At 46.7% G+C, this 72,089-nt stretch overlaps 1 protein-coding gene and 1 pseudogene across 1 annotated transcript; both read right to left on the bottom strand.

The window, feature by feature from the left end:
• Window positions 1–14,349: 14,349 nt before the first annotated feature.
• LOC149367422 (uncharacterized) lies at window positions 14,350–17,209 on the bottom strand (annotated as a pseudogene).
• Window positions 17,210–19,718: 2,509 nt separating this feature from the next.
• Window positions 19,719–55,306, bottom strand: LOC149367421 (tRNA:m(4)X modification enzyme TRM13 homolog). The gene is made up of 10 exons (XM_089574056.1): window positions 55,289–55,306; window positions 44,256–44,441; window positions 44,139–44,176; window positions 43,622–43,688; window positions 41,569–41,640; window positions 40,165–40,234; window positions 32,333–32,527; window positions 22,641–22,726; window positions 22,063–22,144; window positions 19,719–19,890 (listed from the first exon to the last, which is right to left on the bottom strand). The coding sequence occupies exons 1-10, from the start codon at window positions 55,304–55,306 to the stop codon at window positions 19,730–19,732; spliced, it is 975 nt and encodes a 324-aa protein (XP_089430182.1). The 3' UTR covers window positions 19,719–19,729.
• Between the last annotated feature and the right edge of the window lie 16,783 nt (window positions 55,307–72,089).

Raw genomic sequence — 72,089 nt, 5'->3', positions numbered from 1 at the left:
CCTCCGACAGAGTTTCATCGCCCGAGGTCTGCGCGGCGTCAGAAGAACCGCGCAAGCCCAGGGCGGCCGCAGCATTGATGGTGCCGACAGGAGACGAAGTCTCGGTCGGCCGTGTATCGTACATGATACGCATGCGCTGTGCGTGCCAGCCCATCCCGAGCCGACCGCTGCCGTTGTCGCCTACACACGTGCCTACATCGACCTGCCGCTATAAAACCGAGCAGCTGCTATCAATAAACGTTCATTCTGTTCTTGCTTGACCTGGTCGTTACATGGTGTCAGAAGTGGGCCGACTGTCTGCCTCTCAAGCAGTGGCTTGAACAAGAAACGCAAGGGCGTCGCCTACAAGCCAGGAAAAATGGAGCTACTCAAGCCGCCCGACTTCTGACCGGGAACATCGCAAAGAAGTGGGCGTTGTTTAAGCAGAAGTTCGAGCTCTTCTTGGAAGCAACACCATCGACCAAGGAGCCAAGGACGGAAGCTGCTAAGACAGCGCTGCTGCTAAGTGTTGCCGGCGATGACGCTCTTGAGGTATTTAATAACTTCACTTTTTCGGCGCAAGAAAGCAAGGATGACTATGCAACGGTTGTGAGCCAATTTGAAGCGTACTGTCAGGAGCAGCAAAATGAGGTCTACGAGAGGTACGTGTTTCGCTCAAGGATTCAAGCGGAAGACGAACCTTTTGAACAATTCCTACGCGACCTGCGAAAGCTAGCCCAGAGTTGCAACTTCTCAACACTGAGCGACGCAACGATCCGTGACCAGATTTAGTTCGGCACAAATAGTCCGAAGCTACGGGAGAAACTGCTCAAAGTTAAAGACCTAACGCTGCTTAAAGCAGAACAGAGCTGCAAAGCTGCCGAAGTGTCGGCTCACCAAAATGAGACCTGGGGCCAATGGAAAGGAAAGTGGCGTCGGTAACACGGCGTGAACGGTTCAGATGCAGCCGATTGCACGAGCGGAACAAGTGTCCGGCGTTCGGGAAGACATGTTTGGCGTGCAAAGGGGCCAATCATTTCGCGGCCTGCTGCCAGAAAGAGCCTGCAGTCAGTGCAGTCGTTCACGACGAGGACAACTTCGACATTCTCAATGTAAGGGTATGCACAGTCGAAAGGACAGCTGACTGGACAGTTGAAGCCAAGGTGTCGAACCAGAATGCTGTTTTTAAAGTAGACACTCGGTCCCAGGCAAACTTGCTGCCTTATTCAGTTTTTCGCAAGTGCAAAGCTACGCCATGCCTGACTCCAAGTAGCTCCGTTCTTCGGTCTTACAGTGGTGACATAATTAAGCACTTCGGCGTGGCGACCCTACCAGTGGTCATTAACGACAAGTCCGGGACCTTCACCTTCTTCACAGTGAAAAAAAGCAAACAGGCGATACCTGGACTACATGCAACAGAGGCGCTGGGACTCGTAGTCCGTACAGTCAACGCAGTGGATACAGCAGAGTCTGCCAAAATACTGCAAGAATTCTGGCCGCTTGTCGTTCTTAACTAAGAAAAAGTATAATCGGTTATTAAGCAACTTCTCCAGTACTTTACCCAGGATTGAATTTATTGCTATTGGTCTAATATTATTCTCGCTATCTTCTCCTTTTCCCTTGGGAATTAAAATTACTTTTGAAATTTTCCACCTGTCTGGAAAGCAACCCAGTCTTAGGCACGAATTAAAAATGTTCATGAAAAATTTCTTATTATTCATATAAAGTGCCTGAATAAATGGCGTTCTTAAATAATCTGGTCCGGGTGCTACAAATTTCTTTAACGTTAATACTATGTGATCTACTCCTTGTTCTGTAAAAGGAATATCGTTTTCTTGCAGCCCATTTTCTACTTCATTACTTCTAAGAATTAGTCCTTCTTCCGGAGATAGAGCTATGTCATACAGATTCTTTAAAATATATTCGACTGATTCTTGGTCTGAATTTGACACTAGTCTTCCATTAATTTGAATATTAGGAATGGCTACTGTTCTTTTTATTTTATTTACTGCTATTTTATGTGGCAATGTAAATGGGTTGTGGTTAGCGACATTGCCATAAAAGTCTCTCCACGAGTTTGTTTTCGCTTTCTTAAGATTTTCATTGTATATTTCAACTGCTTCTTTATACAAGGTGCGATAAACATTCCTCATATCATCATTAGCTCTCTGGTAGCGACGTCTGTCGGCGTTTACTTTTTTCCTTTCCATTTCCAAATCTGGCGTCCACCATGGTTTGCTTTCTGTTGTTTTATTTTTTCGTTTTTAGAATACCTTTTTATTAAAACGTTGATCTTATCATAAAGGTGGTTTACTATATAGTTCAAATGGTTTCCCGAATTAATGTAGGTATCCGCTGTCTCTTTCATCCACCTGTCTTGAGCTAGACTCTGTAAAACTTTAAGTTCTCCCTTTTGAGTGAGGTGAGGTTCGTTGGGCCTTTCTTCGCTGAAAAGTTCCAATGCAAGATATTTATAGTCAATATTGGTGAAACCTTCCAAAACTTCCCAGTTGTTGATATGTGATACAAGAGAATCAGACACAATTGTGAGGTCAATCCAACTTTTGCCATTTTTGTCTCAAAAGTTGGTGAAGTGTTTGCATGATTCACTAAATTTAGTTGATTTATATTTATGAATTCTACTATTTCAATTCCCTTCTCGTCAGTTTTTCGCCTCCCCAAATATTATTTGTTGCATTAAAATCTTCTGCAATTATTACAAACTGTCCAGAATTTGTCTCTAAGATTTTCTCTATTGCATTAAGAGTATGGTTCACATCTTCTGTGGGAGGGATATAACAATTAATAACTATAATGTTCTTCTCTTGCCAATTTATCCTAACTGCCACAAGTAGTTGATTTAAGAATAAAGGAAACATGCCAATTTTTTCATTATGAATAATTATTGCACATTTTGGATTAACTTTACATGCCAATATTTTTTCTTTGATACCGAAACCGATTATACTATTATTTAGTGCATAAGGTTCTTGAATTAACGTGATGTCTTGTTGTTGTATTGAGTATTTGTTAAATGCTGTGTAGCCTTAAAAAAACCAGCTAAATTGATTTGCAAAAACTTCAGAGTTGTTATATCCATGATCTGACGTTTCTTGTTTTCTCGACTATTGATCACTTATAGTTCTGCAACTATCTGAAGGGTTTCCTTCAACTGTGTGCCTTGAAAATTGGGCAATTGTTACTCAGAGAGGAATGCCTCCTTTCATTGGCGTGAACATTTCTGTCCTCACAAATCTTGCAGTTTTTCCTCTCGTTAGAGCATTGTCGTACGTGATGATTTTCTCCACAATCGACACATCGGGCTTCTGCTGTGCGGACTCGCTCTGTGTGCCCAATCCTAGAGCAATTCTTGCAGCGTGGCAAGTACGTGTTGTCATAGAAGAAACAACTTGTCCACAAGATGTTAATTCTCTCTCTTCCTTTCAGAGCCTCAAAAGCTTGTTTGCTCAACTCTATAATGCCCGTGGTGCCGCTCTTCCCATTCCACGTCCTCACTAACCGAAAGTCCTGAGAGTGAAAGTTGAAATTATTCTGCTAATGATTCGCTCAGTGATCTCTTCCTCAGGCCAACGACCTTTATCTGCGGTTTTTTCTTCTTAGGGAGCCGTGTCACGACCTCGTTCCTCGTGGCTCTGTTTTCATGAAGTTCCCTTTCGACTTTCTTAATGGTTTCTGCCGAGGTTGCTGTGATAACTAGGCCTTCCCTCGATGGCCTCATCTCTACATCCACTAGCCCAAGTGAATATGGATCAATATTTTTTTGAATAAGTTTGCCCAATCGTTCCTTTCTCTGACGTTACCACTAGGGCCTCCATTCGCTTTGGACCTTGCTCCACCTGACACAAACGTTCCTCTTGCCCTGGCGGCCGCATGATCTTCGTTCCTGTTTCGTTGTGTGCAACATGCAATGATTCCTTCATCCCTTCAATCCGTCCCTGCAGTTCTCTGTTCACGTGTGTTGACTCTAATAGAAGTGTCTTCATCTTGGCAATCTATGTAATGATACAGTTGAGTTGCATCTCCACCTCCTCATTGCCTGGAGTTGCTGCTGCAATCTTGGTTGCAGCTGTGAAGGGAGCCTGATCAATGACCGAGAGTCGGTGAGGGACTGATTTAACCTTTTTTCCCTCCTCGCAGGGTTGGTTCATCTGTTCTGTCACAAGAGCCGGGAAGTCCTCCTGTGTCAGGCTAATACGTCATCAACATGGCGCCCGATGCGGACGCATGTGCGCGCTGCTCTCAGCCCATTCGTGGTAGGCAGCAGTTTTTGCCGTGCGCGTCTTGCAGTTAGCGTTTTCACTGCAAATGCATCAACATACAGGCCGAGGAATACAACATCCTCATGGAATCCGGTGCCAGCAAGTACAAATGTGTTCATTGCGTGAAGCGGCGTGATCCTTCGGCGGCAGAGCTTATCGGCGGAGCCGGCGACACGGAAACGCCCCCCGAACTGCAGCGCTCTTCCCTGGATTTTCAAGACTCAGATTCCGTCAGTGCTTCCCCGAGTGTTGTTTTAATGCTACAAAAAAAGGCTAGTCGAATGGATGCCTTAACTGATGAGGTGCGACAGCTCCGTGCGGAAAACGCGCTCCTGCGTGAAGCTTTGAATGGCCTGAGTGCGTCTGTTCGTACCGTCAGCCAGAGTGATCGTGCTCGCATTTTGACTGCTCGGAATCTCGCAGCTACGCTTCAGCCGTGGCCGCAAATCTGCCTGCTGGAATGTCGGCCCCTCCATCGAAGCCTCCTGCTCATGACCAGAGTACTCATCTGCAACACCCGACGAAAGCGGTGAGCCAACCACCTCGGCCTCGAGCAACGTTTGGCACAGCTAAGCAGTCCATGCTTAAAGTAGCGCCCAGACTACCGGCGAAGAAAAGCTTATTTGTTTCTCGTCAACAACGGCGTCGGACATACAGGAACTTTTGGCGGACACAGTAGGTGACAAGGTTGTTACTTGCACAAAACTGAAAACGAAGTACGATACATATTGCTCCTTTCACGTTTCTCTGGATGAGCATTTATTTGAACTTGTGAGCAAACCGGAAGTGTGGCCTGATGGTTGCGTATTTCGCCCTTTTTATGGAAAGCTGTGGTCCTCACGGCGCTTTGATGAACCTAATGGTGCTCTAACTACATCCGAAAATGGCTAGGAAATTAAGCTGTATTACCAAAACACGAGAGGGCTGCGAACTAAAAGGGAAGCTCTCTTCGCGAATGCACACGAATGTGAGTATGACATCATGTGCCTGACGGAAACGTGGCTAAACTCATCATGTTCAAGTGCCTCTTATTTCTCAGATGAGTACACTGTTTTCAGGGCCGATATGGTGTACTCTGACAAGATTAAATACGGGGGCGGAGTTCTGATAGCCTGCCGTTCTGTGCTAAATGCACTTAGGAGACCAGACCTAGAGACATACGAGGAATGTGTGTGGTTGGAAATTCCAACGTGTGACAAATCGCACTATCTAGTCGGCTGTTACTACTTTCCACCAAATTCCGCTCCTAACGTTTTTAGCGATCATTTTATGGATATTGGGGAAAAAATTGATTTTTCGAAGTACAAGGTTCACATCTACGGGGACTTTAATCTTCCCAAGGTCGATTGGTCCACTGGTTTGGTCACTAGTGACTGCACAGCAACTCGAGAAAAAGCCGAATGTTTTATTGATTTTAGTAATTTCCATGGTTTATATCAATTTAATACAATGAAGAACTGTGCTGAAAACATTTTAGACCTAATTCTATCTAATGTGCCTCTTTTTGGCGTGCAAGCGGTGCGCGATCCTCTTGTTCTGGCAGACAAATATCATTGCCCGTTTACCTTGTCGTTCTTCTTGTCGTTGCGTGCAGTGCATGAGATGGTGCCAGAAAAATTTAGATACGCGTATGGCAATTACCTTAGGCTGTACAATGATCTTCTGGCCTACGACTGGTCAGAATTGCTAGAGACTGAGGATGTAAACACAGGCGTTGAGCTACTTACATCAATTGTACAAGGTATAATGGAAAAATGTATACCTCGCCGTAAATCGAAGAAGTGTAGATTTCCTTGCTGGTTTTCGCAAGATTTGAGACATTACTTGAAGAAAAAACAGAAGTATCACAAACTCTACGTGAAATCAGAAAGTGAATATTGGTACCAAAGATATTCATTGTGCAGAAAAATTGTGAAAAAACTGATTGCACGTGATGAAGCCGAGTACCACAAACTCCTTGAACAGAACTTTAAAAAGGAACCAAGCAGTTTTTAGGATTTTGTGCGCAAGCAAAGAAATGATAAGGTTAGTGCTGCTGTGATAAAGACGCGCGATGGCATCTGTTTTAAACATCAAGATGTGTGCCAAGCATTTGCTGATCACTTCAGCTCTTGTTTTGTGCGCCATGATAACACAACTGCTGTTATCGCTCTTAAAGACAGCGCTGACTGTTTAGCTTATGATATTGTCACCGAGCATGAGGTTCTTTCGGCGATTCAGAAACTTAAGCCAAAACTTTCAACAGGAATTGATGAAATTCCCAGCTTCATAATCAAAGGATGCGCTGACATTTTTGGCCCTGTTTTGGCGCATTTGTTCAACTTATCGTTGCGAACTGGTGTTTTTCCTTGTCATTGGAAGTTGTCAGTAGTTGTTCCTGTATTCAAGTCTGGCGATGCTTGCGATGTAAACAACTTTCGACCTGTGTCACTTATTTGTTCTTTTGCGAAAGTTTTTGAAATGATTATGTACGAACGCATGGGCTCATACTTCAAACAGGAGATCTCAATTCTGCAGCACGGTTTTTTGAAAGGTCGCTCTGTGGAAACGAATTTATGCAGCTTTCTTGATTATACTGGGCCACATGTATTTAATCGTGGTCAGGTAGATGCAGTCTACTTTGACATGACTAAAGCTTTCGATATGGTTTCCCATGAGGTACTTCTGATGAAGATGGAAAGATACGGACTTTGCCCCATATACTGCAGGTGGCTCAAAAGCTACCTTGGCAGCCGCCGTAACATGGTACGATTTTCCGGCTGTGTGTCCAACGAATTTGTCCTCTTCGGGAGTGCCTCAGGGCTCCAACTTAGGACCGCTGTTGTTTTTAGTGTTTATTAATGACTTGCCGTTACATGTCAAGAACTCGAGAATTTTGCTCTTCGCAGATGATTTCAAATTATTCCGTAATATTGGAGATATTGAGGACTGCCGCCAATTGCAAGCTGACATTAACGTTGAGAATTGGTGTTTGATGAATCGCTTAAAACTGGATATTAAGAAGACTTCCGTCCTGTCTCTAACTAGGAAACGCGACACAGTTACGTTTGATTACAAACTTTTGGCGGGTGAGATTTCTCGCGTGGCCCATGTACGAGACCTTGGTGTTGTTGTTGATTCAAAGCTTGATTTTAGACTGCATGTAAATTCAATTGTGTCACGCGCATTGAGGCATATTGGTCTTATCTCTAGACTAACAAAAAAATTTCGACGGCACGAATGTCTACGCACTCTATAGGAGGTATTCACATGACGTCATCCGCAAGGGGCGCTAGCGGCCGGCGCGGCATTCGCCATGTTGGTGGTCGCGCGCGCGGCCGCCGCAGCCAGCCGCAGCGTTAAATAGCCGGTGATGTGTGAAATGTGAGTGTATTTCGCGTCTCGCCATAGATAATTACTGTCCGGCCCGTAACACCGCGTTACAGAGAGGGTGTTCCGGGAACTGCGCGAAGCAGAAAAGAGCGGCCACACTCAAAAGGTTCCACTTTGTGAAAAGGTCGGCCCGTAAGAAAGCGGAGGCGCCGGCGCAGTGTGAGACGTACAGGACTGCTGCCGCGCGTTGAATTACCGGTATGGAGGCCCACCTTGTGCACGGCTTAAGTTTGCTGGCAGGCCAAGGAATTAAAGGATATAAACCTATGAGAGGGTGCAATTACTTGACAAGCGGGTGAGTCCAAGAGCCGTGCTGAGGGTGCCGACGTCCGCGGTGCCGACGGCAGAAGTGCCGTTTTTGAAGAGGTGAGTAATTCGAAGGGTCTGTTCCCTTAGCTGTAGCTTAACTTGTCATCTCTATCTGCTGAAAGTGACGCGTTACTACTGACTCTAGCGGAATGGCTGCGCACTGCGTTGCTGAGAAAGCGCTAGACGTCTTGTGCATACGAAGCAGCGCTACATAGCTACAATCAAAACTGCAAAACATTCTCGCTGTGTATGGCGTTCGTGCTGCGAGCGCATGGCAGTATTTGTTTGACCGTTCTGTCGTGTAAATAAGGCAGCTATGACGCTTTGCCTTTCTGCTGAAAAACCGTCTAAGAAGCGTCAGCAGTTCGCGGACTACAGCTAGGCGCTTGAATTATCAATTTCTGCGGCGGCAGTTTTGAAATTTCGGTTAATTAATCGTGCTGTTTATCCACGATGTGTCCTGCATGACTAGCTGACAGTTATCAACTGATATTAAAAGCTGCAAGTCGTGTACATTCTTGCGTGCAGCGCAGCCAGCCAGTTTTGCTGCCGAGTTGAGGCAGCTCGGTTATATCACGGCGCAGAAGAATTCTGCTGCAAACTTCATGCACAATACGCGCTCCACAAAGATAAATGGTCGCTGACGTATTCAACAACGTACAAATATGTTACGGATCACTAACAGTCCAGGCCGGGTACCTCACGGCGCACCGTGACACTGCGTGAGCTGGCCTGAAACGACCGCAAACATGGCGCGCTTGCCGCGACGACGCTCGCGCCGTCTGGTAGCGCGGTCTCAGTGAATACCTCCTATACTGTGCCCTTGTGAGACCGCGTCTTGAGTTCGCGTCAGTAGCCTGGAATAGCGTATCTGTTGCCTATTCCACGAAAATTGAAAATGTCCAGCGTAAGTTCATACGCATCTATTATGATAGATATATTGGTCGCCGTCGTTTCTACGACTATGATTCTCTCTTGGCAGACCTCAATATGTCTACCCTTGGCGACAGGCGACGCATACGTGACATGCAGTTTCTGCAAAAAGTCGTGCGCGGTTTCATTAACTGTGGGACTTTACTGATGTCGCTGAATTTTCGTGTGCCGCATGCAAAAGCTGCAAAATGTTTCGACACATTTTATCCCGATTTGCACGCCATTTGTCCAATGACTACTTTACAAATCTTATATAACAAAACGTTTATTAACATGGACATATTTGCCTAATTGTTGTTTTCGTGCCTGATTTTAAATGTTTTGAAATGGTGATTTTGATGTATCTGAACTAGTGTGCGCTCGTTTAGGCCACTTGGCTGTTGAGGCACACTCAAATAAACATACATACATACATACATCCGTCCGTCCGTCCGTCCGTCCGTCCATCCATCCATCCATCCATCTATCCATCTATCCATCTATCTATCTATCTATCTAAGCCTCCTCATTTGGACCATGAAGCTCTCTGACTTTTACATCTGTCTCTCCTTGTTCCTCTTCAGACCATGTGTCGTTCCAGGCATCTGTGGTCTGACCCTCTACTGTATTTAATGAAGGGGAAGGCTAAGGTCCTCCAACTGTTCTCTCTGCAGTTTCCTGAATTTGCTCCTTCAAGAGAGAATCTTTGGTCACTGTGGTTGGCGTCTGCTCCAATTGTTCGAGCCTTTTCTTCCCTTTTTTCTTTTCACGATCCTTTTTTCCCTTCTTTTCCTTTGTCATTTTGCAGGTGTGTAACGTGTGTATATATGTAAGTACAGAGTATTGCTCCTTTTAATTAAAAAAAGCACAAATTAGATTCGTTGGGATATTCTTCTCAGCCTGTTTAGACTGATATGAGGTGTTCAAGATGGATCAGCAACTAGAAGGCACAGTTAAAGGCTTTAGAAACAAAATAGGTACAAATACGCCCAATCCGATGGAAATTAGACAGTATAGTGACAGTGATCAATTGCCCATAAGAAAACTCCAAATTCGTTGATTTACACTTTTCCAAGTATTTAAAATGCTAAGCAACACTCAAAAACACCTGAAAAACAGCAGGCTTGCGCTGGAATGCTCAGAAACGATTTGACGCAATTCCGCCACATCTGGCGGATTTCAGCAAGGAAGTGCAATAACAATTAACTTCCCTATAGCCCAGAAGCACAAAACACGATAACTTGACACCTAATAAATCTGCAGACTTGAAATTAACGGCATGTGAATCCTCTGATTTTTGTGGTCAAAATGATATATTACATAACGTATTTGAGTTAAGAGAAAGAATTATAAAAACAAAATTTAACACAAAAGTCACCTCCATGTGAACACGTGCGTGAGGTTTTTCGATAATAACTTCTTTAGAAATCAACCAGCAAAGATAAAACAAACACGGGTGTATTCCTTACACTTGAAGGGATCTAAAAATATATAGTTTTATAGTATTCGAAGCGTGGGAGCAATTTTCTATCCTTAACTGATAGAAAAGGCCTAGTTGGTAGGCCGTTTGTTTACATCACAAAATTGCCTCTAACTTTGGAAAAAATTGGTCTAAAGGGATAAATAAGGTATCACAATGATCGGAAAGACGGCGCGATTAAGCTTCATAGAGTTTAGGCTGATTAGAAAGGGTACAAAAGATAAAAAAAAACACGTTATTTGTGTTCAGCACATGGCTATGTGCTTTGTTGACATACCGTATTGTGCGTTTTTATCGTAAAGACTTTCAAAAATTTTCCCGCCTCAACCACTCGATCGTTTGCGGTGAAACTGCACACAGAGCTTGCGCAATACGGTAACTTTTGTATCGTAGCAAGTTTTACAACGGTACTTACTTAGTTGAGCCGTGCATGATGCGAAATCGTAGTTGTCTGCGTAGAGATCGTCGAACCAAAACCCGCAGACGCCGTTTTTTCGCTGCTGCTGATGATGATATTGTGGCATTGCCCTTTGTAGCGGGCGGGCACAGAATTTGTGTCCTACCCGAAGAAAAAAAAAGAAAAAGAGAACGAAGAGAAAAAAAAGTGAAGCACACGCAACCAGAAGTCACAACGTATGTGCACCGCTACTACGTCTGTGTCGGTTCAGTTCGCGGAATAGGACACCGCCGCGTTATCTGCCACGATCGTTGTAGCCGGGCCTTCGTGGTGGACACGGCTTTCGTTGGTGTGCGCCTATTAGCACCGCGCTCTCCCTCCTGTTCCCCTTCGCCTGCTTCAAATCCCAGCGCCCGTGGGAAGGTGGCGCCATCTGCCTGTGGAGGGGACAACCCGTCGCAGTGAAGCACCAAGGGCACCAAGTGCTCCGGGAGCTCCTCTTCCTCTCCGAAAAGCGGCGGCGGTACACGAGCGCTTTCTGACGCGCGTTTTTCGTGAAAAAAATCGTCGCATGTATTCCGGCCTTTATGCGCGCGGTACAGCTGAAGCGTCGTTTTCTTCTGCATGTCGGAGTGCCATTGGGCGGCTTCCGCAGCCTGCACCTGGGCCCTTACTTTGCGGCTCGGTTGGCGTGGCGCCATCTGTTTTCAGCAGTGAAAAGCGTCACGACAAGGTGCCGCGGCGATTTTGCAAATAATATCATATGAAAGGTAAAGCCTCGTTAAATCAGTTGTTTTGATATTTCTTTTCGCTCAGTCAGCCAAAAAAAAAAAACGGCATATTCAAAGGGCACGCGTACAGTGTAGGCCACGGTGGTGTAGGTACGCGCTACCTCGGCTACCTCGGCACCTTGTCGTGACGCTTTTCACTGCTGAAAACAGATGGCGCCACTGCCGCCTTTCAGCGAAAAAACGGCGTCTGCGGGTTTTGGTTCGACGATCCCTACGCAGACAACTACGATTTCGCATCATGCACGGCTCAACTAAGTAAGTACCGCCGTAAAACTTGCTACGATACAAAAGTTACCATATTGCGCAAGCTCTGTGCGCAAGTTCACCGCAAACGAGCGAGCGGTTGAGGCGGGAAAATTTTTGAGTCTTTACGATAAAAACGCACGATACGGTACAAGTAAGATAGAAAAACACTTATAATTTAAAAACTACAGGACCAATTAAGCTCAAATTTGATACAGAGATGCGCTAGACCTTTATAAAGGAGGACTGCGAAAAGTTTTCACTCACTCTGAAGGAATTCCAGGTGAAAAAGGAGAAAAACTCTCCAGCGAGCTTCAGGCTGCCCCCACGGCCAGGAAACGCTGATGATGATAGGAGTAGATAGGGACAGAGTAGATTGAGACCCTAGGTTGGGACTCTCCCGCACCACTAATGTATCGCTGGTGATGAAGAAGCCAATAGACTTTAAAAAAACCGGTCTAGTACCAAAATTTTAATTTTAAATGAAATAAAAGGTGGAAAGGTGGAATGTAAAAGTGGTGGTATAAAAGAGAGAACGAAAAGAAGTAAATACCATCATCAGCGAACCTCAGCCAAGGGAGCGAGCCTGGCCTCCAGAGGCTTTTATTTTTATTTCGTTTTTTTTACATTCCGATATTTCACTACACTCGGTTTGATTCTTCATTGGACTGTCTTTGTCACTTCTTGGACTGCTTCCTGTCTTCGATTCTTCTCTTCCTCCGTATGCTTTTCCTCCACCCATACCAACGTTACTAGATTACCCATGGAGGAAGATTACCTCTTTCAGTTTGCAAACTCCGACGCCGCGGGTGTCACCCTTCGCTGTACCGCCGAGCGGGGGCGCGCTCGTCGCCATTTGACTAGAGAGCCTACATGTCCGTCTTTTAGGGTGGTGACAGCTGGGCCCAAGGTTGCCTAACGGCGGCTGTGGCAGCTGCCAAACTTGACGGGCCGCCATCTTGGTTCCCAGGGTATGCCCTGCCTGCTTTGAGAAGCGCCCTGCTTGCTTGAGGAATATCGACAAAGCAGCTTTTCAAGAGCGTCCTCCTGCTGAACACGATCGAGATTGCAGGATCGATCGTTTACTGCGGCATTCACGTCTTTGGTAAAGGCTATTCGTAGAAGTGCGCGAGTACGCGTTTCGCAAATTCGTTGTCATCGATGGTTTCTCATTTTCAGAATGTTGCTAAGGCGTAATTAACTTTTCCCAGGTGAAATCGTGCAACAGACAGGAAAACATCTGAGCATTAGCTATCAAGGTGGAAGTACTGTTACGCCGCTTCGTTTTGCCGGAATTACGTTTCCTTGGTGGCATTGAAGTAACGCGTCTGCCTTTTATCTCGGCTTTCTTCGATGTCATTTTTAATCAAGAAAACGACTCTTTCTTTTTTGTTGTTAATCGCGTGAAGGCGCTGGATTAAATAGACAATGATTTAGTTAGTTCATTTTCAGGTTTTCTTACTTTATCTATATGTAAATTGTTCCGAACAAATTGTAAAACTACCAGTATTCTACATTTACGCTATTATAACGATTAAATGTGTAACGTCGCCAATTGCGCATTTTTGTGCAGATACAAGGCGTTAAGGAGATATTTTGCTAGGGTACCTCGCAAACAATGCTTACACATTGCCGGAGCATTACCATTCTCAAAATAAGAAAAATGCTGCACGTAAACTAGGCCACAATTACACTACCCTGCGAGTCAATTCCGTGAAGCATGGTACAGAAACTGGCGAACTGAACGTGCCCAATGTATCGATTTAATGCGTAGCCATGCATTTATTGAGAAATATTATAGAAGGTGCTGTTGCGACACACAATAGCGCATTTATGACTCAACTGCCAAGTCGGCATAGCCTCAAGCGCCCTTTTATTTATATATATTTTAGTGGGGAAGACACACACAATTCACAACAGGTTACTTTATTGCAATGCTTGCCTGACATGCAACAACCTGCTCGACGAATCACAGGGGTACATGGGAAATCCAACAAGCATATAAACATATGTCTGAATTATGAACAATAGTATCAGATTTCAAACAGCACTTTGCCCAACAGGGTAAGGCATATAAAAGCAACATTGATCATTTTCGACTTTTTCAATGCATGTACCGAAAAAACAACCTGAAAATACAGCGGCTAGAAGCCAAAAAGCCAAAATGGGCTGCACAAGTGCACAATGCTGATGCGAGAAAAGCAGAAATAACCATTTTACACAGGTGCACAATGCTGGTGCCAGCAAAGCAGACATAACCATTTTACGACAAATCAGCTGGAGAAGAATACAGTTTGCTACACTGATCACAGTGGGAAAGCAATCAATGCGATAAGACCTGCATAAGTTGTACTTTGAGCATGGACACATACACGAACAGAAATATTGGAGAAACCAACAGACATAAGGAAATTAATTACCTCAAGCAAAACGCTGAAAATTACCTGACATGGTAAAATAATGTACAGAACAAATACGTCGTTAGCAACGTGCACTTAGCTATGACAGCTATAAACCAAGTTAACAAAAGGCATGATTTGAATGAAAGCATGCCAGCGTTTCTTGGTTTCCCAAGTTTTGGGTACCTTTTGCAAGCTGTGATGAACAGTAAAAAGAAAATTTAACAGGAAAAATATTTCACAGCTATTTTGAACACACACCTATGTAATGTTACGCAGAAAAGGTAAAAACTTCCTTGATCATCAATGTGCGGCATTGAAGTTGCGTAGAGTCCGTAACAAACGCACAGTCGGCAACGAGTCAACACACAGCCTCTCGTATTAACGCCCTGCAGGTGTCTTCACATATAAAAACAATTGTCACAACTGCAGCACTACTCTGAAGTCTAAGCTGACTGCAGAGCTATTCCAAGTTTGCGGCAGCACAGGTTTTGCTCGATGCCCCGTTTACCCGTTGTGCATGCTGCTGTCGCAGGTAAATCTTCAGTCTTGTTTTTACATACTTTTCAAGAAGCATCTTCTCTACCTTAGGCTTGTGCAAGTCGCAACATCCTATGTGCATTTTTACAGACTTCTGCAGGGCATTCAAAATGCTAGAAAATGGTTTCTTGAGCTTCATGACTTCATCCATTTCTGCAAAAGTTTTGAAGTTCTCTTCACAATCTATCAAAATACTCATTACAACCTGGCTTGGCTGAATGAGTTTTCCAGAATTCTTGACATATTCCTTCAGGTGAATAAGGCTGCTGTATAATAGAGCTGCTTGTATAGTCTTCTGCGACCACTTTCGAATCCTGGTTTTTGTTGCCAGAGCCTTTGTTTGATCTGGAGCAAGAAATGATTTTAGCGCACTTAGTTCTTGCTCAGCTAACTTGATTTTCTTATTAAGACTCCGTACTTTTGACCTGGCTTGCTCATGCAGTCGTATCAAATTTTTACACTTCCTGTTTAGGTGGCTATTTTTTTTTCGCAGCTCAGCATTTTCTCGGCGCAACATCAGCAATGTGGGAGTTGTGCCGCCTGCAAGCATAAAGGCAGCTGGCGTGGTTGTTTGACCGTGTGGAGAAGCAGTGCTGTCTGCGTCATTTGCCACAATGTCGGGACGGAGATCTGGCAGAATGGCTGCTGACACATCATCATGGCTGGACTCAGGAGTGTCGTCTGTGTCACTTGATACATTGTTGGAAGGCAGATTTGGTGGAGAGGCGGCTGCTGACGCACGATGACACCTCAACTCACCAATGTGGTCTGCACCATTCGTTGCCTTGTCTAGAGGACTCTTGGACTGTGCATTGTGGTCAGGAACCTTCCCGTCACCAGGATGTAGAGGCAGCTGTGAAATGTCTCCAGGCGTGCAAACACGCTTGGTGCGAGGCAAATTTGCAGGTGTCAAGGCACAAGTACGCTTCTTTGGGGACTTCCGGTGTTTTGGGGCGGCTGAAAAAAATTAAGGACGCAAACATCACTACAATGAAATGCTTGCCTATGCTTTCTTATTTAGGAAACAGCTTACATACCCATTTTTACTTTCACAGTAAAAATTACAGGAAAAATGATAGCATTTTTCTTGAATGAAATGCACCACCCAAAGCATTTTATGCACAGTTTCGAGTGCTTCGAGTAAAAAAATAAAATAAGGACAGGATACCTCTGTGCATTGGGCTAATGAGTTCAGATGTGTGTGTTTTTTTTTGTAAACATAAATTACATTTATGAATGTCGAAGCGAAATGGAACTTTTTTCTCTTCCAAAATAGATTTTACATATGTACGTACCACGATAGGGAAAAAGAGTTGGGACAGCATCCGGCCTCAGCTTTTTCAATCCATCTAGCCTTTCTGTTCAAAACTTGCGTCTTCAAAATGTGCCTTGAATAAAAAAAAGACAGTTTTAACAAACTTATTTGAAAACACAATAAGTTGTTTCAGTTGCTGGAAACCTCATGTAATGAGGGCCACAATGGAAAATTTATTACCTGCTATTTTTTGCAATTAAACATTTAGGCCATGCGGTCTACATTTCCCAATGATACACCAAATGACCGACAGAAAGCGTATCTTGAACCATTCTAATATTTTATACGCGCGTCGAAATTACGAATTACCATAAACATATCAAGTTTGTTTTCACAGTATGTGAAAGAAATCGCGCCCTACATTACCATGAAATACACGAGAGTGCATAATTATGTGCTGGTTGAACGAAAAATATTTCATCCAAATCACTTGGTTGTTCGTGCCTAAAACACCATACGCGACCTTATCATTAAATCACCACAATCGGCTTTTACGGCCATGCTTGTTTGAGCTACGTTTGACAAGTTTCGCAGTGCATGACTTCGGTTTTTATCTTTTGCACTCAGGCCGGTCAATTACTTTTAATAACACGGTAAAAAAAGGATCAATCATAAATTCTACACCCGTGCAGAATTTCAGTACGAACAACTCACCGATTTATTTTCTTCGTAGATACAATAAATATGCAGCACACTGCGTACACAGCCGATTGCCGAACGTAGCTGAACGATGCGTAAAACTGAACTGCGGGGCATTCCAAGATTGAAATGCGACTGCCAAGTTAGAACATGTTCTACAACCAGGCTTAATTATGAACATTTACGTTTCGTACCTTCTTAATTCGGGGTAATGGAACGCATAGCCTCCACTTGCGCGCACGCTCGGCTACGGGCGGCCGTCGCAGGCAGCTATCAGCTGACAGCTGCCTGCGACGGCCGTCCCCGCTCACAAAAACACAAGTATAGAGCCCTTCAAAAATGTAGAATATAGCAATAAGTACGCGCGCAAATACATGGTGAAGCGAGGTACAATACTCACAGCGCAAACACGAGAAGCAGCAGTGGGCTCCCAGCGGTCCCTTTTCACATGCACAAGCCAGCGCTTCCTTCGGTTAGGGCTAGCCGGGAAACGATACATTCGTGTGCCTTTCCTGCAGTGGTTCGTGCATTGCGGAACGCAACACCCGGGCATTTTCGGTGCTCACACAACTCTGAACGTGCTCACAGTGCTAGCATGGTGCCATTAAATACTTCCTTCCCGTCGAGAGCGAAAATCACAGACACTCAGCAGCAGCAAGACGACAGCCTTATGCGCACGGCGACGGCATGCCGACTGGGGCCCAATGTGGCGCGGCAACGTCTGCTGGCAACACTGGTCAATGGCGGGCGGCGGCACGAGCCAGGTCAAAAGGCGACACCACCCTAAAAAGACGGAGGCGCGCAACATGTAGGCTCCCTACATTTGACCGGTCTGACGGCGGGATGGCGGTGCCGGTCAGTGCGAAGCATGGTGCGAAGTCAACGCAGGCTGCTGGGTGTTTCGTTGTTGCCTTCAACTGTGTTGCGTAGTGATCGCTTTCGCTGTGAGTCTCAGCGAGATCTGTCGACGCAGCTTGTGCCCCGATGTGTGCTTCTGCTGCAAGTTATCACAGTAGCGTCCAACGTGTAGCGTCAGTGCGCTCGATCGACCTGCGTGCTTTGCGGACCGTGCGACGCAGCTTGACTTGCCCGCTCCAAATTCAAGGCAAGAACATGTTTTCCAAATATTGTCCGACTGCATTTCGTCATCGTTGATCATCGTAAGTGTGTGTATGTCGTGTCAGCCTGTGACGGTTCCTAAATGTGAGAAAACATGCCTCGTTGCTTTGTGACTGGTTGCCGAAGTGGCTACGATTCTACGAAATCCTCGGCCGAAAAAAGACATTTTTTTAAGCCGCCCGCTGACGATGTGCGGCTTCAACGGTGGCGACGGGCTATACCAAGGTTGGATAAGGAGCTGACCAGCTCTTGCTCAGTTTGCGACCGGCACTTTCACAGGGAAGATATCGTGAAAGACACACTGACGCTTGCACAACACTTCGAGAAGCAGACCTCCGTCTGCCAAGTTTCTGATCTCGTAACCTTGTTCGTGGTGCTGGTTAGAGTTCTGAAATCTAAGCATGCGTTCCGATACTCCGGAGTAGACTTAGACGTCTTGGCGGACAGCCGCCATTTTGAGACGCATTCCATTTTTCACGAAGCCGTCCAAGAAGTCTGCTCCGCCAAAGTCAAGATCGATGCAGGCTAACTTCCTGTCAAGAGATGGCGGAGCAGTTGGTGCAGCCCGTTGGAGCTGAGCACACAAGTCACAAACCCAACGCCAGCGAATGACGTATTCAGTCCCAGAGCTGTTTTTTAAATTTTTTTATGGTGCCCCGCGTGTACGAGTTGAGGGGTAGAGGAGGAGCATGATTTTTAATTGTCTATAACTTGGTTGCTATTGATGCTTGCTCAACAAGTCTTGCGCTGGGGTGACGAGTGATGGAATGCCTGTCTCTTGTGTGCTTTAATTAATCTCAATTAATTTATTGCATAGTCCCTTTAAAGCTTGGCTTCGGCTCAATCACCAGGATGCCCTTTTCCCTGCCACGCACGGCTAAACATGGGTACTTGGGCCCGCGCTGGCACACAGCTCACCATAATCCGTCTGCAGATGCTTAGGAACTCATGGTGTCACAACTCACTCTCCTCTGCATGCTCATGTCATACCTTTAAGGCAGAGCTTCTTTAATCTTCATCTACCACTTGCCATCTGGCTTAACTGTCATTCTTCCTGAGGATGAACTCATTACCACATCAGCACTAACAGAGACCACGCAATATGATCTTTACCCAAATCCAGAGGAGGTGGCTAGTGCAGCTCAATGTTTCAAAATGCATACTCACGCACTCTCCATTTTCCATGCTCCCCGAGATCCATAGCCTTGTCCCTAACTAACTCATACAGGCATCTCGACATCGAGACAAATATAACTTGGGCAGACCGTATAACGAAATGAAAAAAAAAAAGTAAACCTAGTGCGTCCAGGTCACATGCATTCATCAGATCACTTGCACGTCCCCCCCCCCCCCCCCACAGCATATGAACTAGCATATGAAACATGTATTCCCAGTAAGCCAGAATGTGCCTCAACAATACACAGAACCCTCACGAGGCCTGCTGGACCCTTGAAGCCATCCACAATTCATCACCTCACAGCATAAACCTTGACTCAGTGTTACACACCACGAAATCACCCTCAAATCGTTAGCGTTTCACCTCAAAATTTAAATTCTTCCGTCTCTTCCACAAAATGTACTTTCTGGCACTTTGGGAGAACCTTGTACGCACTCAGTCATCTGGCTGCTTATTTACTTCCTACAGCGCTTGCTCAGTCAGCTCCACCAATGCATTCCTAGTGCAACAGAAGACTGCAGTAACCTGCCCAAATACACTGTCCCTGAGAAGACTAATCCTTCCAGGTCTAGGCAGCCACTCATCGACCACTATTTTTCCCGTAGTACCCTGTACCAGCTACCGTGTACTGCAATCCGATCAACATGTGTGTACGTTGCTCTGTTTTCCTACCACGTTATCTCCCAACCTGACCACTTGAATCTCTTGCTTCACTTAGCATTGTTTAGCTCTGTTACTAGTTACCGTTGCACATGTATGCATGATCCCCCCTTAAGGCTAATATAAATGATGCCATTCTGATTGGCCTCCAGAGCAGCAGACAACTCGCGGGAAGAAGGAGGAGCACAGGGAGTAAGACTCACCTGTGGCCTCCCCACAGAGGTGTTTGCAGAGGCCCACCAGCTTCCCCTGGTGGGCCCTGACCAGGTCCACCTTCCCTGGTGGGGAGAAGAGGCATTAGTATTAGCCCAGGCTAGTGCATTCAATGCAGGTGCTGACACCACTGCAAGTCGACCCCCAATGTCAGGACAAAAAAATTTAAACAGGTACGTACTTGCACAAAGAAGAAGACGGGACACAGCAAAGGTACACACACACAGAGCACAACTTCCATCTATAGGTTTCTTTTCATACAAGGCAGATGACTGGCGCTGGGCAACCACAAGATTAACAAGACGCACTGTTCATGTGAGCACCCAAGTGTGCCACCAGACAGCAGTACGTGTAAAATTGATGTTATTCCGCAAGTGCGCTTTCCCGCATAACAATGTTGCACAAAACAAGACGGCTGACCACGCGTTTCCAGCTGAAACAAAGCAAAGAAAGACTGGTTTTTTGTCTGATTCTTCCAAAATACGTTTCTCACATTCTATCCACACCTTTAGCGCCTGTCCTGTAGCCCACGTAGTTCCTTTATGGCGAAGTCGGCCACCTTGTTTTTGGCAACATAGTCATGTGGGAAAGCACACTTGCGGAATTTTGAATATCCTTCAATTACACATTTTACTCTTACACGTTTTGCTATATGGTGGCACACCTGGCAGCGGGATGCTGACATGAACACTGCGTCTTGTTAATCTTGTGATTGCCCAGCGCGGGTATAAATGCATCTGCCTTCTACGAAAACAAACCAGTTGGAAGTTACGCTCTTGTATTGTTTGATTCATTGTGCTTTTGTGTTACTGCTGAAAGATACCTATGCAATCATGTTTGGATGACCATGTAAATTGCCCACATGTACAAACTAGAGGTAAGATCTTTTTTTGGTGTTAATGTGTTTTGCTCTGAATTGTTTTCTTTTCTTTTCTTTGTTATTTTTTCTCATCGCCTGTCACTGCTGCCCGGTATAATGGGGGCTGCGGCTCAGTCAAGCTGTCTATGACAGCTTTTGCTGCAGCTCCTCTGTCACTTTTTGAGGCAGAAATAAAATGATTGATTGATTGATTGATTGATTGATTGATATGTCGTGTGTGTTGCTTTGTTTTGTCCCGTGTTCTTCGCGCAAGTACGTACCCGTTCAAAGATAAACCAACTCACCCAAACAAGAGTTTTACTTGAAAAAATTTCAGTTTGGCCTTGGCAGTAGAACGCAACAGCACCATCCGCTTATTGTCAGCCGCTATCAGCTGCCACGCACAGATGACAATGTACTACATTAAAAACTTGTAACACGTGGCCGGCAGTTGTCAAATACGTCAGAGCCAAAGAGAAACAAGAGCAACTTATTCACAACTTCACCAGCGCTGCGACGAGGAACAAGGACAGAGGAGGAAGGACAAGCGCTACTAACAACTGGAAGTTTATTTGAGAAAAACACACTGTTATATACTCTCACATGACAACCCGAAGCACCTGCGCTTCCCGCAAAAAAAGCACACACAAGAAAGTTAGGAATCCACATAGGAATCCTCCTCTGTCTTTGTTCCTCGTCGCAGCGTTGGTGAAGTTGTGAAGATGTACCAACTAGCTCAGGTCACGGTTTTGCTACAACTACAAAACGTGAGCCACCATGTGAGGAGCGATGATCGTAACAACAGTTGATATGACACACCACTGCAATCAGAGTGCAGCAGTCTCTTGCAGTCCAACACCCATCATTGCTGCAGTGCTGGGGGGGGGAGGGAACTATAAACTCCCCCCTGGGCATTTCATCTACATTTACGTTCATTTTGGTTTCTGTCCTACATGGTCCTCGAGTTTTCACGCCAACAACGGACGTAACAAAAAATTTACATCCAAAGGTATCGTACATGGCTTCCAAGCTTTCCGTCCATACTGTCCGCCTGCTCCTTTCCACTAGCACGTCAGCTGCTTGTTCAATCCTATGCATCTAAAATGCATGCGGTATTGCTACAGTTCTTCCCTATTCCTCCCCCGTGTAATAAACCTGGGTAAAGCAGACACACTCTGGAATGGCTCAGCGTCCATAAGATCCATGCTTCAAACCAGGTGTGGTACAGAGTGGAAAACCGCTTCCCACGTGACAGAGCATCCAAAGCCTTCCCAAACACAATTACCCACACAAGCGAGTGGGAACACTGGGCAAGCACCAGATGAAAGGAAAACTGGGAATGAAGGCCACAAGTGACCTTGTCGTCATGCGGCCTTACCCAGGCACAGGTGCTGAATGTCCACCTGGAGACGCTGGATTTCAGGGACATCGGCCTGCTCTTTCTTGAGCTTGTTCTCAAACTGAAAGAGTTCACATCATCATTCTTGGGATAGTATTATATGAATCAGATAAGTTAGCAGCAGGTTATTGAACAAGAACCGAAACCGCAACCAAAACTGAGCCCATATGTTTTTAACCATCTTGGAACTGAACCCGAACCGGAACGATTCAAAGAAACTGTTCCAAACCGGTTCAGGACTCGGTTCAGCCCCAATTTTTTATCAACCCAGCAAACTTTTATTTCTTTTCATAGACAAAATGGAATGTACTTGGGCGTAGATTTATCCACCGAAAACTGTTCCCGTTAGGCAGAGTGAAAATGACATCCAGTCTATGCGACAACAAAACTCAAGGAAGTGCGTTGTCCAGGCATAAACTTTTTGGTGCTTCTGCAAAGCGCTTTCGGGAATTCTAAACAACTGCATTCCAGGTTGATGTGAAATCTCTTGTTTGTCAGAGCCTCCCCCTTTTGCGTGTGATTTTAATCAAACTGCGGTTTCAATCAAATGAGCTCACCTTGTGCCGAGAGGGTGCCCGGTCCACCAGCAGGAAGCGGCAGCCCTCCCTGGCCAGGATCTTGGCCAGCCAGTAGGAGAGGCGGCCTGGAGAAGAGATGGGAGGAAGAGCTGGCCACACAAGTCACAACTGGCCCCACTCAGTGACTGTGGCCATTCCCACAGTGGTCTCACCACACAGGGCACCCGTCCATTCTTTCTCCCCTCTCGCAGTGCCCCCTAGTTTCAGACGGTCACTGACCCCCCGAAAAACTGCCCTGCACTGAACAGGTTGAGTGGGCAGTGTGTGAAACATAGAAATCAGTTCGCTTTTATTTGGCTAGGCCACCAAGATGAACTTGCAGCCCACACAACACGTGGTCCAGGATAGTAGCAGCACTCTGTGTCAGCCCCCCCTGGTGAGCCTGTGTCCCCCATAGAATGACATGTGAGCAAAGACCCCCCCCCAGTGAATGCTGAACAGCCTTCATGCACTGGCCAAGACAAGGCTGGTTGGTTCCCAAAGGGAAGAAATCCCCTGCAGGCGGAAACATCCCCACACAAGCCACCTGGGAGGAGGGCTGCCACAATGACCCTGTAACAACATCTGGACATGCAGAGCACTTAATTACTGCACCCTGGCAATGTTTGTTCAATGGCCAGTGCGTTTAGTGCATTCATGACTTTCAACAAATCATTTTCACCTAGTGCCACAGCATAGTGGAACACACCTCCCGATCATGTGGTCAACGAAAGAAACCCCACAACATTTAAACACTTATTGCTTGTTAGACTATTTAGCTCCACAATTCAAGTTCTAAGCCCTCTTATCTGCCCCTTAATTGCCTCGTTTCCCCATGGAGACATAAAGTCTCTATGGTGTCAACGACTGTTTATACTTGCACTTGCAATTTACGTAAATTACTTTATTCTTGCAACCTATCACCATTCATTCCCCCGCACCCCCTTATGTAATGCTCCCTTAAAGGGGCCCAGAAATCAACTGTTTTGCCTGTTGATTGCATACAGTGAGTTATAATGGTGCTATTAGCATCGGTAATGCCGCATATATTCCGTTTTTTATTATTTTAATGTCCTCCCAAAAACAACTTCATGGATCTGATGGTGTCCCCACACAGTGGCGGGTTTTTAGCAGCGGATATGACATCACCTGGTGCGAGCTTGATGATCGGACAAACAGTAAATATACTGCAAATTGTGTGAATAAATAGAGACACATTTTGTCACCTGTCTGTGCTTTACATTAGATCAGCAAAAACAACTTGTTTGTCTTAGATCAGGGGTTCTCAAACTGGGTTCCGCGGGCTGTCTTCTTGTGTTCCGCGAGAACCCTCACCGGCCCTGACCCGGCAGCTGATATGAGACTGGCTCTGAGTGCTACTAAGCCACGCTTTGACTTGCTCTTGAAAGGGAAGCAGTACCACCCATCACATTAGTATTTGTATTAATCTGTGCAATAAACATATAACTTTTGCAACTCTCTCTTTGCAAAAATGCACTCGACAACATTGCTGGTAAGTGAAAGCGCGTGGGGGGGGGGGGGGGGGGGTTCCCTGGAACTTAGTGAAGGCTTTTGGGGTTCCTCCAAGCAAAAAAGTTTGAGAACCCCTGTCTTAGATAAAAGCCCTGCAAAGCAAGTAAAATAAAAATACACCACCAGAGGCACTCTGGCATGGAAACGACGCTGCCAGACTCAGCAAGAACGAGTTACAGAGAGCAGGCAACCATGGAGTGCAAACTTCCGCGACGTGCTCTGGCGGGCTGTTTTGATTGGTTGCGCCAGGTGCCGTCATTGGGAGAGCGAAAAAAGGAATGGGAAGCCCCGCCAAAGTCGAGTTGAGGGCAGCGTTTTGTTTGCTTGTATTTTGAAATTTCTTCACTGAATAACTCCCGTTCCTGTGCATCGATTCCTGTAATTCTTTTTAGGTCAGCACCTGTGTGACATAAAGAACCCACCTGAAGTATAGCCGGTATCCCCCCAAGCAGTGTTTCGCAGCCCCTTTATGGGGAAAAGGTAAGGCTATTCTTCCCATGTGTCCTAGGGCATGTTTTGGTGCACTTTTCTCAACAACCAACTGAGGTGGCGCCTACCTGTTTATATCATTTTTATCGCTGCTTTATGCTCTTTTCACTGAACCAAAACTATGCAACACAATTAAAACACTAATTCTTTATAACATTTCTCTCTCGAGCACTACATGTAAGTCCGCTTTTGGCGTTATTTCTGTCTATAAAATAAAAACAGATCACTGCACTTGCCTAATTTTGGTTCAGTATGTCCCCAGATGCTCATGTAAAGCACTGACAAAGAATGGGCCTTCTGCCTCATGTTGTTTTGAAGATAATGGTATCATCGCAACAAAAAAAAACATGTTCTGAGATAAATGAGTTTAAAGTAAAAAGTAACTTTATTGCTTTTCTTTGCCAAGTTTTCCTGACCAACTTATTTCATGGATACGACCTCCGCAGCCATTATTCAACTTATCTGAGACTTTTCCTACCGGTTGTTTAGTTGCCCTGGCTACACTTGCTATGCTGCTCAGCCAGCAGAGGAAACTTGTCTCAGCTGGTGGAGACTGTCACTGCTTCAGCACGCAATTCCGCTGCATTTGCACCACATATTTTTGATGCATCGATTAGCACGGACCCTGACGATGATACTGTATTGTCAGGTATTGTTTCGAAGCTCAAACTGGGCAACGAGAGCCCGGAACACTAGCCTGTGCGTTCAGTTTCCTGCTCCCGGTCCGTTTGTGCCAACCGAAGCTCCTCATTATAGCCGTTAGGTGATGTGGCGCCATCTAGTTTGTTCTTCAGAGACTACAGTTTCGGTTTCTGTGTCGACTGCAATTTTCCCATGATGCACAAATTTTTTAAACGCCCTTGAAGCGGAGGGTACGGCGAGGACGCTCCGAGCATGGCATCGGGTGCACGGACAGCATGCGCTCCGAAAAACCTTGCTGCGTGCAATTCTACTGCATCGACTGCAAATATTTTCTATGCTACGAGTAGCAGAGTCTCTGGTGACGATGTTGGTAAATTGGTTTTTGAGGAAAGGAAACTGCGCAGTATCTGTCTCACATATCTCCATGGACACCTGAACTGTGCGGTAAGGGAAGGGAGGGAGGTCGGAGTGAAGAAAGAGGTGCCGTAGTTCGACCACCTGGGGATCTTTAACATGCACTGACATTGCACAGCACATGGGCGCCTCTTGCGTTTCGCCTCCATCGAAACGTGGCCGCCGCGGTCGGGTTCGAACCCGGGTACTTGATGTTTCATTGTCGGATTTTGGTGCAGACGCTGAAACTGCGCAAACTGATCCCGGAACGTTGTCTTGTTAGTTTCGCTTTCTTTTTCCCATTCGCTTGTGCTGGCACATCTGGTTTGTGTTCACATAGTTAGTTCCATTTTCGGCCTAGTTTGTTATTTCCCCGCAAGGCGTGCATTTTTTAAGTGCCCTTGGAGCAGAGGTTTGTTGCGACATAACAGGCGGTGGGGATGGCGTCGCGTCGAGCTCGGGCACTTCATGCGCTCGGCACAGTCCCGCTGCACATGATTTTTCTGCCTCTGCAGCTGCATTTCTAGAGGCTCCAAGCAGCAGTGACTTGGACGACAATTTTGCAACGTCGGATTTCGATTGCGCTGCTATATTGCAGCTATATTTTGTCATATTTTTATACTTTTTTCGAATTTTTCGCAAATTAAGTAAGTTCCAATTTGCATTTTTTTAAACCACGCTTACCAAGCTTTCGTTTGGCACATAACATTAAACTTTCTATTCATTTTATTGTTGGACTGTGAAAATCATATCAAGGACACTCTCAAATGAGCCATTTGAAGAGGCATAAAGAAAAAAATTTCTAGCCCGAAAACTATTCAAGTCATAATTTTAATATTTTAAGAAGAACAGAAAGCTGGGCGAGTTGGTTGTTATCCATTTTTTAACAGCGCGAAAAAAATGATGACGTTTACACACACACAACAATGCGAGTGCTGACTTTCAACTGAAAATTTATTACCACAAACAACATTTATACATAATCCCGCCAAAAGACCCACAAAAACCTCCTCATCCTATCTTAATCTTCTGGCAACGACTTCTCAAGAGGGGCAAATTCACTGTTAATCAATGACAACGAGAGTTTAGCAAAACACGCGGAACTCCCCCTTATCAATGTGATACACCTCTACTAATTCTCTTACTGTCTGATCTTTGCATTTGAAAATTACAGACGTCTCTTGAATCAAAGGGGTGCAGGCGTGTTCACATTGTCTGCAATGCAGAGCTAAATTTGATCCGCCTGCTTTGTTGAACGAATTAAAAAGTTCCCTCAGGCGGTCGTTTAAGCAGCGTCCTGTCTGTCCTAAATACCATGTGCCGCAAGACAGGGGGATTCTGTATACAACCCCTTTCACGTAATCGACCTTCCTTTCAGCATGGTTAGCGGTGCATTCACCTTTGGCCCTCCTACCAAGTAGGGACTCTCGCTTTCTCTGTACAGCCAGGCAAATATTGCTCAATTTTCTTCGAGACGAAAATAGAACGTCAACCTCACATTAATGGCCCACTTTCTTCGGACGGTGAGAGACCGAGTGGACGTAAGGAATAACCGCAACCTTCTGGCGCATGTGGTTGGATTTCATTTTGGACAGCATTCTTTCAAATAGCCTTCCAGTCGTGACTTCTGGGAAACCTGCCTCCTTAAGGCTAGCAATTTGGCTTTGCACACTTTCCTCAATCAAAGGGAAGCACGACTTATTTAGAGCGGCCTGAATACATGAAGCGGCAATGCCATCTTTCACCAATATTGGAATGCGACTGGAAACTTAGAAGCCTCTTGACGGAGCGTGGCGAATACAGCCAGCAAACATGCCCCGGTTCAAGCCTCAGTTGTAGATCCAGAAACTGAATCCTGCCACATTGAATGGACTATAAAGGTAAGCCCATGGCCGTTCCTGCCGAAAGTGTCCAGCAGAAGCTGCATAAAACTGTTGTTCCTTGCAAAGACGAGGTAATCGTCCACATATCGAAGTATCTTAAGTATGCCGGCCAGTCATCATCATCATCATCAGCCTGACTACACCCACTGCAGGGCAAAGGCCTCTCTCCCACGTCTCTCCAGTTAACCCTGTCCTTTGCCAGTAGCGAGCACCGTATCCCCGCAAACTTCTTGAACTCATCCGCCCACCTGACTTTCTGCTGCCCCCTGCTACGCTTGCCTTCCCTTGGAATCCAATATGTTACCCTTAAAGGTGCACTGAACAGGATTCTGAACTTGTCTTTTTGCCGCGGGAACTCGATCTACACGTTCCTAGCATTATTAGCAACTGCAACTTATTGCCCTGTGTGGCCGATTTCCTCAATTAACTCGAATTAACGCCCGGCTTCCGCCCTTTTTTTAAATTCTCCCTCGTACGATGGGCGGACTCAACCAACGCGTGAAGTTCCTTTCAGCCAGCTCCGTGGAGGCTTTGCTTTCGCTTTATTTTGTTTTTTAGGTTTCCGTGAACAAAATAGTTTCATTCGCAGATAATATAGCCGCAAAATAAGCCTGCAGAAATAAAAATACGCACGGACTATTTGCTACTACGGACTACTACGTATTACTCCGTCGATTGCAGAGCGGCAAGTCGCCACGGGACTGGGTGAAAGGCACTCCACGCGTTGGTCGACTCCGCCCACCGTACGAGGAAAAAGGGCGGGAGCCGGAAGTTAATTCGATTTAATTGGGGAAATCGGCCACACAGGGCAATAAGTTGCAGTTTCTAAGAATGCTCGGAATGTGTAGATCGAGTTCCCGCGGCAAAAAGACAAGTTCAGATTCCTCTTCAGTGCACCTTTAAGGACCAGCGGTTCTCCTTCCTTCGCATTACATCCCCTGCCCAAGCCCATTTCTTCCTCTCGATTTTGACTAGGATGTCGTTAACCCGCGTTTGTTCCCTCACCCACTCCACCTGCTTCCGATCTCTTAACGTTACACCAGTCATTTCTCTGTCCATAGCTTAAGCTGAACCCTCTTTGTTAGCCACCTCTCCTTCAATCGCTCTGTCAACCCTGCTGAGGAACCAATTGCTCAGCATCGGTGCCACATGAGAACCGATACACATCCCAGAGCGCTGCATAACCACACCATCAATCCAAGCAACAATGGTTGATCTAAGCACAGTACTTCAAGAAAGGCATCCACCAACACCCCAGAAACGTTGCAGAACCACACCTCTTCATTTTCTTCCATAATGCAGTCTTTCACAAAGCGCAGCAAACAATCGTGAGGAATCGAGTGGTGTAAGTCCTCCACGTCCACACTGAACACATGACAGTCACCTGTCCTGGACGTATTCCCGAATGACTTCAGAGTTACTTGTCCGAAAAGGGTCTTCCAAGGCAAGGGATGCAAGAGGGTCCTGTAAGTAGCTTGAGACGACAAGCTGCCACGCTCTGAAATTACAGAACTAAACAGCAAGCCTACTTTGTGAGACTTAACCGTAGAAAATACCTCGAGCAAGCCTGGTTCCGCTTTTTCAACCGAGTTGCACAACTCGTCAAGGCACCCTTTTTTGAGAAGAGCGACGGCGCGTATCTTCATCTTGGCAGTGTTCTCCGGCACGCATCGACAATCCTTCGAGACAGCAGCTTTCTCTGCGAACACGCTCTCAGTCATCGCCACAAAGCAGCCCTGTTTGTCAGCAACTAGTGGTCTCAGATACCAGTTAACTCACTAATGTGCCTTTTGGAGCCTTACACTTACCAAGGGAGCACACGATGTCGTGATGTGGCTGTTTGGGATTTCACTGCATGTTCAAACAATGTGCTGTGGGACTGCAGGAGCAATCCCGACGATAGCGCAAGTGAGGACGAGTAGCTTAGTGACTAATACATTTTCATTTTGGAATGTGCCACACCCATGCGTGCGGCAGTCCATAGTGGCTGGTGATAAGTGGAGGCTGCAGGGTAGTACTGTCGTGTTCTGTTATTAAAGGCCAACTGTAAACGACCTCCAAGTTTGTTTGTTTTCTACAGAAATGTGGTGTGACTTACAACTGAGTACATACTCAGAGGCTTCACACAGACAGACAAACATGTGGCTACAAGTGTTTTCACCCTAAAGCAGGCAAAGAAGGGAGCCTCCAGCAAAGTGAGTGCCACCTCAGCATGGCAGTGAATAGCAAGCACCGAGTTGTCATAAAAACCACACACGTGTAGTACAGCAATAGCGGACAATCCGTACACGAACGTTCCCACTCACCTGATGCATATACACGTACTAACTGTTCCAACCCATTGGTGTAGCCAGGGGAAGAGCCAAGCATTAGGCTATTGTGGTCTAACTGGTTACCCTCTGGGTGTAACCTGGTTCCTTAGCTCTGTTTTAATCATACCGGCACAACTTTCTCGAAGCTCCCTGCACACGCAGGTACACCCAAGGACCGAGAGTCCCAGTGGGTGGCTTCATCTCTTTTGTGGCACTCTCGCCAGGTCTCTCCACCAGTGTGTCTGGCTGTCTGCAAACATGCTGAGAGCATGCGAGGGACGACTGCAGGTGCACAAAAGTGGAGACAGAGGGGCTTGCTTTTCTTAGCAGAGCCCTCAGTTGGAGGCTCACGAAATGCATCTCAATTTCACTGCTTCACTGAGGCCTGGGGCCACTCTCAGGGAGTGACTGCCCAAACTTCTTCATTCCCAAAAGCCTTCAACTATGCTTAACTTTACAGCACCTAATCATTAGTGAAAGAACAGGGTCCTGCAGAGCAGTCTCTCTCTGTGTGAGATCATTTCACATTACAGTGCAGGTCCCCCCTGTAGCTTGTATACTTACTCCTCGTGTGAGTCTCCTGTGTCTTCACCACCACAATTGCAGAGGCCGTCGAAAGAACTCGACCAAGCATCATAAACTTGCTCAACCTTAATCCACTTACTAATGCCCCTTAAGGGGAGATGTGGGAATCAGATCGCAAAAATTGCGAAAAAAGTCGATTTTTGAAAAGTACACTTTTTGGCATCTCGAACACTGTTTCTATGTTGTACTGAAATATTTCTTCAAAAATAAACTTTAAGTGCTCCAAAAAAAATATATTTGTCAGCACCTACACATAGTGTGTGCTAGCTTAGAACTTCCAGGCTTGTTTCCTCGAAAGTTTCTTTCGAGCTTAATACCTTACTCGTGGAAAGCGTAGCACAGCAATGGGTGCATGGATTTTTACCCCGTTTGTTTCCGTGTGATGAGAGAAATGTGGTCTGCGTCAAGACAGTCTCAGATTTACCATTTAGGACCGCATGTTTTTAATACATGGTAATTAGAGTGTAATACATTCTAGACACAAAGAGAAGGTGCATATTGTGTCCTTTACAAAAAAAAAAAAAAGACCAGGGAAACTAAAAAAAAAGAGAGAGTCTTGATTTACACCACACTTAGTAAACATTAAAAGTATTTACAGACCTGTAGCCGGTTTTTTTGCCATGCTAGGCTTTTCACAAGCAAGCAACGTGGGGACAACACATAAACAGTGATAAAAGGTAACCTACAGAAGCTGTCATTGTGAAACTTTATATCTAATGCTGTTTTAAGCCAGTCTGCCAAATCTCATCACTCTAAGTGGAAAAATGGAAAAGTTGTCTTCGATCCCCTCATCCCCCTTAATCCATTTGCTTGTTGGGTGGGCCAACTTGCAACATTTTGCGGGCCCTCTTGAGCTTTTGAAACCTGGGGGATTTGGGCAGGCTGTGAGGACGTCACAAGGCGACCTCTCTTGGCCAGGCAGGGAATTTTGCAACAGGGAAATTTTCTTGCAAGACAACAACTTAAATGCATTGGAAGAATAGTGGTAGAATAAAAGATACACTTGCCAAAGATAGTTTTTTTTAAAACATGTCGTTTCGGGACCCCTGCGGCTCCCTTGTTCACAATGAAAGATGGACAGAATGGCCCGCTTCTTATATGTGCACTTGACCACGCATATAAGGTGCACAAAATCCCCTTACATTGGCGAATCAGGCGATTTCAAAAGAAGATTAAGAGCACACAAGAACGACGTCAACAAATGTTGCACCTCATCCAACCTGCTGGCAGAGCATGCTCAAGAAATGAACCACACCATTGACTGGGAGAACGCCACAATCTCAGACACCATGAAACCCACATCGTCACGACTGCTTTTAGAATCAAGGCCGCTGCGGTGGCTCAGTGGTTATGGTGCTCGGCTGCTGACCCGAAAGACGCGGGTTCGATCCCGGCCGCGGCAGGCGAATTTCAATGGAGGCAAAATTCTAGATGACCGTGTGCTGTGCGATGTCAGTGCACGTTAAAGAACCCCAGGTGGTCGAAATTTCCGGAGCCCTCCACTATGGCGTCTCTCATAGCCTTAGTCGCTTTGGGACGTTAAACCCCATAAACCAAACCAACCAACCAAGCTTTTAGAATCTTTTTATAAACAGACCACGGATCATGCCATAAACAGGACGAAGGGTAATCTCCCGGATAAGTACGCCCACTCACTGTGCTGTCAAGTGTGCATATAGGAAGCGACCCATTCTGTCCATCTTTCATTGTGAACAAGGGACCCTCCCGAAACACCATGTTTTAAAAAACCATCTTTGGTGAGTGTATGTTTTACTCTACCACTATGCTTCTCCCTGGCCAGACAGCATTGTGTCGAACCCTTGACTGTGCACTGGAAGCCCTTAATGGTGCCCACCTCTCCCTGCGCCAAACTCGATGAAGCAGGACTCCTCGGCCAGCAGGCCGTGGTGCTCAGCCAGCCCCAACAGGGCTGCCTTCTGGGTCAGGTGCTTCTCAGCCACCGCACAGCCAGACAGGGTGCGCAGCTCAGTGGCCAGGGCCCCATGCCTGTGCACCGGCTGCTGCTGCTGCTCCGGACAGGGCACCTGCTCTGCAATGCCATCATCATCGTCATCAGCCTGACTATGCGCACTGCAGGGCAGAGGCCTCTCCCACGTCTCTCTCCAATTAACCCTGTCCTGCGCCAGCTGCGGCCACCGCATCCCCGCAAACTTCTTAATCTCATCCGCCCACCTAACTTTCTGGCGCCCCCTGCTACGCTTGCCTTCTCTTGGAATCCACTCCGTTACCCTTAAGGACCAGCGGTTATCCTGCCTTCGCATTACAGGCCCTGCCCAAGCCTGACCAGGATGTCATTAACCCGCGTTTGTTCCCTCCTTCCACTCCGCCCGCTTCCGATCTCTTAACGTCACACCTATCATTTTTCTTTCCATAGCTCGCTGCGTTGTCCTTAACTAATAAGCTGAACCCTCTGTGTTAGCCTCCACGTTTCTGCCCCATAGGTGAGTACCGGTAAGATACAGCTGTTGCATACTTTTCTCTTCAGGGATACTATTGGTAAACTGCCATTCATGATCTGAGAGAGCCTGCCATATGCGCTCCACCCCATTCTTATACTTCTAGTCATGGAAAATAACAAGGTGGCCTTAAAGCGTTCCAGACAAGAGATTAAATACATGAACACACTGCAGGGTAAAATCTGAAGCCACAGCCTCTTGACCCCACATGTCAGTAACAACAAGGGCCCATCCACATTGTGGTGGTGATGTGCATTCATCTCCCCAACAACAAGCTTCACTTTCCTGCCTGTACGGGTGTCTGCACACTTTTCACCCTTGCTCTGTCTTGCAGCATCATTTTATTACCCTAATGGCCCAGCAGGGCATTATATGGGCAGGGAAAAGGGGGGGGGGGCGGCATGATCAAAGCGCTGTACTGTGTCATCACACCTTTAGCAATACCAACAGTTAAAGAAAAATACAGTAGGTTCAGCATACACAGGCAGCATATACAATGGCAGCATTGGCGTACACAAGTAACATATGCATCGTATAATTGAGCAGCACAAAGTGAACAAGGACGTTGAAGAAACCCACAGAGGAGGACGGTGCTGCACTGACCAGTGAAGAATTTATTTGAAAAACCTCATATTTATCCTGCAGAACAGGCACTGCTTCGAAAGATAATCTATCGCCTTCTGCCTGCATCGCCTCGAAGGTACTTGACATCTTTTTTTGGATAGGCAAACTGATGGCTTGCTGATGCATTGCTCTCCCGGATGGCCCAGGCTTCCAGGATGCCAGCTGGTCTTTGTTCTTTTTCAGCACGTGGTGAAAGTCAGCAGTTCCTGTTAGCTTTTTGCATGATTCGCAATCCTTGCAGTGGACTGCTAGGTTTGTGCCGGATTTCCCTGCTATCGCTGTGGTGTTCTTTCTTGCTCTGCCATTAACACACCTCCCAGTTTGTCCAATGAAATGCTTTTCGCAGAAACGGGGGGTGCGATACACGATGCCTTGAATGCACTCAGAAAACTTCGTTCTGCGCCCAATTTTACGTGCAGATTTGTTTTCTTCTCCATTCACACGCGCACGCATGCTTTTCGCTTTGTTAGGTGCCGAGGGAATGATCTTGATGGTGTGTCTCTTTCCAATCTCCTTGAGATTGTGAGTCAGCCCATGGAACCACGGAATAATTCGTTCTTTCTGTGGTTTCTTCACGAGCGCTGTTCTTTTTCTTGCCACGCTTTTTCGACAGCACGATGTTTTCTGCTGTGCTGCATAGCAATGTCTCCGGGTATGCCGCTTCTTTCAGCCTAGTGATCTGCTGCTGGAAGCTCTGGCTCATCTGATGGGGACAGGACTTGTTCAGGGCAGGCAGCAACGCCACCGTCGCAATTCCTCTTCTGACCGTCTTAAAGTGGTTCGAGCTGAATGGGAGGAACTGTTCCTCAGCTCGAGGCTGGTACGACCAACATAGGTGCCCTGGCAAGAATTCAAGGCGTAGGTGTAGGAAGCCTAGGACGCCATGATCAGGAAGCTCCGATGTGGATCTAAGCCCAGGACAGCACTTCTTAAAGGTGGTGAATGCGTTGTGATTGAGGATCTCTGTGTCACCTTCCCTCAATTCGCATAGCACCAAGTAATGGTCGACGTATCAGACGATCCTCACGATGAGTCTGTCCTTGGTAGCTTCGTGAATTCTTTGGCCGCGAGGTACAGATCACTGACAGAGATGACAGAGCAAGAGAGCACGCCACAGCGATAGCCGGGAAGTCCGGCACAAACCTAGCAGTCCACTGCAGGGATTGAGAATGGTGCAGAAAGCAAACAAGCCCCGCTGACCTTCACCACGTGCTCAAAAAAAACAAAGACCAGCTGGCATCCTGGAAGCCTGGGCCATCCGTGATTCGGAAAGAGAGCAACGCGTCAGCAAGCCATCAGTTTGCCTATCGAAAAAAGAAGTCAAGAACCTGTGTGGCGATGTAAGCAGAAGATGATAGATTATCTATCGAAGCAATGCCTGTTCTTCAGGATAAATATGCGGTTTTTCGAATAAACTCTTCAGTTGTCAGTGCAGCATCATCATGTTTCTTCGATGTCCTTGTTCCCTTTCTGCTGCTCAGTTATACGATCATGAGCCAACTAGCTCACCAATCCACCTTATTAACATATTTTCTTAAGAAAGTTAGTGCAACACAAAAACAATCACAAGAAAGAAGGACAGAATGACGCACTGTCTTCCTTCTGAACGAACCAGCGCAAAAAAAACACAACGGACAAGAAAAAGGCGGAACACAATGGACAGGAGCGCTGAACTTACAACTTTATTTCGGAAGTACAGATGCAACGTATACTACATACAGCCATGTCAGGGGGGCGTACCACACAAGGAAAGCAAGAACAAGTGGAATCAACAAGGTCATGATGAGACAAGCAGCACAAGCAAACCAAAGATCTTAACTAAAATAACACGTGAAGGTGACAAATTTCAATGGAGGCAAGAATAAACAACAGGGAAAAAACCGCCAGACCTCGTGAAGATGAAAATTGATTCTGATAACAAAAACCGATAAAAACAAAAAGGTAAAAACTAATAACCGTTAAAAGCAATAAAGTTAACAGGGCAATTGAAATGAAAAAGATAAGATGCCAACAGGGAACACGGCAAAAATTAACAGCTAAAATTAAGAAAACATCGTGGAAGAACTAGCAGCTAAAAAGTAAAACCCACAGAAACATAAGGTTAAGTTTTGTGTATCAAATAGCGGAATGAAAGTTGGTGGGAAAAAAGACGGTTGCATAAGGTGGGATAGTTAAAATGTTAGTGCCTCGAATTTTGTGCCAGATAGGCGAGTTCTTTCTCAGATAGCGACACTGAAGGCTGGCTAATGCACTTTTCTTTTAACGCAGCTATTGTGATTGCCTCAACTATTTCACGGGGCCTCGCGCTTCTGATTGTGGCTATTACCTGAGTTTTTCAAAGTGCGGCGAACAACCTGTTTCCACATCTTTGCAATCCCGACAATGAATACCGATGTGACGACACTTTTGGACATTTGCATTGTAATGATGTTCTTTTAGTCTTTCATTTAAACAACGCCCTGTCTGTCCAGTATACTGCTTCCCACAGGACAAAGGGATGGAATAGACAACTGAATCAGTACATTGCACAATATTCTTCTGGTGCCTGATATTGCATATAGTACTCTCTTTTTTACGAGTTTCATTGACCTTTCTGCAAAGCTGGGAAAGTCGCTTTGGGGCACTAAAGACGACTTCAACTCCAACACGTTTCCCAATTTTCTTCATGTTGTGCGAAATGCGATGCAAGTAGGGCATAACAGCGACTTTCTTTCTATTGGCGTTGTCAGTCGTGGCAGTTGAATCGGGTCGTTTTGATTTTTTAAGCACTGCTTCAGCGACTGAGGCTAAAAGCTTAGTGGGGTAGCCAGCATTTTCTAATCTAATTCTTTGCGCTAAAAAACTGGTCTCAATTTGGTGTTCACACGATTTTACCAGCGCATTTCTAAACATTCGTTTTAACCAACTTAGAGCGGGCTGAGTCAAAAGGAAGTACCGGCTTCTTGCCCCTTGGCTCATAAGACAAGCATAGGTGATCACACTTGAAATGAAGGCCCAATTCTAAAAATCTCAAGGACCCATTAGTCAAAAGTTCATGCGTAAGGGTTAAAGGAGATAAGCATTCTAAGAAAATGGCCAATGTTTTCGAGACCTCAACTTGGAAGGTATCCTGATAACAATCGAGAAAAACGAGAAAGTCGTCGACAAAACAAAAAATCTTTGTCGCTTTTGTACCCTCCAACCGACTGTTCACGTTTTATTCAAGTTTGGCTAAATACAGGTCGCTCAATAAAGGGGCAATGACGGAACCAATATAGATTCCTTTCTTCTGAAGAAAAATATTGTCATCCCATTCTGCAAAGGTTGATTTCAGATAGGCTGCTAGAAGTTCCAGGAAACCGCTTACTGTTATACCACATTCATTTTGAAAGGATACCGGGCCAAACTTGTCAATCCAGTCGTTAATGCTTGGTTTATGTTTGGTTTATGAGGTTTAACATCCCAAATCGACTAAGGCTATGAGAGACGCCGTAGTGGAGGGCTCCGGAAATTTCGACCACCTGGGGTTCTTTTAACGTGCACTGACATCGCACAGTACACGGGCCTCGAATTTCTCCTCCAAAGAAATTCAACCGCCGTGGCCGGGATCGAACCCACGTCTTTCGGGCCAGCAGCCGAGCACCACAGCCACTGAGCCACCGCGGCGGCTTCCAGTCGTTAATGCATTCCAGCAGGTCATCATGTGGGATAGAATAAAATAAATCCTTTACATCAACAAAAAACCCTAAAAGTGGTTTGTTGTGCTGGGCCTTTAAAAATTCAACCACTTCTCCTGCGTGCTTAACAACGAAAGGATCATCAAGAGTCAATTTTTTTTACATGAAGCTGCAGAAAGCTGCCAGAAGGCTGTCTTTCTTTCTCGTGATTGGTTTTGTATTGCACTAATTTTTTTTCCAGAAACTATGCACCAACTCGCCCAGCAACAAGTTTTACTCGAGTTATTAACATATGCATGATTCATTTAGAGGACAAGTGAAAAAAAACAGCAATGAAGCAAACGAGACAAAACAGCTCTCCTTCAGGTCGGCAATTCTATACCTAATCAGTTAGTTGAGTGACCAAACTGTCTCCAAATTTTTCGCTGCTTGAGATGCAAACAATATCTTTGTGAAGGATTTTCACCAGTCGCCAGATGAAGAAATGAGAACTGTAATAAATTTGTTCAAGATAATGGTCGACGCATGGAAAGATATGAGCGGCAGGTTTGTCGACAGTGCAGTCAGAAGGGTAGTGAAGAACGCACTGCAGCATTGTTCCACAAACAAACTGGCAGTCATACTTTGAGCAGTGCGAGCACATCCCAGGCAGGGAGAGGCGGACAGGAAAGGGTGCTCAACTACCCACTTTATCTGAGAAGGCCAGTTCAAAGCAACGCCTAGCAGGGGAAAATAACCATACACACGGCGGCACCACCATCATCATCATCATAAGCCTGACTAAACCCACTGCAGGGTAAAGGCCTCTCCCATGGCTCTCTCCAATTGACCCTGTCCTTTGCCAACTGCCGCCACCCTATCCCCGCAAACTTCTTAATCTCATCCGCCTACCTAACTTTCTGCAGCCCCCTGCTACGCTTGCCTTCTCCTGGAATCCACTCAGTCACCCTAACAAGGACCAGCGGTTCTCTCGCCTTCGCATTACATGCCCTGCCCAAGCCCACTTCTTCCTCCTGATTTCAACTAGGATGTCATTAATGCGCGTTTTTTCCCCCACCCACTCCGCCCTCTTCAGATCTCTTAACATTACACCTATCATTTTTCTTTCCATATAATTGGTTTGTTCGCAGAAGGTTGTGGCCAAGTACTACACCAGGGTGGCCAAATCCTGTTGTGGTGAGGAAGTGCGCTGTCGGTTCTGGTCACCGAGATTAGGCTGCACTTTAGACCTGGTTATGCAATTCCATTGACACGCGTTTTTTTTTTTTTTTATCCGGTGGAGAATTGCGTGGCATTGGGACTCAAACCCCAGTCCTCTTGCATGCAAGGCGGATGTTCTACCTCTACGCTATCGCTGCAGCTCATGGGGGCACCAACGTGCTAATAAATCAGGCTTAGGGCCAGGCTGGGTCACATCACACCTTTTCTCCAGACAACCAGAGTTGGGGGAAAACATCAAGCACCCTGCGGCACATGAAGCAAGGAAAACACGCTAGTACCACTCATGGGGAATGCCACCAGACAAAAAAGAAAGGTCCTAAACTACGCTTTAATTGTTGTTTTGCCATTTTTCTCTTCCTTTTATGTGTTTTTCTGGGTTTTTTTGGTTTTGTGTTTTGTCTGGTGGCATTCTGCATGAGTGGTACTAGTGTGTTTTCCTTGCTTCATGTGCCGTAGGGTGCTTGATGTTTTCCGCCAGCTCTGGTTGTGTGGAGAAAAGGTGTTGGCCATGTTAGTCTTGTTTTGCTCACGCACAAAGTTCAGAAATGTAATGAAAATGTGTGTGCAGTGATTTCTTTTGACATTGCGCTTCTGCTTTGTGAGGGAGCTTTCACGTTAGGTACTTTTTGGTTTCTTAGGTGACGTGTGCATTGTTCGGAGGTGCTTTCGTGCCAGTCACCTCATTCGCCTGTGATCTGTGTATGCTGATTGTGGATGCTAATTCTGGTTCTCCAGTTCTTTCCTGGTGTTTGGCTTCTGTGATGTGGCTGGGTGCAGCGTATAAACGTGGGGAGTGATGCAATAAACCTCAGTTGGTAGTTGGCGCCTGTCAACCTGTTGTTTTGCGTTCCTTCTTGTTTTCATCCCTTCCGTGCCTTTCTGTTTCAAACACACAGCACACATCAGCCAGAAGTTACCACAGGCCAGTAGACAAAGACATAACTGGAAATGGCCAAAGTACGACTGAATCCCAGTGCTCTCCGAGCAAGTTCAGGTGGGTCTCTTTTGACTGGGAGTCCCTGTGAATACCCCCTAGCACAAACACAGAAAGGGGGTCCTAAGATAAATAACTAGGTATCCGAAAACACGCATAATACAGAGAGCCTGTACACCGACGAACCACCCGATCGCATCACAGCAAAAAACTTAAATATTATTCCTGTCACACTCAAACCTTCGCTCCCTTTTTTTTCCGAAAACGGTCCACGAGTGGAACCAGCTTCCGGCAAGCATTGTAGAATGCCCTTCTACTAAAGCATTTATGAATGCTCTGAAGTTGTAACAGACGAATACGGAGTGTTCTTGTGATTGCTTTTTGTGTTTTTGCACGCAACTTTGCAGCATCTATTTTTGCTTGTCAGTGCATATCATTGGTTCTGAAAGCAGCTTGTTGTGCCTTGATTTGTTTTGTGCGTGTCAATTATGTTGTTTTTTTTTTCTTCTTATCTCCCGCTCCTGCTTAACGCCTCACCTAGAGGCTAGCAGTACTGTGTAAATAAAGTAATGTCACACCTTCCCTCCCCTACTGAGGCCATCAATAACTGTGGCCAGTGTCAACTGGTACAACCGAGCACTGTAAGCCAAAAATCTGCCTTCCTTTCGTGTCCTCAAGAACAAAGTTTTTTGGGACACACCCCTACAAAGTTCCTCTCCCTGGAGGCTACCAGAAACAAAGAAATGAAACATGCTGGTCAGGCATGCGTACATACCCTCGAAGATTCTGTCAATCTTGTGGATGACCTCCCACAGTTTTTCATCTCCAATGTCCTTCAACGTGGGCTAAACAAAAGGAAAAAGAAAAAAAAGGCCTTTCTTCATCATTTCAATTGAACGGCTGCATGACCACCGTGGAAGGTGGTCACTGCGCGGGCAAATTATTATATAAGCAAAAAGTGTCATACACACTGCCAACTCTTTTAAATTCATTCCACATATCAATTATAGATTTACATACGATTTACATACGATTTACATATGATTTCTGTACGAACCCTACGCAAACATTTCATTGACAATCCTTGCTTACCATAACAACTAAATGTGTTATCTTGCCTTTTGTTATGTTTACCTCTCGTGACTATCAAGTGCCATGCATTAATTTTGAATGCTGTCCTTTCTGCAATTTTTTTTTTGTTCTATCGCTGCCTGCATTGTAGAGAGGCTGCGGGCTTCAGTCAAGTCACTTGGTTGTCAAGCGGCTTTTATCCACAGTCTCCCCCATCATTGATGGAAGTAAACAAGTTATTATTATTGTTTATGAGGATTCTAGATGGGAGACGCGTATTCAATTAAAGTCACCCTCCCCCTAACTTCCGCCCTAACTTCCTGCTCCTACCTTCTCTTGGTATCCAATCAGTTTGCATTTGCACTGCACATCTTCCTCTTGATTTCCACTGGCTTGTCCCTTAATGTCACACCCTCTCCTTCTGCTTAAGCACATGCTTTGGAGCTCATCCCCTGAGTGAAGGCAATGTCGTCACCAAATTGTGCACCATCATCATCATCAGCCTGACTGCGCCCACTGCAGGGCCCCTCCCATGTCTCTCTCCCAATAACCCTGTCCTTCGCCAGTTGCGGCCTCCATATCCCCGCAAACTTCTCAATCTCATCCGCCCACCTGACTTTCTGCCGCCCCCTGCTATACGCTTGCCTTCTCTTGGAATCCACTCCGTCACCCTTAAGGACCAGCGGTTATCTTGCCTTCGCATTGCATGCCCTGCCCAAGCCCATTTCTTCCTCTCGATTTCGACTGGGATGTCATTAACCCGCGTTTGTTCTCTCACCCACTCTGCCTGCTTCCGATCTCTTTGAACGTTACACCCATCGTGTTTCTTTCCATAGCTTGCTGCGTTGTCCCCTAGGCATCAGGAGTGGAGAAAATGAGACGAGAAGCAATAATATCTACAGCCAAGATGCCACACAATGTTCAGAAAATCAGACGACACCACAACAAGGACAGCTTGAGCCAAAGAGCGAAACCTGACACTTCTGCCCGAGTTCATCCAAACAATGAGCTCTGAACCAGTCACAAAACCTGGCTGCTGAATTTCACCTTGGTACATCAATTAACCAAAATGCTGAGGTTAACCTCACGGACAGGAAAAGACTCGCACCTTGGTCACACATGGGTCCCCCCCAGCAGGAAGTGATGCTGCACCTGAATTGATATTCCTCACGAAGAACTCCTGAAATGAGTTGCAAAACATTTCTTTTATGAGCACACTTCTTCTCGGACACAAATGAAGGCAAACAGAGAAGCATGCCAACAACAACAACAACAACAACACACTTGCCGCCAGAGAATGAAAGCACCCACCCTGCCTGGCTTTTTTCAAAATATTTAGACTCTTAGAAGACAGGACATACATGAAGAACACTTAAACCAAGGAATGCTCCCTCTCTTCAATTGTATATCTGACCGCATAGACCACAGTTTCAAAGTACGGGAGATTGCCTCAAAAACTGATGTATTTCGATTGTCTTTTTTTTCCCAGAACAATACGCGATTGGAACAAATTGTCTGCAGACACTGCTGGTATTGTCTAATGTTGTCTGTTCTACCTTATAATAACCATTTCACTTTTGTGGTTCTGTGAAATTTTTGTCTGTTTTTTCTTTGTTTTGATGCAATTTGGACTTGTTTCCATGGGTGACAGTGCTTATGTTATGTTTGTTTCTTATGTATACCCTCCCCCACTGTAATGCCACTTGGCACTGAGGGTAAATAAATAAATATATATATTTGTGGTCTCCATTAATAGGAGATTAACATACATTTTAAAGGTGACTGATTAGAAAGCAGAAGAAAAAGCAACCACACGGTGGGATGCAAACCCATGGCCTCCAAATATCGTGCTCTGCCAACTGAGATACTGCGATGGCTCTGGTGCTTTTCACTGTCTTCTTAGGCACACTGATGAAAGGCCACTCAGACACATTCAATGCCACAAAGGAGTGTAGACACCTAACTTTTGGTGCCTGCTTGTGACGATGCACAAGACATTCCTATGCACGAATTACCACCTGGCATTCTCCTACGACCGCTACATAATTCTTTCTCGTGCTGTTTCAGTTTCAACAGCCGAATGAGGACTGTAACGTCAAAGAGTGCTTTTATGTCACGTGAGGCATGGAAAAAGTCACAATATAAACGCTGTTCCCACATTCGTTGTCATTCTGGCTCTTGAGGAAGAATGCCTTCAGCACTGTAAAGAAATACAACGACGAAGCAGCGATCATATCGCATTTTTTCCGTGCCTCACGCAACATAAAACCACTCTTTGACGTCACAGCCATCGCTTGGCTGTTGAAACCAAAACAGCATGACAGGAAAAACAAATTAATTCCCAGTCGTAGGTGATTACCACATGGTGAATCATACGTAGTAATGTCTTCTGTATCATTGTAGAGAAGAAAACATGTCACCAAAATTAGGTGTCTATACTTCTTTAATGGCCTAAAAACTTACTGCCTAAGTGTTAATGCCATTAATGGCCTAATTTAATGGCATTATAGCCTCACTGCCATTCGTGACCTACCGAGTTGGCCACAAGTGATTTCCCCAATCAATACGCACTATCATTCCTATTCCACACGCAGAAAAGAACTTCCTACCAGTAGCAAATGGGTTAATAAAACACGTTGTGGGGGCTAGTTGGTGATGCATTTTCTGTTCTTGAAATTTAAACACTGCTAACTTTTCAGACGAATACACAGATAGACATGACAGGACGGGCGATCCATCCTCTTTCTGTGTATATTCCTCTAAAAATGTAAGCAAATTCATCACATCCAGTGAGACAAGGCATCTCTGCAGATATCAGCTCTCCTGACAGATACTCTTGGCTTGCGTGCTGACACGAGAGTTGATGCCAAGCAAAACTCTAGTTTGGGCGAGTTGGTTCATGGTGAAACAAAAAACTGGTAATGGCACAAGACACGGGGACACAGGAGGCACACAGTCGGTCCTATCTTTTGTGTGCCTTCTGTGTCCTCGTTTCTTGCGCCTTTACCAGTTTTTTCTGATGTCAAGCGACAACACGCAGCATTTTCAGCAAAATTATTTTTATATTACAATTGAATGACTTTGCCGAGATAGGATGAGCCCATTAGAGAAGTCCTTGCAGGCGCTGTAGATACCACCGACTGCGCAAAACAAGCTCTCACGTGGTTCTCCTTCCTCTTGGCGTTGCATTTCTTGAGGTGCTGGCTGAGCAGGGCTGCCGAGCAGGTGCTGAAAGGCGTCATACATTTCTGTGAGTGCAGCACGACCGAAGGATGTTTACCTCGTGTTTACCGCTGACACAAGCGCCGTCTTTCGTACAGTTTTAGAATTCACCTCTGCCACATTCTTTTTTCCGGTCCCTTTTCATGCCTTTGTTTTCAATGGGAACCTTGAAAATGCCTGGACAGGCGCGCGTTTTTATCCCACTCCCAGGTCTGGCCCATTGTTCGCTGCGGAACACAGCTCGGAATTTTGTGACAGCACATTTGTCATGTCCGCAAGCGACGGCTACGAGTGCGTTCACGACAGATATGCTAGCTGTTCTGGCCTGCCTTTTGCTCTCAACTCAGCGGAAAGGAGGATGCAGATGGCCTTCAGAGCGAACAAAAAGGGCAGCCTCACTGTATAAGAGCAGCTCTTCTTCCAACCGCGTGGACTCAAAATACAACGAGTGCTCACTGGGTCGAGTCCAGGGGACAGGCGATCCGGCCGTGGCCCTGCGATCGAAGCGATGGAGGGGGGGGGGGGGGGGGGTCAGTCACCTGGGCGCTAGGGTCCGCTTCGGGGTCTACTCACGTCTTCCGACAGCAGCACGACGTGCTCGCCGCAGTAGCGCGAACCGGACACCGGTCGCAGCCGGCAGCGCCGACCTTTCTTCGGCACGACAAGGCACACCGGCTGTCGTCGCTCATCGTCCACCGACCACCACAACACAAGACGCAGCTGCCATGCCGCTTCCCTGCAGACGACTCCCGATGGAAACTAAAAGGCATCGTCTGAGCTATTAAATTGTGTAAAAATGAAATGTTCGACCGCTTTTAGAAAAAAGAAAGAATATGTCACGTTCAAAATTATTTAAATTCGGGTGGTGCAAAACGTGCGAGTTTCGCAGCAGTTGCGGACGGTTGTTAAGAGATGGCGCTAGCTACCTCATTTGTCTAAAGCCCCTCAATGGAACAACAGTTTATTTAGGGGCTTTACATTTGTCACATTTGTCGGAGGGAGGACATGAACTGTGCCAAGGCGAGTGGGTGGTCAGGGGACTGAGGGGACAGTTGGTAGAGTTGTTTCGTGCTCCCGCTGGTCCCGTGTAACCAGTGTAACACCGTCGGATGGTAGCTCAAGTGATGAGACTCCGGGCTCCTCGCTTGAAGTGCAGCGTGGAACGTAATAATAGCGCATCGCGCTTTACAAAACCCAAATCTTTTTCAATACGCACCGTGAACAAGTAAAACTGCTGCTGAAGTGCCAAAAGACCGAAACAGTTGCAAGCAGCGAACAGCAGCAGTCAGAAGACGTGTTAGACAGTTCTCCTGCTGATAGGTCTGCCCCGTAGTTTCCACACAGTATTTAAACTAATTCATTCACGACTTTTCCCTTCAGCTCTGCGTGCTTATGTTTTCGTCTGCATAAATAGTCTAAAGGATTGTTGAGATGCAAGCGACTGAGCGGCGAGTCGCAGCGAAAATTTCTAGCGTCTTGGAACTTCGCCGCTCATCGCCGTGACCACTCAAAGTAGATTTTTTTTTTTTTTGCGCCGCGGCGGCGCTTGCGGTTTCGCTTTCAGGTAAAACAGGCATAAAACGCGCGGAAGGTGTCGTCTGCTACAGCTGTGGCAGTGTGCGCTTGCGCGTTGCAAGCGGCCGCCAAAAGGATCGCTAGCTATCATCTCAAGGTAAAATGAGAAAAAGGTAAGGCAAGGTATAGAGTTAATATAACCAACTGTGTGGTTAATATAACCAACCAAGGTGGAACAATACTTATCTTTGCCACATACGGCAGTGGCGGTAACGCGAACTAACGGCGCTCATCGTCTGCTACACGCGCAGCGGAGCGCCTCTGCGCATATACGTGCATTATTTGCGATACCGCTGTTCTGTGGAATGAAGCAGGCAAGTGATAACTGCTCGTTATGCTGTTTGACGCGATAATAAAGGGCTGAGATTACCAAAGGCGCCGCGAAAGTGTCCCCTTACGCGCGCATGGTCTCGCGAAGCGATTGCTTTCATGAACAAGCAGAAAAGGCCACTTTAGTCCTTTCATGACAGCCGATGAGAAGCAATGTTTTTCTGCAAGAAAGAGAATTACATTCTCCATAAAAAGCGGATTTGAAGATGCAAGGGTGAAAGAGCGAAATAATCTCATGTACTTCGTCTGGCCGTTTTGCAAATATTAACTGGGGCTGAGCACAAATTTATTCGAGTAAGTTTAATTGACCACCTTCATTGATTTCAACTGCGACACTTGAGAGAATTTGCATGACACATTTTCGTCCTTCTGGACGACGGCAGAAGTGTAGAGCCACAGAGACGGTTGACACGCATACTTGCCGGCGCAGCGCGAAGTAGGTTTTCGAGAGTTCCTTCTCCACTCTGTTCCACGGTCGAGGTGCGAAGAGCGAATGTTGGTGAGCAAGCAGTTCATTGTGGATTTACCAGAAAGTCAATCCCAACCACTGAAAGTAACAAATTGGAATAATTTTAATGGCAACTTAGTACAGGTAGACATAACGGAGCACGTGCAATCATGCAGGATTAGGGAAAGGAAGAAACATTTGCCCATCAAAAAAGCGCACCAGTCGTCCACTACTTGCACTATGACACCATCATCATATATAGCTTACGACTGCAGTTGGGCAACTCGATCGCGAAGGAGTTTCGACTAGGCAGTCGTGGGCTGCATTTGTCCACACCTGTAATGCACCAGGCAGCTGGACGCTTCCCTCGTCGCCTGAATGGGCCGGCGCAGACGGGGCATGGGAGTGCGCAGTCTGTCTTTGGTTTCTGTGGAGTTTGCTTCGGTGCTCTTAATTTAGGTGGTGTGTGCGTGAAAATGTCCGGTGAAACGAAGTCTAAGTGTTGGCTGCACTTGCGCAAACTCGTCGGACGCTAATTCTAAGTCATTTTTTGGCATCGCATTTTGCATACACACTTAAATACAGTATGCCACTTTTGCTTGCGAAGCGCTGTCTAATTAAAATGCAAGCTGTTCTTTTTTGCCTTCAGTGAAAAGCTGCATGTGCACTCTATGTCCTCACAGCTTATGTTCTCGAGGAAGCCATATAAATATGAGCAGCGAAAATCTCAAAACTTTGCAACAAAAATCGCGTTCGCATCATTCGGGTGTGAAACTGAGGGAAACCTTTTGGAAGCTATAGCAAAGGGCCTCCACGCATTGTTAGTGCGAAAGCATTGCTTGTCTCATGAGCGGCGTGTACAGGACATGTCATCAGAGCGTGTCCGCGAACGGCCAATCATCCATCTCGGATTACTTCATAAAATATTCGATGAAATATTATCATGCAGGAATAATTAGGTCACTAAGATGATTAATTGAAAGGGTAAATAATTAATCTGGCAAACTAATTAATTATGTAAATTAACCAAACACTTAAGAAATTAAGCGCTAATTTTATCGAACCTAATAATTGGTCAATAACTTGTAAAATTTAATACACAATTCAGTTGCATTGCATGCAGTTAAGTCAACAAATTGGTTACTTAACTGGACAATTAAATTACTGACCGAATTAATCAGCCTAATTAGTGAATTACTTCTTATATTCATCGCCATTTTATTGAATTATTTATTGAATTATCTAAAGTAATTAATTAGTACTTTGGTGTGCTTACTAGGCGCTCCAGCAACGGGACCCACGTCTTCGGATGCGATAGAACCGAAAACACGACTCAGAAGCGGCAAAGGCATAAAATACCGAACACGCAGCATCATAATGGGCAGCAGTAAGAGAAATGCTTTCGCATTGCTGCGCCCATAGGTAGACTTGAGTGCCCCCTTGGAATCTTGAAGGGATAGCTTCCCTGCGCCAGGTTTCAAGACGTCAGCGTGGCTGCGCCTCAGCCGCGTCGGTGCCGGAGGGCATAGCGGTTGTCATGGCAAGCGCCGCAGCTGGGATGGGGCCTCGCCCTGCCTGGAACTTCGTGCGGTTAGCGTGACTGCGGCGGCCGTGTCGGCACCGACAGTTGCGCATGCGCAGTAGAGCGGAGAGGAGGCGAGGCGGTTGTAGATAAGAGGCGTTTGGCGGCGCAGCCCCCGGCAGGGATCTCGGGGCAGCTGTTGTTAAAAGCCGGACTGGCCTGCTCTCCTTCCAAATCCGAGCTGCTCCGGGCAGGGAAAGTCATCAAAACATCAAACTCAGGATAGACAACCTTGAAATCTCAGCGGTCAAAGAACTAAGGATCTCGGGAATGCGACTGCAAAGCAACCCAGTAAACCACAAACCTCCCAGAGATGTCCAGATTAAGTCTGAACGCCTATGTACTGAGGCAAAATATCTCAGACGTCTTATTTACCAACCTTTTTTCGTTGAAAAGCTGGAGACGTACCCACGACATTATATCTGCCTTAACCTAGACTCCTCGTAGATATTACTTGTCGCGTCCTGGGTATGTAAGTACACATACATACATACATACATACATACATACATACATACATACATACATACATACATACATACATACATACATACACATATTCTTTATTTCTCTAAAAGAGAAAAAGGCCCCTGGGCAAAAAGCTACTCCAGAGTAGCTTGACTAGGCCCGGGGCCCATTACAAGGCAGCAGGGCATATAGAATTCGGACATAATAAAGCACAGCATCAATTTGACTACTGCAATTTCGAACGCAAAAAAAAGACGAAACTTATAAGGGGTTGTTTTTTTTTTACCAGTTAAATCAAATTGTGAGATATATAATTTAAGAATTCCATATTTTTCAATCGTTCGATATTTCGTGTTGCCTTACTGCATTTAAAGTTGGAAATTGCTGTTGAATACAAATTGGAGGCATGACCAGCGCTGCCTGTGTTTTCGTGTGTCTTCGTGCTAGCTTCACGGCAACATTATCGTACCTAAAAAGAACAAAAATATGGGAAGTAGTAAAGACATTAAGGATAGTTGCCGGGCCAGTTGGTACATGATCACACCGTAAAGCAGCGCGCTTACACGGGACGAAGAAAGAAGGCACGCACAAACACAGCGCTGTGTGTGTGCGTGTCTTCTTTCTTCGTCCCGTGTAAGCGCGCTGTTTTACGGTGAGATAGTAAAGACAAATCTGAATGCACACCCATCATGTTTCTGACTCAACTGTACGCAGTAGGGTTTAAAATGCCAGTCACTTTGGTCAGGATTTGCATTTTTATTTCATCACTATTCTTACATTCAATTTATACAGCCAATGCAAGCTATCTGAACCACACTGAAAAGTGAGGACACACTGAAAAACTTTTTTGTTATTCAGCAGCCAGGACTATAATGACCATTTTTTTTCTGATTAAGCATGTTTTATTCAACTTATTCAACTATTTAAAGTACAAAAATTGGTTCAGCTCAATTGTTGGGAGTTAATTTTCCTCAAAAATGTGTTAAATCTGCTAATCGCGCTAGCAATGATAATTAACTATTGGAATGTTGAATTGAGGAAAGCTTTGTTTGGCATTTGTGTAGCTGAATGTGTGACCTCATATTTCTTGGGAATAAGCTTATTGAGTCCAACTTTTTATCATCACCAGCCAATGTCCACTGCTGGCCAAAAATTTCTCCATTTAACCCTGTCCTGTGCCAGCGGCGGCCACCTTATCCCAGCAAACTTCCGAACCTCATCTGCCCACCTGACCTGATCCGCTCTGCTGTGCTTGCATTCTCTCTGAATCCAGCCCGTTACCCTAATGATAATTAGTTGTCTTGCCTTCATGTTACATGCGCTGCCCATATTTCGACTATGATGTTTTTAACTTCGGTTAATAACAACGTAGTTGAAATAACAAAGCCGGCATGGGTCAAGGAAAAAAACGCAATTGGAAGCCAACATGGTACCCCTTTGAAACTCTGCTGGAATTCAACTGGTCCCAGTTGGGGCCAAGGGGGAGGCAAATTGTTCCAGTTTTCCAGCAACTGGGAAACATCGTTTACCATATGCTGAAAACTGGGAAACATCGGAAAACTGGGTTGGGAAACATCGTTCCCAATCGAGGGCCAAATGGGAGGAACTGGGGACCAACTGGGAAGTAAGTGGTTCCATTTGCGGGTCAAGTGGGAAGCAAACATTCCCAATTGACGGCCAACTGGGCAGAACTAGTCGTGCGTAAATGGGAAGTTTTTTTACGGCTTGGAGGGACGATGAGAAGGAAATAAATGCTGCTGTGGCTCAGCAGTCACTAGGCGCAGAAATGAACGTACTGTGAAATTAGATTGAAGCTGGTTTATCGGCGATCATCAATCCGATAGCACTGTGTGCACTGTATGCGAAAGTGCCGGTAAGCGCTCTCCTGGCGAATAACGCCACTTCCCTCAAAACTCTGCACTGCGAGTTTAGCATGGGTCGCGCTGCAGCGAGCATATCGTGTGCCCACGTGCACGCGATACCGTGTCTGCTGCGAACCGGCGGCGGTTCGGAAACCGCAGTGAAATTGTCAACGCCGCCATCGCGTTGACTTTCGTATCGTATTTTATCGATAATAGCGCGAACTGCGCATGGCGATTACAGCTGTGAAAAAAGTAATATGCTACAATTTAAAAATTATTAACTTATTTTTCGTGCCAGAGCAACCAGGCTACTAAGTATAAAAAAGAGACGATGCAAACATGCGTCAATTTCGCACACTCCGCATGAGGGTCGGCCATGGCGGCAGTGGTTGAGCGCACGGCGTGAGCAATTTCTCATCGTGTTCCGTGGGAACGTTGTGTTTGAAGAACCTCGACATAGAATTAATTATTCGCTTATTATTGCTGGCGAGATTGTTCAATAGTTCTTTCCTTGATGGAGCTGAAGGAAGACAGTTTGCTTGCTTTTACTACTCGGCGAAGTGGACCCGTCAGTACGAATTGGGACTACAAGTCGTTTTCACCGGCTGGGATCATGACCTTTCCTGGCGCGTACTCAGTCTCAGTGCACTCATTGAAGTGTATTTTATGGTATTTTTGCGTTCGGGAAGAAAAAATTCTAACGCATTTATAGGCACGTTATATTTTTACGATCACTCGCTTGACTGTTTTGCAAACTCGCTGTGTATTGAAACAAATGCTGGTGATGTATGCAACTGACCTCTACTACCGAAATGTGGGCATGCGTTGGGATGTTGTGCCGAAGTGCGTGTGCAAGCACACTCCGCTCAGCACGACTGCCTTTTAGTGCCGCAGGGGCAACCTTTGACGCTTCATAGACTTGCGTCGGTAAAATGGCGTAAATTACTGGGCTTGATTTGTTGTGGTTGCTGTGCTATTCTCTTCTCACCTATAAAAGTGAACAATTATGCTTTCTTTTGCAGCAACCCGGACTTATTGGGCTCGGCAGAAGAGTATTGATGCCACCGCAACTGTAAACCTGACAATTATGCTCAACGAGAAGATTCAAGATTCAGTGAAAGCGTCGAGCACAATAAAACACTGTTGCATTCAAGTCATCTGCAGTGTTTTGGTCTCCCGTGATGGCCATGTACTCGCTTACTCAACTGTATTTGAGCTAGCTTGGACGTCCCGACGACTCCATAGGGAAGTCTGTGACTGGGATGCAGTAGGCCTCCGTTGCATCTGGAATTGTAACAGGTGCCAGCTGCATCTTGTATTGCAACTGGTTTAAGGAACAAATTTCCAGTTGCAACAACTGAAAATGTGTCCCTTAAAACAGTTGGACTGGAACCAGTTAGAAATTTTCACATGGTTATTGGTCTATGTATAGTCATATTCTCTTTACAGAGACGTCTAGACTACGTAGACTGGGCGTACTTACACCGTCCGCAAATATCTGGCAAATGACGAGCTGGATGTCTGCACTACGTACTATACCGCGGACTCGACCCCAATTTTGGTGTTGTAGGTACGTAGATTTTTCGTAAACGGTACTAAAATGTATGTCTAGTGGAGGTGTCTAATGGCTAGAGTAAATATCTCGCGGATGTCCATGTGACATTTTATGGTTTACTGGGAAAAAGCAACGTCCGCCATGAGCCTGCCCCAGACGTCGACTCCAATCATTCTGCAGCAGCCCCGGGTGCCACCAACCTTCGACGCTTCGCCTGGCGCCGACCCCGAAGAATGGATGGAGCAGTTAGACCGTTTAAAGGAAGAAACAGCGCGACGAAACACGGACACACGAAGAAACGACACACACACGAGCGCGAAGTTCAACAGCGCTCGTGTGTGTGTCCTTTCTTCGTGTGTCCGTGTTTCGTCGCGCTGTTTCTTCCTTTAAATGCATTACCAACTAGCCCGGAACCTTGCTGTTCTGAGTTAGACTGTGTAGCTCTCTTTAACAACTGGGACGATTCCATGAAATTAAGGTACGCCTTCTTCGCCTTGAACAGACCAGCAAGAATCTGGTTTGAGAATGAGGAAGCTATAGCCTTGCGAACTAGGAAACCTTCAAGGAGCAGCTTCTGAAGACTTTCACAAACGTTGTGAGAAAGGAGAGAGCCCAGTAGCTGCTACAGTCTCGCATACAACAAGGGGGGGGGGGGGGTACTGCGCACAAAGAGACAAGGACAAGAAGATAACACAACAAGCGCTTGTTGTGTTATCTTCTTGTCCTTGTCTTTTTGTGCGCAGTACCCCCCCCTTGTATTCACCATGATTGACCGACTAGCCCAACAACGTACGCTCGCATACAACACCCAAACGAGACCGTTGCAGTATACACTGAGGACTAAGGTATTTGTTTGGGCTAGTCGGTACATTGTTAAAACTGAAGGCACAGCGCACGGAAGACAGGACTAAGGAAGGGACAAACACAGCGCTGACTTGCGACTAAAATGCTTTATTGCTTACACGCAATAAATAGGCGAAAAAGGAGCACAATCAACAGATACGGCATCAGTGATGATTGTCAAGAAACACAACAAACAAAGCACACAATCGCACCCTACACTAGCGTACTTAACTGCTAAGATAGTCAATTTCTTTTTGTGTTAGCGTGATGGAAGGCTTGCTGACGCAATTGTCAAGACCCCGGTGAATTAAAACAGCTTCAACTATTTCCCGCGTACGTTGGTCCTTATTTTTATATACTATTGTAGTACGGTTGAAAAAAGGGATGAAGCGTCTCTTCCGGCGTGCCGACGCAAACATGAAGGAAGAAGAAAAAGTAATGCTGCTTATGCGAGGAGTTAAAGAGCAACTATCTGTCGGCCTCTTCCGCAACCCACCGAAAACCGTCGCGGAATTCGTAGAAGAGGCATCCACCGTGGAAAAAACCCTTGATGACAGAGCCCGTCAGTATGACCGCCAGCAGCGGCCCGGACAACGCTAACAACAATGACCTGCAGGAGGTTATACGTCAAGTTGTGCGAGAAGAACTCCGACGATTGCTGCCAACGAGAACGCAGCCGCAGCTTACATCGCTCACTGACGTCATCCGGGGCGAAGTTCAACAGGCCTTGGGTGTGACGCCGACCACCACGCAACCTCTGTAGCACCCAGCAATGACTTACGCCGCCGCAATGTGTCGTCCTGCACCTCGACGACGGGACCCAAGCCCCTATCGCCCTCAGCCAGCTGCGTTGGACCGCCGCCCTCTCGCCCCAACCCGCCCGTCCTACGAGAGTCGCACACGGCCGAGGAAATACGTGTGGAGGACACTCGACCAGCGCCGCCCACTATGCTTCCACTGCGGCGAAGCCGGTCAGATTCTCCGGTACTGCCCAGACAGGAGAATGGGCATTCGAGGGTTCCCTTACGACGCCCCACGACCCCGACCCCGACCCGGCCAGCGACCAGCCGAAATCGAGGAGTTTTTGCGTCGCGAAGAATATTCATCGCCGAGCCGTCTATCACGTTCCCCGTCGCCATCGTCACCGCGCTTTGTATCTCCTAGCCGAGGCTACGCCGTGCGCGGATGCTCCCCCAGTCCTCGAAGGTTAAACTGAATAAAGCAGCCTCTGGTGGTGAGGTTGCTTCTGAGCAAAAGAACAAAGATCCTCAATCGACGAAAATGCAAGACAATGCCTCAACTACGACGACAACACCGACTACGACGCGGCTAGACTTCAAGCTTTTACCACCGCCTAGAGAAGTAATGTCGAAGTACGCCCACCGCAGCCTCACTGCTCGACGAAGCCGAGATCATACACCGAAGACAACGTGTAATACGAAAACGCGAACAAGTGACCTTGAAGTTAGGGTCGACGGTCACGCGGTTACTGCCTTGGTCGACACGGGAGCTGGCTACTCCGTCATGATTCGGAGCAATAGCGAAAACAGGACAAGGGACCAAGAACGAGTAGACACACACAGCGCTACTCGTTCTTGGTCCCTTGTCCTGTTTTCGCTATTGCTCCAAAGTATGAACCAACAAGCTCGAATTTCAACGTTGTTACTCCGTCATGAGCGGGCCACTCGCTGCCCAACTCAGGAAAGTAACAACAACTTGGGATGACCCGCCGATCCACACCGCAGGTGGTAACCTTATTACGCCGTCTGGACGCTGCACCGCGAGAGTTACAGTAAATGGACGAACCTATGCTACAACCTTCCATGTCCTACAAAAACGCTCCCGAGACGTGATTTTGGGAATTGACTTCCTGAATGAACATCGATGATCATCGACCTTTGATCGAAGTCGATCAAACTTTCCATGTACAGAGCCATACCCAAGCAACCACCGATATCCTTCGGACGGCCGACAGAGGTCTTTTTCGGATGTTCTGTACGTCCGCTGAACATCCGCGAACAGCCGGTAGACGTCCGTCAGCCGTCCGAAAGGTGGCCAAAGGTATACGATTCGCCCGACGCCGGACGTCCAGTTGAGTACGTCCATTGGCGGATCTTTCTCGAATATTCGCATATATGGTGCATGCGTGCTTTATTCACTCCGCGCGATGCAATAAAACCAAAAACAATTTGATGCATAGCACGCATATTTTATTGTGGTTGATGATACATCAGCAGAGCAATGGGTTATATTCGGAAAATTTCTTAAAATGTGACTCTTCAAATGTGGCAAGCTTGGGACAAAGATCCGTAATCTTCCCACCCACAGAATTTCTGAAATAAAAAAGAACGCGGCAAACATCAGTCATGTGAAACAAATGGCACAATGCAGCAGCCCAAGTTAAAAACATTGGAACCAATTAATAGAAGTGCTGCAAGTATAACAGACAATGCACTTTAACAAACACCTCAATAAGTATAAGGCAATAACAGCTCTCACTTTTCCACACCACATTTGACAATGTATCTGTTCTTTATTTATTTTCATGGGCCTTAGGGCACTAACCTGCGCAGCACTGTACGCGACTGTGCACAGAAAGCCGCAAAGCTTCCGTTGCGAACCACGGCGAACACGTGCTTCCTATGGTCTGCCTTTCGCGCGTTGTCACTCTTTATACAGGCACAGTGAAACTAGCGATGCCTTAAAAATTAACAAGATGCGACAATACTCCGTCCCGCAAATTTGAAGAGGAGTGGGAATTAGCCGCGCGAGTTGAGGGCTCCCGCAGCTGTGTGATGTAGGCTCCCGAAAGTGTGAGAACAGCACACACTTGTGGAAACCATCTCCTCGCGCTTACTGCTCCCACTGTCCTGTGAACGAATGTTATATGAGCATGCTGCATTGTCCTAGAAGCAAGTTCCAAGAAGTGTACTGGATACATACCTTCGTAGGCAATGACATGTCCACTAAGCCTTTTTTAAACCAAGGTCGACGCAGTACGGGATTCCGGTGTTCAAGAAGACCTTCAGGCGCTCCTCGTATCTTTCGAATTGCTTAAGTTACATACTACTTTCGTCCACAGACCGAACAAAGCCACACATTATAATAACAGAGCTATAAAGCTCTGCGCGACAAACCTACGCGACAAATCAACAACAGCGCTACGGAGCCGTACTGATGGATTGGATTGACCGCGAACTGACATCTATGATGATGGTGATAGCAGAATGCACGGGATTTTGATTCTTACGAATGGTTTCAATGGCAAGTTTAGCTGTCTCACAACTCCACTAATTTGGAGAAGTTTTACAAATATAAAACTAGCCATTGAGTTCTTGCAAAATTCTGCAACACCTACCGAAGTCGACGAAAAACATCGCGAAAAGACTGCGTTCATCACACCGGACGGACTCTTCGAGTTCATGGTGATGCCAATCGGCCTCTGCTCTGCCTCAGCGACGTTCCAGCGAGTAATGGATACGGTGCTCGCAGGCTTGAAGTGGCAAATTTGCCTAGTCTACTTGGATAACGTTGTTGTCTTCTCCTCAAGCTTTGAAGACCACCTCAGAAGGCTTCGGATGGTGCTGTAAACGATCAAGTCTTCAGGACTAACACTGAAATCAGAGAAGTGTCACTACGCCTGCGAGGAGCTGCTGTTCCTTGGTCACGTCGTAAGCAAGGATGGAGTTCGCCCAGACCCCCAGAAGACGGCTACGATCGTAAAGCTTCCACAGCCTAATGACAAGAAAGCTATTCGCAGATTCCTTAAATTGTGCGCTTATTACCGGCAATTCGTCAAGAACTTTTCGCGCATCGCTGAACCTTTGACCCACCTTAACAAGGCTGACAAGCCTTTTAAATGGGAAATGCCGCAAGTGAAAGCTTCCAAAGAGCTGAAGCGCCGCTTACAGCCCCCTCCTGTGCTCGGGCACTTTGATGAAAACGCCGAAACCGAAATTCATACCGATGCAAGCAGTGTGGGCTTAGGAGCGCCAATCGTTCAGAAAAATGGTAGACAGGAGAAAGTTATCGCGTACGCTAGCCGTTCACTGTCGAAAGCCGAGGCCAACTAATCGACCACCGAGAAAGAATGTCTCGCCTTTATATGGGCCATGTCGATATTACACCCCTGCCTGTACGGACGACCATTGAAGGTTGTGAGCGATCACCATGCTCTCTGCTGGCTAGCCAATTTGAAAGATCCCTCCGGCCGCCTTGCTCGTTGGAGCCTGCGCCTTCAAGAATTCGACATAACTGTAGTCTACAAATCTGGCCGCAAGCATTCCGACGCAGACTGCTTGTCGCGAGCCCCCGTCGACGCAGCACCGGAAGAGGAAGACGGCGACGCTTTCTTAGGACTGGTAAGCGCCAGCAGTTTCGCGCAGCAGCAGCGCTCGGATCCTGAGTTGCAAAGCCCAGTTGATTATCTCAAAGGCAAGACCGCATCGCCTCCCAGAGGGTTCAAGCGGCAACTGTCGTCCTTCGTCCTTCACAATAATGTCCTCCTGAAGAACTTCGCGCCCAACAGGACAGTGCATCTTCTTGTCGTGTCCAAAAATTTCAGGCAAGAAATTATGCAGGCATGTCATGATGAGCCAACTGCAGGGCATCTCGAGATTGCTCGCACATTGCACCGCATCCAAGAGAAGTACTATTGGCCGCGGCTAGCTGCCGACGTTTCCCATTACGTGAAAATGTGCCGTGAGTGTCAGCGCCGCAAAACGCCTCCGATTAGACCAGCCGGACTCTTCAAACCCATACCACCGCCAACTAAGCCCTTTCAGGAAATAGGGATGGACCTCCTAGCCCCTTTCCGACTTCATCATAAGGTAACAAGTGGATCATCGTGGCCACCAACTACATGACCCGCTACGCCGAAGCAAAAGCGTTGCCTAGTGGTACCGCAACAGAAGTCGCAAAATTTTTGTCGAATGAATTCTCCTGCGACACGGCGCCACCGAAATGCTCATCACTGCAGGCCGAGGAACGGCATTTACAGCGGAGCTTACACAAGCCATCTTAAACTACAGCCAAACAAGCCATCGGAGGACAACTGCCTATCATCCGCAAACCAACGGACTCACAGAGCGTCTGAACAAAACTATCGCAGACATGCTCTCCATGCACATCGACGCCGAACACAAGACGTGGGACGCCATTCTGCCCTATGTGATCTTCGCTATAACACTGCCGTCCAGGAGACAACCAGGTTTACCCCGTTGCAGCTGGTATACGGCAGGAAGCCCACGACAACACTCGACGCAATGCTCCCGCACGTTTCAGACGAAGACAACCTCGACGTCGCCGCCGCCTACCTTCGTCGCGCCGAGGAAGCCCGAAGACTTGCGCGGCTTCGCATTAAAGACCAGCAGCACATCGACGCCCGACGCTACAATATGCGCCGACGAGACACGCATTACAAGCCGGGTGATCGTGTTTAGATATGGACGCATATTCGCCGCCGTGAATCGAGTGAAAATTTGCTGCGACGCTATTTTGGCCCGTACAGGGTTCTCCGTCGCATCGGTGACCTCGACTATGAAGTCATCTCCGACGGCACGACAGCATCTCAGCGACGACGCACACGCCCGGAAGTCGTACATGTCTTACGCCTTAAACCATATTATGAACGCTGAAGGACTCAATGTTTGCATTCTCCACGTTTATTTTAATTTTTGAATCTTCTAGGCGATGCTTCTCTGGGAGGGGGTAATGCCACGTATCATTGTAGTGTCCGTTTGTTCGCGCTCAAGGCCGCAGGGAAGGGTTGTTATCATTTTTGTTCGTGGCGCGAGAATCGACCGGACTAATCGCGATAGATCGCAGCTATGAAGAGCTGCATCTACGTTTTTCCAGATTACTGTAGATGATGTTGTCTTGTTATCTCGAGAGAGAGAGAGAGAGAAAACTTTTATTGCTCTTTCAAGAGATTCGCGGAGATGAAGACTTCTGGGTCGTCCTGCTTGGGCGCTGGCGACTTGAGTCTTCGAGCAAGGGTGGGCCCTCAGTCCAGGGCTCCACTGAGTCGTGCCGCTTCAACAGCGTGCTGTACCAAGGCCCTCTGGACCTCGAGCTCGCTGCTGGAGAGACAGCTCTCCCATTGCTCCTCACTCGGTGTTTGATAATTGTGGAATGCTATGTTTCTTTCGCACTCCCAGGTAATGTGATAGAGTGTAGGTGTACCGCCGCACCAGGGACAGTCTGATCTGAATTGCGTTGGTGACATTTTGCTGTATATGTACAGGTTAGGAAAAGTGTTCGTCTGTAGCCTACGCCATCCTACAGCCTCTTCCCTAGTCAGTGCTCTGTGTGGTGGTGGATACCTCAATCTAGTTCCCCTATAAAGTTGTAGGGTCTCTGCGTAGCCTCCCTCGCACGTGAGTAGCCGTAACTCCGGGGCGTCCGATAAGCCTGCTCGGTAAGTGAGCCCTCGAGCCAGGCTGTCCGCCCTTTCGTTTCCTGCTACGCCTGCGTGAGCTGGCACCCAGATGATATGCTGTATAGGCGTTTTTCCAGCGGAAGCTGCCGCCTCGCCGATGATCCTAAGGGCGATGCCGCTAATGTTGCCCTTCGTATAACTCTTGCATGTTTCTTTCGAGTCCGTTAGAATGTTAAGGGAGCGGCCTCTTCTATAGCCTTCGGCTACCGCCAGCGCGACGGCAATCTCTTCGGCCTCCGCTATCCCCGACACTCCCACTGAAGCGCAGGAGGTCATTTCCCCTGTACCATTGACTACCACTACAGCGGCTGTGCGCTTCTCTACGCTTGCGTACATAGAAGCGTCCGTATATAGTGTGTTTTCGGATCGGCCTAGCCTTTTGTCCATCTGCTCGGCCCTAGCCCTCCGCCTCTCCTCGTGTAAGTTGGGATCCATGTTTTTAGGCAATGGCCCTACATTGAAAGTCCTTCTGAGGTCGTCTGGTACTTCTGTGTATCTGTCAGCCAGACCACCGGTGTTCCGACCCAACCTCTTCAGGAGCGCCCTTCCTGTGGGGGAGCCTCTGAGTCTAACCAGTTGTGCACCCGTTTGAGCCTCTGCGAGCTCGTCGAAGGTGTTGCTGACTCCGAGCTGGAGCAGTGTTTCGTTTGATGCGTTCCTGGGTAGGTGCAAAGCGATCTTGTAGGCCTTCCTGAGGACACAGTCGGCCTGCGGTAGCCGCCGGAAGAGACAACTCCTTGACCCCCGCGGCTTGCGTCACGGCCCAGCTGCGGCTGAAACCACTGCGCTAGCCATCAAGCACAACAGGGCGGGCAGGGAAGTTCGTCACAGACTGGCCTGTCTTAGCTTTACCAACGGACGAGCACCGCTGCTGGCAGCTCAGATCGTGGACCGGAAGTTGAAATAATACTGCCACGTATCATTGTAGTGTTTGTTCGTTCACGCTCAAGACTGCAGGAAAGGGTTGTTATCAGTTTTGTTCGTGACGCGAGAAGCGACCACACTAATCTCGATTGATCGCAGCCATGAAAGGCTGCATCTAGGTTTTTCCAGATTTCTGTAGATGATCTTGTCTTGTTATCTGGAAGTTTCCTTGCCGGCTTTAAATTGAGCAATGCCGCGAGCGGCGGGCATTTGTAGTTCGACGACTAAGGAGCACGTTTGTTGCCTACGCCGCCACCGAGCGATTCAGTTCTTTTGCGGGCACAAGTCAGCCGAAATAAAGAGTTTCGTTTGAAAGTCTTGTTACTGTCTTCCTGACCACTGGACTGCCGTCACTACAACGTGCCGCGCAGAACTTGAGGGACGATGTCGTGCTGCGGATGGACACGGAAGGAGGCCTGGCTGAGGATGGAGTGATGAGCGCCAAGTTTTGTAATTATGCTTTCCAATAATCCAGTACCCTTCAAGTACCCTTCAACGTACCCTTCAAGTCGCGAAGGCAGAGTGTATATTGAACTCAATAGTACGTGGTTGACGTTTCTAAAACTGGGTATAAAAATACTGCTGCCGCGGGTGCTGAGAGGAAAAAATATCCACAAACAGGCCGCCCAGTGTTTACCGCGGGGTTTGTAATTGCAGATACTTGCATGGCTCTCTTTTGTTATACAATAGCGCCACACGATAAGTCTCTGTGTTTGCAAAAACTGCCAATCTTGCTCTATTTTGTGGTATTTGCAATAATATGTCATTCTTCCGCACTATAAATTGTTGTCCAAGTAGTGCAGTTAACGCGGCCTGTCAGCTCCACAGAGCACAGGAAAATGCAGTAGAAAACAAAACTGATGTTTTCTATCGTGTCAGCGCACTGTTGTTTGTCTTTACCCACACTATAATTTCACCTGGTAGATTCCTCTGCTAGAATGTGAATTCACAACTTTTTTTTCTCCGTATTTTTTGTTTTGTACAAATTCTGGCTCTGCGTCCCAAAATTTTAAATTTAAATATACTCCATTCCCTGTACATGAGTGTGTTTGTATCCGCTATGCACCCTGGTCAATCCCCCGCCGTGGGTATGTGCCATTCAGCCTGAGGACATCATCATCATCATCATCACCAACACTGGGTCGTGCCAGCAACAACATGAACACTAGGAGGATTGGCATCATAGATTTGTATTCAGAAGTGGTGCTGGCAAAAGTTAATCTTAGCAGTGGCATTTCTCTGCTGCTGTTCCTTGCAGACTGTGGCGGGTCAGCAGCCTCCCAGATACTGATGCCGCTGTGCCACCCTGAGGAGGAAGAGGAGGCCTCGCTGTTTCACAGAGCCCACGCTCTGTCCGCACAGAACAAGTCATCCATGACTCGGCGAGTGATGATGCTGCTGCGATGGCGCCGGCCAGAAACACGGCCTCAGCAAATGCGGAAGAGGCCGCGAGCTCAAACAATGCCCAAAGGTGAAACTAACACAGTACTGCACGCAACCTAGAGCATTCCTTGGGTGGTGCTTTTGCGTGCAACACTGAGCAGAGCTTGAGCACATTACTGCATTCAAAGTGACTTCGTTGTGCATCACAGCAGATGGACTTGCAGGCAGATGTGCGGACGATGTGCCTGCGTGCATGTCGAAAGATGTTTAAGCTCGGGCAAGTATATTTTCAGTTTTCTTTTCAAGTAGGCAGTGTAAGAATAGCAGGGTGCAGAGGGCTATGTTGACAGAAACATGGCTATAGTTAGCTCAAGTAAGGAATAGTTGTCATTCATTTAAGAATGTCGGATTGAATTCTAGTCATGACCACTGCATTTTGGAAGCAAAAATAAAAAGAATCCATATGTGCTATGTGACGGTGCATGTTAAAGTACCCAGAGTGGCCTAAATAACCTGAAGCCCTCCTCTAGAGTCTCTAATAGCATGCATGCAGCCTCTTGTCGACCACCAAATAGAACGTGTACTGACGAGGGTTGGCACTCAAAAGGGCTCACTCTCTCATGTTACTCACATGTGCAAGTAAAGTGGAATGCGTGCACTCATGAGTGAGCTGCAAACCTGTGAACATGGCACTGCTCCCTGCTGAGAGGTTCTGAAGTATGCAAACCCAATAAAACCAAGAGAAAAATTGTGACAACGGCAAAGCGACATGAACTTGTATGTACTTATTGATTGCATATAGTATTTTGAGGTGTAGATAAAAGCATGCAGTTAAAGGCAGATAAATTGGTCACTGCTTTATTCGTGATACCTTTTTTCTGGTTCGTTAATATTTAACTCCGTATCCATAATTTACTCATGCGTCTGTAAAATTCACTTTGAAGCACTGTAGTGTTTGCCCTACCTTTTAGTGTAGTGCCCGAATCTTTAAGCTGCCACGGCGGGGTGGCTTGTGTATTTTAAGGCGGAAGCCTTTAATGTCTCATCGTTGTAAGCAGCAGTAGTCGACAGAAAATGTAACGCTTTTCAATTGGTGGAAACGGTCGTGACGTCACAGTGCGCGAATTTCAAACGGGGCCAATTGTACTTTGACTAGTAACCATGCAACCACTTGAAGGGATCGTATAGTGATGCTCCAATTAAGTGGGACTGAGCTTAGTTAATTGCTTAATTACCCAATTAGCCTAATTAGTTTCACTAGTCAGGCCATATAAATAAATAAAACCGATTAAGAAATTGGCCGAGCTCAGGAATCGAACCCCGGTCTTCGGCGTGAGAGACGAGCATGCTATCCACTCCGCCATGCCAGGTCGATGGTTTGGAATGAACAAAGGCGCGTCTAGTGAATACGGTGTCTTCACTCACTCTCATCCTCCTCCATTCCCTTCCCGCGAGGTTTAGGTGTCCACCGACAAATGAGAGACAGATACATTTCCTTTCCTCAAAAACCAATTTACTGACGAGCGAGGCGTAGAACCGAATGGGCGATGGCGTTCTATGGACTCCTTGGCAGCGTTGCAAGACGCTGTCGTGTTGCACTCTTAGGGGCATCAGTGACCACACTTTAGGTCAAAAAAGTGCCCCCCCCCCCTGAATTTTGTGAGACAGTTACTGCGTAATTTCCTTTCCTCAAATACAATTTTCATTTTCTTCATTATGGCTCCTCTTTATCTTCTTTCACTCCCACTTCCTCCCTTCCTCTACGGTGCGGTTCAGGTGTCCACCGAGATGACAGAGAATTACTGCGTCATTTCCTTTCCTCAAAAAGCGTTGCGTTCAAAGGGCAAGGCATCGCGCTGAACGGGTAGTGTTCCGTGGACTCCCTGGCAGCGCTACAACGAGCTGTCGCGTTCCACTCCTAAAGGCGAAGCTTAAGCGTAATTAATTAGCAGTTAATTAGTATTCAGGCATTGATCAGTAATTAACAATTAATTAGTGATTTGTCATCACTTAGTAATTAGTAGTCAATTATATGTGACGCCACCGGTGCCACAGAAACAGCGAAGGTGGTGCGGAAAACGCTTCCGCCTCTACCCACTTTAGACAGTCAAAGTGTCCCCTGAATTTTTGAGAGTGGCAAGTGCACTCTTATGAGGACTTATCACTTCGGACTCTAGGGCATTTTCTAAAGGTGTATTCAAGCGAGAGAGAAGGAGTTGATGGATCACATGTGCACCAATTTTCTTTCGATCGGAAGCTTTTGCAGAAAGTGGCATCATAGCAGCGTTCTCCATTTTGTCAAACTCTCTATGACTATACATGACCAGCAGGTTTGTTATTAGAATACAGGGCCTTTTTTTCAGGTACAACATCTGCACCTTGAGAAACTTGAAACTGATATATTTTTATCTGATTTTTTTTATCTAGCTGTTATTTGCAGCTTGGATCCTTTGCACCCACTCGGCAAATGGCATAGAGGAGGTTACAATAACATGAAACAACTTTTTTACACTGTTGAACATGTAATAGTGCACAGTGCCACTCAAGTTAACAGTACCAACTTCACAATACAAATAGAGCTTCACAACTTGCAGCGCAAAGGTTAGCATCTCTGACCTTACTTTAGCATACAAATTCACACAACTAGACCCGACAATCTGTTCCACAAGCCATTTGGACAACCGTACAATAATTATAACATGACATCAGTCAGCTCTTCATATATTTTCACTTTGTTTCAGCTGTGAAAGGCTCCTGCATTGCCAGGCAGGGTAAGCATGCTTCTCATCTTTGCTCCTAATGCTCGATGTCTTCTGGAATGTTGCTTCGCTGCTCAAAAGGCACCACTGAGAAAGTATGCTGCTCTAGGGTGAACCCTGTCCGCCGGATTTACAAATGCTGTACAGCATGTTTACTTCTGTACAGAGATGCAAGCCATTTTTACCCTGCTGGTGTGCAACAGTTTGAAGCGTAAAAAATGTAGTGTGCTCTGAACGCAACATCCGTTCCATGAGTATATTTTTAACATGACTGTGACTGGTTCAGTAGTTTAGTACAATGTACACTCTGGGGGACACTGAAAATGTTTCTTTGTTTTCCTGATAGAAATACAAGGACTCCAAAGCATGGGCCTAGAGCTCCTGGCCCGAAAGGAAGAATATGAATTTCTTCTGAAGAAGTACGAGCTTGTCTTAACAAAACGACACCTGAGACTAGACGAAAAAAAAAAAACTAGCACTGGAAGACAGAAAGAAGCACGAACCACAAATAACTTCTTCAAAAGATCAACATGGGCAGCTGTTGGAGCAGATGCAGCGCATTTAGAATGTATTGCCAGAGTGGAGGAGAAGATCCAGGGACAACGAAAAATAAAATATTCCAGTTGGTGCATCACGTTTTGTGCTCCCAGAAATAATGGCTGTGTTGTCATCGTACCTGAAATCTGGGGCTTTGGTATCCAGAAAGGTATAAAATGCATTTTACCTTACCACAATAAAATTCCACGCTATAAATCACTTTAATCCTCTTCCGTCGCAAGCAAACATGATCATTAACTGTACAAGAAAGCGGTGCATAGAAAGGAAGAAAGTGCTGATGCACGTTGGCATTGTAAGGAAAGCTTTTTTCCTGTGTCCGCTATCAATCTTTGCACAATAATGAAAGCAGCACCTTGAGAGGATTGCAGTTACCTCCTCTCTGTACAAGACTTGTTCTTGTATTGGCATATGTCCAAGCAACATTCCAATTGTCCAAGAGAGCAGACTAAAAAGCAAGTGCATGAAAATCTGAAACCAAGAAAAACGCATGGAAATGTGCAGCCAGAGGGTGGAAGAGCTGCTGAGGCCTAAATTGATCTTGTGCTGCTTATTACCAAGTTTTCATTAAAAAACATTTGAAGTTCAACTTCTAATCGATAAAAAATACCAATAGAAGTATAATGCCATTAGAGCAACCCGCATGCAACCGCAACCCGCATTGCACTAGAGCAACCTGCATGCAACCACTAGAGCAACCCGCATGCTATTGACCTCATGCGCTCTCCATGCAGTCATTACTGGTGCTGTGGGGTGAGGTATGTTTCTAAACTTGGTGGCTCGAGGCCGAGGTACTGAGATACTCGACAGCCGTAGACACCTGTGTGCCAGTTTGCGAGAATGGCACTCGCCCCGTGCATGCAAGGCACGTTCTGCCGGTGGAGCGTATGATTTTTTCAGAAATCCAGAAATGCTAATAATCCTGCGACCTACCCAATGTCCCTCTCGACAGCAGGGACATAATACAACCCACAGCCATGCAACAAAACGACAAGGCCATTCTCGCCCTCGATCTTAAGGGGGCGCTTGACAATGTTAAACATGCCAGCATACTCTCTAACTTGAACACCACTAACTGCGGGGCGAAGGCCTTCGCCTATGTCAGAGACTTCCTCTCTGCGCGTCAGGCACTCCTCCGGATCGAGGATGAGGAATACGGCCCGTACTCTATGGGTACACGAGGTACACCACAGGGGGCGGTGTTATCACCGCTCCTTTTCAACATCGCCATGATGCACCTGCCCGGCCGACTGGCTCAGGTGGAGGGCATAAAACACGCACTCTACGCAGACGATATTACAATCTGGACCACCGAGGGGAGCCTTGGGGAGATGGAGGACCGCCTTCAGCAGGCCGCCTCCATAGTCGATGCATATGCTGCCGACTGTGGTCTCCAATGTGCTCCCGCCAAATGAGAGCTTCTACACGTCAGGACAAACCACAAGGACAACACGTCTCTACACATATCTCTGTCGGGCGGTCCCATCAGAGAAGTGGCAGAACTCCGGATACTGGGTCTTTTCATCAATAACAAACTTAAGCCGGACTCTACTATAGCAAAACTCAAGAGCATAGGTGAACAGGTAGGGCGCATGATCCACCGTGTTTCCAACAAGAGGGGTGGTCTGCGGGGCAGGGACGCGCTACGGCTCGCCCATGCCTTCGTGACCAGCCGGATCCTCTACGCCGTGCCGTACCTACGCACCACCAAACAACAAGACGAGCGCATTGACGCCATCATCAGGAAGGCAACAAAGCGAGCATTGGACCTCCCGGTGGCTACCTCCAACGCCAAACTGAAGACATTGGGAGTGGTAAACTCCTATCAGGAGTTGCGGGAGGCCCACCTCGTGAACGAATATACGCGGCTATCGCAGACGGTTCCTGGGCGCCGCCTGCTAAACCACTTACACATCCAACACACATGCATACCAGAGGGGACGGAGAACATCCCGGTGCTGTGGCGCCACATGCTCTTGGTCGCTCCGCTCCCTCGTAACATGGACATGGCTTCACATGAGGGCAGACGACAAGCGCGGGTTCGCACGCCTGATAGGCAGTATGGATATAAAGAGGGCGTCTACTACGTGGACATCACAGGGCCGTCGCCCACGGGATTCTTCACGGCTGCCGTAGTCCACCGGGGAATGAATGTCGATGGCCTATCTTTTCGGGCCCCAAATTCAACGCGAGCGGAGGAAGTCGCAATAGCTCTCGCTGCCGCCGATCCAAAATCGAGAACAGTTATCACGGACTCTCGCCGGGCCTGTGAACATTATCTTGCAGGCGAAATATCTCCTCTTGCCTCCCAAATTTTAAGACGCGCTCCTGCCGATCCAACTCGCACAAAAGTGATCTAGGCTCCTGGCCACCAGGGTCTACGAGGCAATGAGGCCGCTGATGCGGCCGCCCGAGCGCTCACACACCGGGCTCCTCATCCTAGCTCTCCTGGCTCAGAAGCTCATAAACCGCTTCTGCGGTTCCGCGAAATCCTAATTCATTATTGCGACAGCCACCCTCTCTACCCAGTACCTGCCAGGGGGCTGAGTAAGGCGGAGGAGCGAACTCTGCGGCGCCTGCAGACAGGAACTCTTCTCTGTCCTGCCATAGCAAAACACTTCGATCCGAACACAGATGGGCGCTGCCCACACTGTGGAGAGATCTGCGATATCTTTCACATGGTGTGGGCATGTACTCGGAATCCTCACCTTCCCCCACCTCCACCCGAGAGGCATGGGAGACTGCCCTCCTCAACTGCTCCACGCTGGAGTCTCAAAGGGCTCTAGTAAAGCGGGCGCGAGACGGGGCCTCGTCGTGCGGTGTCCCGGACTAAGGATACCGACCATGTAGCAGGGTTTCTTGACCCTCAAACTCTCTTTGTAAATTAAAGTTTTTCACCACCACCACTTGCGTTACTTTGGCCATTTCCCTATTAAATGATTCCTGCCGTGCTGTTACCCCCACTCCACCATAGGGCTTCAACAACAGTGGCTTCAATGGGTAAGCTGGGTCCCCATACAAGCAGTAGCTGTGTCCTTGGACTAGCTTTTGCAGTTTTAAGGCGGAAGCCTTTAATGTCTCATCGTTGTAAGCAGCAGTTGTCGACAGAAAATGTAACGCTTTTCAATTGGTGGAAACGGTCGTGACGTCACAGTGCGGGAATTTCAAACGGGGCCAATTGTACTTTGGCTAGTAACCATGCAACCAATTGAAGGGATCGTATAGTGATGCTCCAAGTGAGACTGAGCTTAGTTAAAGGGAGACTGAAGCACTTTTTCTGAAAATCGGGCTGGCAGCGGCATCCTATAGTTTTTCATGCTATGTACTGGAATATTGCATCCAAATAAGGCAAAAACAAGCGCGAATTGCCTTTTTTAGCCGAAATATGCGGCCTGTGCCGCGGGGCACGCCGCGCGGCGCGCCTTAGCCCGTGATTGGTCAAGAGAGGTCGTGACGTCACTTTGAGGACTGGAGCAGCTGCCGATGCGGATCCGGCGCTGCGTTGAGGGCAGATCGCAGCTTTCCGTGTCGTTGTAAAAGCGAATACGGCGGCTATTGTTTTTTTTACTGACCACCGAAGTAAAAGATACTACAGTTTGCTCATTCCACGTATCGCCTGAAACCAAAAAAGACACAAGCAAAAACGCCAGCGTCAAAGACGCGATACAGACCATGCGTAAAAGGTGCCAGCACAACATCGGCTCGTATTCTCGGAAAGGAAGGGGTGCGAACAATACTCAAGTAAGTCAATTACCACCACCGGACGCCTCCTGGCTCGCCCGGAAGAGCGTCATCCTAAAGAAAAGGCCCAAAGCACTGTGTAAATCCTGTTCTCAATACCCGGCGTTGCAGGTTGGGGCAAGAAAGTATTTCAAGTGAACGATGAAGGAGCACAAAGTTGGTGTCAAAATTAGCGAAGCGCAGTGGCCAAGCACTGCGAGGCATGTGACCACAAGATAGTGACGCAATCATGGTGCGCTGGAAACCAAGCCAAATACGCGCACAAATACGCTTCACTCCTGGCGCGTTCAGCAGATGCCAGAAAATATTAATCGCTGCCTCGGAAACGTTCGCCCTTCCTAGATTTGCAGTTTAGGTTCAGTGAAGTAGTTGCCAACTATATGTGTGTTTAAAAGCCAAGCTAGCTGCAACTCGCCCGCTGCCACAACTTGATGAAGAAACCGAGTAAGGTTGCGGTGTTTTTTTGCAAAAACTCGGTTGGCATTCATTTCTCTCATAAATTTGCATCCGAAATCAACGTCGAACGCTTTCATATTAATTGCTTAGCTAGGATTAAACGAGATGCCGCATATGAAGAGCTTCGATGCTTGCTTGCTTTGCTTTATTGTGCTTTGCTCTGCTTGCTTGCTTGCTTGCTTGCTTGCTTGCTTGGACACGTCGAACCGAGTATAAAATCACTAACCGAGCCTTGCTGAGCACGTCTCAGGTGGTCTGGCCGCACCTAAGCTGAGGAGAGCGACACATGCTTAAGCCTCTATAAGGTTTCTTCAGGGGCTAAGTGAGCATGTTTCTACTTTTAAAAGAGGCGCTTCTTCGGAATGGTGACACGCCTCTTATGCGCGAGGAAATCGATGGAACTGTGTCATGGTTCAGCCGCGCCTTTTCGACAGAAATCTCCAGAGATCACACTAGGACAAGCTCTGCCTGTAGCCGCTCTTACGAAAGTGTGTCGAGCAGAGTAAGCTTGCTTTAGTCGGCTTGAATTCTTCGTCACAGCAGCGAGCGGTTGTGCTGCGAGCTTGTAGTATTGCGGAAAACAGTGGAAGACGACACAGTCGCGGCCGTAGTTGTTCTTGGACACGAACGCAGAGTAGTACCTGTTGAATCTGATTCTCAAGATCGGCTGACACGTTTTGTACGTCGCAACGCACGCAGTACGAGGAACAACGCATGCAGCACGAGAAACAACGCGCGCTGAAAGCGCGCTCGGGTGCGCCGAAGCATCCCCGGCTCCTCAACATGACGTCACGCTGGCCGACATGGACGAGGTTTCCCTCTCCGCTGTTCCCCTCTCCTGCGCTCGCGCGGGGCGCGGAAATTTTGAACATCGCGTTTTTAATTGGTGATTGCGCCGCTGTTTTAGCCAAAATCGAAAAAATAATTTCACAGACGTGATCAGCAATGACACTACTTCAAAACCCTAGAAGGTTAGCTGATTCGAAAACCGCCTCAGTATCCCTTTAATTCCTTAATTACCCAATTAGCTTTACTAGTCACGCCATATAAATAAATACAACCGATTAAGAAATTGGTCGAGCTCAGGAATCGAACCCCGGTCTTCGGCGTGAGAGACGAGCATGCTATCCACTCCGCCATGCCAGCTTTTTTTTTTTTTTTTGTCTTTATTGCCTGTTTTGACAGATTACAACAGATCATAAACAGATGTTCTGCGCTGCACACTCAAACAAGAATGGACATGTGTTTCACTCGCGTGAGAAAATCAAAACTGTCTCAGGGAACACAACTCTCCCATCAACTCGATAACTTCATCTCCAAAACATAGCTCCTTGTACACTTCACGTAGCTTAAATATGTTTTCTTTGAAGTAATCGCGGACAGAACGCGCATCTTCATCACAGTGTCGTACAGCCATCCTGCTTCGCCAAATACTGTGCAGGCCAAGCAGGAAAATTACATCATATTTATAAAGATCCGGCTCTATGTCCAGGAATCGTATCCCATACGGCGTTAGGGGTAAGTCTTTCTTTATTGTACGCTGGAGCACGTCCCAAAAGAGCAGCGCATCCCAGCAATCAATAAAAACGTGTTCTATTGACTCTGGTTTGCGACACAACAAGCAGTCAGCACCCCATGGTAGAAACAATCCCTTTTCCTCCATCCATGTTTTAACCAGCAACGTCCCAGTGTGTAACTTGAAGAAGAACGTCTTCACACCCGCTGGCACCAACATTTTTCGTACTCTTTTTAAAACATTTCCTGCTTGGCCTCCACTATACATAGATCGATAGATTGGCTCCGGGAAGACAGAGTCGAGCAAATCTTTTAACAATTTCTTACGCGTGACATTAGAAAGATATTCCAAACTGAAGCGCGCATTCAGAAACCGGAAAGCAAAGACCACTTCTTTCAAAAACCTACTTGCACTGTATCTCATCCCGTCCACACTGGAAATAACATAGTTTGGCAAAGCCGAAGAAAGCCTCACTTGAATAAATGTCCGCAGGAAAGGGTCGCGTTGATCTCGAAGAAACAGAAATCTTGACACCACCTGCCTCAGGTACAAGTGTGGCAAGGAAAGACCCCCTTTTCTCAAACGCAGAAATAAATTATCACGTTTAGTCCTCTCCCATGAGGACTGCCAAACAAAAACTGCGAAGAGACGATGAAACTTTTGAATGCTAAGTCGAGAGCATGAAAGGACCTGCAACAAATAGCACACTTTTGAAACCAGATATACATTGCATATGTTTGCGCGCGTGAATACAGACAGTTCCTTCCCCGACCATTTCTGTGCACGCGTGGAGAGTTCTTGAATTTTCTCCTTCCAAAAGTCATCGTTATCTCGATACTTGTCAAGAGGTACACCTAGGTATTTGGAAGGAACATGTGACCATTTTACACTTGCATGAAACAAAGGCGCTGATGCCCAATTCCCATGCCAAAGGCCCGCACACTTGTCCAGGTTAACAACGCTATTGGTTACATCACAAAATCTACGAACAACCGACATCGCATGTTCTATGCTGCTGTGGTCACTACAGAAAACTGCCACATCATCGGCATAAGCCAATACTTTAATTTCACATGCTTCCAGTTCGAAACCACGAATACAGCTGTTATTTATTACATTTCGGCAAAGTGGCTCCAGGTACAGAGCGAAAAGTAGCGGTGACATTGGGCAGCCTTGCCGCACGGATGCTCTAACGGCAATTCTGTCTGTGAGCTCTCGGTTAACAACCAGATTCGTGGTACAGTTGCTATAGGCCATTTTAACCCCTTTTAAAATAACTTCTCCAACACAGACATGTTCGAGGATTTTAAAAAGAATGTCATGACATACACGGTCAAATGCCTTCTCTAAATCAATTTGCAACATTGCGACTCGCCTAAAGTCAGCGTCACAGCATTCCAGTATACTCCGAGTGACATGAACATTCGTGAAGATGGTCCGCCCTTGAATTCCACATGTCTGATGGGGGCCAACCAAGATGTCCATAACTGATTGTAAACGTTTGGCTAATACTTTCATAAAAATTTTATAATCAACATTAGTAAGCGTTATCGGCCGATAACCTGTAACTTGCTTAAGCTGAGCAGGATTGTCAGTTTTCGGTATAAGTACTGTATGTGCACGAGAAAACGACGGTGGTAAAATACCAGTTCTATATGACTCTTCATAAACGCGTTGCAAAATGAGAGCCGTTTCACGTTTGAACGCCTTATAAAATTCTGCTGTTATCCCGTCAGTACCTGGCGATTTCCCCAAGTGAAGCTCATCAATAGCGCATTCCAATTCCGCTGTTGATAAGTTGGCAGACAGGATGTCAGTGTCTTCACTGGTCAGTCGGGGTAATAGACTTAAAAATTCATCCTGAAAGGCCTGTACATCTGCCGATTTGGAAGCGAACAAATCACGGTAATGCTCACTGAAAGCCTCCCTTATCGCCTTGGGATTGTCTGTCAGAATGCCTTTGTTTTCAAT

The sequence above is a fragment of the Amblyomma mixtum genome, chromosome 1, assembly GCF_055824585.1.
Source record: "Amblyomma mixtum isolate Tamu chromosome 1, ASM5582458v1, whole genome shotgun sequence".
Taxonomy (NCBI): domain Eukaryota; kingdom Metazoa; phylum Arthropoda; class Arachnida; order Ixodida; family Ixodidae; genus Amblyomma; species Amblyomma mixtum.
This window is presented reverse-complemented; position numbering and strand designations above follow the sequence as displayed.

Coding starts and splice junctions, on each gene's coding strand:
- LOC149367421 (XM_089574056.1), bottom strand. Junction 41,641..43,621: donor CCAAGAGGAAGGAGAACCAC/GTGAGAGCTTGT, acceptor AACTCATTTCAG/GAGTTCTTCGTGAGGAATAT. Junction 40,235..41,568: donor GGGACCCATGTGTGACCAAG/GTGCGAGTCTTT, acceptor CCTTTTGTTTAG/CCCACGTTGAAGGACATTGG.